General features: G+C 38.2%; 3 protein-coding genes across 4 annotated transcripts; all 3 read right to left on the reverse strand.

The window, feature by feature from the left end:
• Positions 1-10,114: 10,114 nt before the first annotated feature.
• Positions 10,115-25,706, reverse strand: LOC108665998 (nucleolysin TIAR). Of its 2 annotated transcripts, none has more exons than XM_018152801.2 (3): positions 25,495-25,706; positions 10,741-12,615; positions 10,115-10,644 (listed from the first exon to the last, which is right to left on the reverse strand). In XM_018152801.2, exon 2 carries the CDS (start codon positions 12,590-12,592, stop codon positions 11,045-11,047), a length of 1,548 nt encoding a protein of 515 aa, XP_018008290.1. In that variant the 5' UTR covers positions 12,593-12,615; positions 25,495-25,706; the 3' UTR covers positions 10,115-10,644; positions 10,741-11,044. The 2 variants fall into 2 exon arrangements, with proteins under 2 accessions (XP_018008290.1, XP_047740974.1); XM_047885018.1 differs by lacking the exon at positions 25,495-25,706 and adding an exon at positions 25,430-25,486.
• On the reverse strand, positions 17,551-30,045 carry LOC108665999 (NADH dehydrogenase [ubiquinone] 1 alpha subcomplex subunit 2). Its single transcript, XM_018152803.2, has 3 exons — positions 29,875-30,045; positions 18,846-18,952; positions 17,551-17,997 (listed from the first exon to the last, which is right to left on the reverse strand). Exons 1-3 carry the CDS (start codon positions 29,967-29,969, stop codon positions 17,909-17,911), a joined length of 291 nt encoding a protein of 96 aa, XP_018008292.1. The 5' UTR covers positions 29,970-30,045; the 3' UTR covers positions 17,551-17,908.
• Positions 30,046-36,463: 6,418 nt separating this feature from the next.
• LOC108666003 lies at positions 36,464-40,964 on the reverse strand. The gene is made up of 3 exons (XM_018152808.2): positions 40,758-40,964; positions 40,169-40,262; positions 36,464-38,242 (listed from the first exon to the last, which is right to left on the reverse strand). Exons 1-3 carry the CDS (start codon positions 40,886-40,888, stop codon positions 36,698-36,700), a joined length of 1,770 nt encoding a protein of 589 aa, XP_018008297.1. The 5' UTR covers positions 40,889-40,964; the 3' UTR covers positions 36,464-36,697.
• Between the last annotated feature and the right edge of the window lie 10,448 nt (positions 40,965-51,412).

Here is a 51,412-nt window from a genome sequence, read left to right on the forward strand (position 1 = left end):
AGAATTAGAAGAATTCATTACTCAAACTTGACGAATAGATAAACTCACCACTCGAGCATGGACAGTAAACAAGCTCACCTCCTTAGGCGAGATATCGAGATGCATCCTTTACCTTGCATAACAATGCCATCATAGCCCAAGTGCGCACTTGCGTAGTTGCGTTGTACGTAGCAGCAATACTTTGTACATTCAGGTATGTTCTCACCCAAACAAGAGTACATACATGCCCAGAGATGCCTGACTTGAATTAGAACTTCAAAACGACGTAATAATGGAGTTCATGTGCCTAGACCTGACTTACTTGACTTAGAACTTCAAAAAACTTAATAAATGCAAACAGCGACTTTTTTAGGTGTGCAACGCTTTGCTGTTGAACACTCGTTTTTTGACCAATGAACAAACCGCGGCAGGAAGTGTTATATAGACCGAAAATACGTGTGAAGTATTTCAGGTAAAAATGACATGATCAAAGGTGAAGGTCATGATGTCATGTACAATTTGCCTTCCAACAGGTGCGTCTCAAGTGAGGTTGATTCAGGTGTCTGTTTGACCTTGCAAGGCAGCTAAGCAACGCTCAGAACCACATACGTTTTATTTTTATCAATTACGTTGAATTTTCTACGCACTAAAATAAAAATTTGCCCTAAAGCTGCAAGATGAATTTTGAATCCAATAATACAAAAGAAAGTTAAGATTTTGACAATTAATAAATTAGATTAAGCAGCTAAGACCGTACACGCGTAAATATTGTCAAATTTATTCACGAGACTTCAGCATCAAAATCCCTTGAAAATAACAAAAAATTTAGAAAAAAACCAGTTGCATATGAAGGAAAATAAAATATAACAGGAACAACACTTTAATTTGTTGAGCCTCCTCTTATCATACCTATAGATATCTCAGAGATCAAAGTGGTATAAATACCTGCATCAAATGAGTAGGAGGTGATCAAGTTTGGAAAGTGAAGAAATCCGTAATTGTCAAGTTAGTGGAGTTTCCTTCGTGTAATAACTTCACATAGGAACGGTGTGTGAATATAATTTTTCGGAACAGGAATAGATGACCTGGTCCATCATATGTCCCAATTCGCGAAACTTTCCTCATATCAACAGTCAAGTAAAGGACTTCGTTACGGTTAATACACACAGTTCTTGTAAAATAACCTAAATCAAGGACTTTTCAATTAGAACTGCTGATTAATAGAAACTATATTACTTGGAACAATATGGGCATTAGCGAATTAAAATTACAAGCACATATGGACCTTTGAATCTTTAACACGATGAATTCGATGTGCGCTGGCCAAAAGAGGCGCCTCAGTCGTGTACTACATCATTATCGTCAGTCAGTGCCACGCGACTGAATGCGTGTAAAGTCTTTCCCAATAGGATTCAGCAGGTTCACTGAAATTTCTAGTTTTACGACGCCTTGACTGATGATTGCAACCTAGTCCATTAATGAAATAGTGGAGCCCTGCGAACTTCAGTTTCGCTTCTAAGGCGATACAGCTTTACAACTGTGGGGGCGAATATTTATGGGTTTTAAAGAAAAAGTTAGAAATTTAAAAGATGAGTTCTAACTGTACTGGTGAATTAAATCAATTTAGAAAAATTAAAGTAATTTTACACACTCGTGGATGTATTTTATTATAACCGTGAAATTGTATCAGTAAAGATTTATTCTAAACCGCATCGAACAGCCTTTATATGCAGGTCACATAAGGCAGCTAGTCTATACAAAGAACTATAACAAAGAAATTTGGGAAGTTGATGGTAGCATAAAAAAGAGGGAAAAGCGGAGAATAAACAGAGGGAAAACGGCACCAGAACAACTTCAAAACATAATGAAATCATCTGAATTCAAATCAAATGAAACTTATTACATTTAGAATTTCTGTCAAGATTTCAGCGCTAAGCGAGAATCTTGTTGTCGACACCGTTTACCCTCTGAGTTTTGGACACACCGAACGCTAAGAAAAAATTCGATCGATGAGAGTAGAGATTAATAGAGAACAGCATTGCAAGTAGAAATCGCCGTTCAGGAACGACGGCAACAAGAAGGAAAGCTCTTTTAAACTGCGTGACAAGAAAGAGAAAAACCACGGATTAAGAACACGTGAGAACGAGAAAAATAACGGTAAACTGGCGGACACGTACCTCTCTGCTTTACACTCTGTAGCACATATCCTATCAAGTAAACATGAACAAAACTTCAAAAGAACAGAAAGTAAAATACCTGTGCCTTACCTCCTTACCTTCATCCAACCTTTTCGCCAAACTTGCTCTGCAATACTTCGGATGACGCGTCACTTTCTTTATTTTGTCACGCGTTAGCCAATAACGGTAATACCAATTAAAGTCAGTGTTTTGCAGTAGTATTTTTGTCCAATTCACAAGCATTTACGGCAATTGCCTAACTGGGTAGATTGATTCACGACAGCCAACTTGCTTAAAGACGACGTTAGAATACACGACGTGTAGGAAATATGTTCATGACGTCAAGAGCAACCGTAAAATTTCGAGAGAAAGTATTTTTTAATTACTTTCAAGGTATCTGTTCAGGATCTACAGCACGAGAAGAGCAGCAAGTTACAATAATTTTAATTGAATTAAAAAGAATCTGCGTATAGATATCGATTGAAAGACTGCTCAAGAAGTGTAATCTTCTTGTTACAACAAAAGCTAATGCATCCACATCAAATATAAGCATTCGATACTCGATTTCACAAAAAAAAACTCTGAAAAATTCTAGAAAAATATGTTCAGGAATAAGCTCGGTCAGAACTGATACTTAGTCCATCATTATGATTGAGAATTGGAAGTGTGGTCGATTTTCACACGAAAATTTTCGTGAAGTCTTCTGTGCTAGCAAGAATAACCATTCCCCAACAATTTAAACAAATTTGCCTTGTTCTTTACGATACGAGAGTATAAATAATCCAAAATAAGGGTTAAGTCTGTTATTGAAGATTAGAGCAGCACAGGTCCGTGTAGTGATTAGAGCGATCTGTAAGCGACATGCAACGGCGCGCATTCGGTGAAGACCAACAACACGGAGTTTGTTATTCGTAACACAAGACTAATAAACGTATTGCATTAAAGCTAAAAACACAATGACTGATGAAGAATACTTACTTGCTCATCTCAATGGACCTTGCGAACCATTGAACTAGCCGCCAACGAGCGCCCAATTTAAACTTCCACCGCGCGATCAACATATACGACTTGGAAAAACTTGATATAGTTGGAAAAAACGAAAAACCTTTGGCGCTTGAGCGTTCATAAAACCGAAATTGCTGAGGAAGAGTCATGTAGTATCGACTGCAGATATCAAAAGTTAAATTCTCACAGAAGAGAAGAGACCCGAATTGTCAACTATTTTGGAAAAGGATTTCCGAGTAAAGTAAATTATGGTTATGTTTACCCATAAATAATGTAGCCGAGGCTACATTATTTGTGACAAATAAAGCAACAAATTAAAAGATTGCAACTAATACCTGGTTTATAGATATCAACGAATGAATCAATGCTAAGCGCAACCAATAGTTGTGTGAAGATCGCGCGGGAGAAACAAGTTCATATATAGTTCTGAAATACAATCGATGGAAAATGAGGGTCGAGACCAAACAGCAACACCAACTCGCATCATGGCCAAAATGGACTCAAGTCATAACTCTACATTACGGAAAAAAGGAGCGAACATTAGTCGAACATGAACGCAAAAACGCCGAATCACGATATGACAATCGCAAGAAACAACCAACAGAAGTTATTTCACAACTGGACAAAAACGGCCAAAATCAAAGGGATGAACACCGTTAAACAACTTTTTGCGAAAACTACCGAAACTACGAACGAGCTTTAGAACCCATGATGCACCACACAAATGTCGAAAGAATGCAAGCAAGAGCGTCAGCAACAACAAGTGTGACCCACAGACCGCATGCTCGTTATTAAGTACCTGGAAATAATAGGCCGTACCTCTATAGCCCAGCGTTCACGGGGCATTACACCGTCATCCACAACCACCAGTTTGGCTTTATTTTTATACTAGGATAGTTTTGGAAGTTAAAGGTGACAACAGTATTGGAGGGTCAAGCACAGTAAACATTTAGGCTTTGGGTTCCGCGTTTAAATAGCCCACTAAAGGATTTGTTCATTGTGGGAGAGGAGTACTTTGATAGCCATTCAGATGTCGGTTTCACAAATTTTAGGGCGATTCAAAAAACACTTGATACGTCTTGACTTCGTTCGAAATATTGACTTGATAGTTGGACCAAAATTCAATTACACAACTCGAATACACTCGCCAAAAGTTTTAAATAAAGCCAATGTTCTTCATTCTATTCTGTTCATGGCCATTATTTATAGATTTTATACTAATGACGAGCTTTTCAACGGTGCAGTGCTTCCCAAAATGTGCGAGCGCTCGTTCAAAAATTACATTGGCGGTTAGATTAGCCCGAAAAAAAACTATTTTTCAAAGTAAACTGAAAATTTTACAGTAAAATTACAGGACAATGACGAGTGATAGCTTCGACACCGGAACTCTGGACGTTGTCAAGCAAAAAAATTATAACATCAAACGGACGATACGTTCGTTATCTTTAATTGAGCCAAACTTGCGGTGGTTGTAGGAGGTGATCAAAAAAGAGGGCTCCCATTTAGAGGACCAGTCTTCTGAATACCTGGTCGAGCGTGTGTAGAGAGAGATTTGTGTGCAACAAGGTTTAGTATGAAAAAAAAAAACGAATGCTTGTGATGGTAGTCATAGACAAAACAGAAGCTACTGACTCGGTAATCAAAACATTGTGAAGATAAACAACAGGAATAAGGTAATGACAAACAAACGGCAGCAGCAGCAGCAGCGCAGTAGTATAAATAAACAACAGTAAAACAACAAGTAGTATGGAATAGTAGTAAGGCACACTGACCTGCCGCCGCTTTATAACTAATCACAACTTGGAACCTGCAACAGAGAGGAACGGGTCAGCCAGCTTACATCACTAACTAATAGACCTGTTCGTTAACCTTATTGCAGCACAGTGTTAAGCTTATGGCCATTGGCTGACACTTGTGGCAAAATAATGACATTTGTGGCACATCCCTAACACTTATGGCTCAGTGTAAACCTTGCATCCACTCGCTAACACTTCTGCCGCAGTGTCAACAACATTTGTCTGACAGTTTTTCAAAAGTTTCTACAACACTCGCAGTGCATGAACTACCCCAAATGAAATCACTTCAATATTGGAACGTCTGCCATCATTGAATTAGATTAAGAAACGAATGTGGCTCGTCATTAAATTATTGCCACATGGAAATTAAATAAATATTTTGTTCCAAGAAAAGTCACAGCACATTCAGAATTTGAGATGGAATGTCAAGGACAATGTGACTGCATTTATTCGAGAGCAGGAGTTCGTTGGAGCAGTTTGTGCACAGAGTTCTCAACCGCGATGGTTCCTCGCTGATAACTGCTCTACGCACGCAACCTCATCCGTGAATTGCCCAGGAACCACTGAAACCTAATTTAAATCTGGATGAAAAACAGAATGCTGATCATAAGGCAGAGTGATAGGAGGCTAAAGATGGCGCATTAAAGTTTTAAAAGAAGTTTTGTAACATCCTAGCGCATCAAATATGAAAGAAATTTAGTTCTTTCTAATCATAATTTGGGTCGCCAGCAAGCATGAGTTTTCAAGATGAGGTTGCGTTTTGTAAATGAAATAAAACATAGGATGAAATTTGAGATAAAGAAGTTCAAAGGAAATGGGTAAACAAAGAAATACCTAAACGATTACACGAGAAAGATCAGGTTGTATAAAAACACGAGAAAAAGTTGTGAAATACCGACTAATTCAATATCAATTTACTAACGGTATTAGCGAATTGTAAAATAATTAAATATCTTGCAAACTGTTGTGATAAATAAATATAAAATTAGAGACTTGAGTGGTGGTGGACTAAATCCAGCGAAAAAGATATTGATGAAGCGTTATAAGCAACGAAGCTGTCGAGAGCAAAATTTACTGCAGGTAAAGAAAGAAGTTATTATCAACACTTCAGAGGGTTTATCATAAACGCATCAAAAAAGATATTAGACACAAAATTCTGCAAGATCGAAATTCATCTACCAGTCAGAAGTATACATATTCGTCGAATATTCACAATTGGGATTCCGTTGACGTTTCAAAGTAAAGGAAATGGCAAACTTGATGATGAAGTTGTAGCCGCGCTCGACCTGTGATTCAATATTGGCCAAACGATCACCGGCAAAATTGATTAGTTTCAGCATACAGAGCAGGATTCAAATTACTCTATAAGTACAATTTTACAGGGTATCTTCAAGTATACATTAATGCATGCGGGCCTACAGAGAAAAAAAGTATCTTTGTTCAATGTTCGGCTGATGAACCAAGATGAACCTAGAAGCTCAAGATAAATAGGGTTAAAGGAAAGACGGTTCACCTCACAACATTTACTGCTAGTCATCTTTGTCCCCAGACAAAACTATATAATCTACACTCGTAATACGTAATTTCAAAGGTTCCGACGACACTGCATAAAAAATCTCTTCAATTGTACTCATTATACAATGGAATTCATATTGCTTTCGGCTTGCCTAGGACCAAGGTCCGTGGCAGTCAACCCCTTACCGTCTAAAGGGGAAGATTCGTCCAAGGGTTTACAATGTTTTTCTTACCAAAATTATTAATTAATCTGACGGTAAAAGGTTAAGGAATGTGCAGCACTAGTGGATTCTGCTGCTGTTGCGACTCTCGGGGAGCTTCGCTCTCTCATTACCTATCGCAATCAAAAGATGGCTATCAGTTTATCCAGTCTTCGTGATCGAACAGATCGGAATTCGAGAGTAAAATCATTGTAATTAATTTTCCACTCTTAGATAATTCATTTGCTAATTTTTGTGTTTTTTTTTTTTTTTTCTAAGACCAATTTGGTGGAACTCGAAACTGAAAAAAATGATGTCAACAACAATCGACAAAATAACCGAATCTTGAATTTGAGAGAGAAAAATGAGCAAAAAAATTTTACAGAAATGTTCCCGAAAGATTAACTCAAAGCGAAAGAGTTTAAAAACAAACTTTCAACAGCACGAAGACTGGATAATCACAGAGCAGCGGTCTCATTTTCTCCCTTCAATGAGGGTACAGAATCAGATACATGACCAGTAGACAGAACAGACTCGTTCGAGTGCTTTTAAGATTAATCATTAGTCTAAGGCTTAATTATGATTCTATTATTAACTGATCATGCCCGGAACAAACTATGGTATGCTGAAGACACAGCATAGGATTTAGAATGCAGCACTTAATGCTTCAGAGCTGCGCAGCGGCTGACGTAACCGCGCTGTGGGCACTGGACAAGAATACGTATCAAGGCCCTAAGCTTCAACTCGGTAGAGTGGACATATTAGGATTTACTATATAGTGGCATTAATTGATCCGGTCTCGCAGATAGTGATGCTATATTGCCATAGGTTTACAGTTTGCCATTCGTCAGACGCCACAGATTACGATCAGTACACGTTAGACCATCTGCATCTTACGCGGTAAAAAGAAGATAAATAACGGCTGATCGAAAACCACTAGGTGTCCATTAGAATATCCCGTAACAAACTTTTATATAATCTGCTCAAGTAATTAATTACAAAACCATCACAAAAACTATAGCAATTCATTTTTAGAAAATATAACAATTCACATTTTAAGAGTAACTTTCAACAGGAAAAGCAATGTTAAATATATACTTCACAAGAAAAGTTTTCTGCGTCCTATGGACAGACAAAGTATTCATTACGCCAAAACACTGTAAACACTAATAAAAATGTCTCCATCAAGTTGAACATGACAAATCTCATTAGATTCTCTTCAGCACGACTAGATAACAGGTTCGTCAAGTAAATGCGTCTTCACCCAATACCGCTAAAGAAAATACGCAATATAGACCAGGTCTCCCTGGATCTTGTCTCAGATGTTCGCATAAAGTGGTTGAGGCTAAGCGCGATATATATAATAGGGTTCTCATTGTCATCCTGGTTATTGAAGGATATTAATCCGTATGAAAGAGTTTCATAAAAATAGCGACCATGTATTAATCGTACACCGCACTTGGTTATAGTGCATTGGATCGTTCACGACTATACGGAAAATTATTCGTATGAATGGTGGAAGGTCTATACAATGCATGTCTTAGAGAATTGAAAATATTTTGAAAACTTGCAGCGATAAAGATAGCAATCATTTCGTACTTCAAGTCCATTGAGGAAGACACGGAATTGGATTTTGGTTATAAAAATCTATAGGCGGAGTTTTGATTGGCCAATACACCCTGTTAGTGCCCAGCCACTTTTTCCGGTAAAAATATCCTCTTGAGCAAATTTCCCAGAATTCGGCTATCAGAATGACGAGAAAATCAATTCCGTGATTTGAAGTACGTTTCGAGTGGACTTCGAAACTAAAAAAAAAAATCCCGTTGGAAATGTAAAGGGACTTTAGACTATATCCCTAGCGTCTACCTCTTGACCATGATTTCTACGCTAACTGCCAAACATAAGCCAACCTACGATTTATCCTACGATATACCAACGTCAGTCACAGACGCGCTTGATGCGAGTTTATTAACTGGCAAGCGAGGGGAGAGTGACAGTCCATGAAGGGATCAGGATACCGCATGAATATCATTACAGGGTCTAGTGGGGCATTATTGCGACTACAGTCTTCATAGCTTACTAACTGCCATACTACATATACTTTATTGCACCGATTGTGCTCTGCCTTAAAGCTAACCTCTACGTTAAATTATTGAGTGCTCTCGCTCTCACTGTGCACTCCACAAGCGTTAAACACTAAGGGGAAGCTAAGGGATAATTGGATAGAAATCATAAATGATCCCTGCAGCTGATGATAGCGGGATCATGGAACTACTGAAGATAACTATGCTGAAGTATCGATAAAGCAACACTCTCACTGAATGACATTCTACTCAAATACTTCTAAGGGTTTCGTTGCTGTTCGCTGCGGCAGGAATTTCGGCTACAGTTACAATTATTGCCCAGATATTCGGAATAAACGCAGATTGCCGGACTGCGTCTAAGTATAACTTCGTCAGATGTGTTCAGTAGACACGGATCAGACGAACCTTGATGAAGGTGAACGATTAATTACCAACAATTAACGAAGCGGAAACGACGAATCGGCAATTTCTGCATGACGAAAAAGTTAGATCAAAATCCGTTTTTTTCACTTGAAGGCTTGCGGTTTTTACGGTTTTCGGTGAAATTGTCTCTCAAATCTTAGACACTTTCGAGCCTAACAACGTTGTTTCTCATCGCCGAGAAAGTCTAGACGATGATATCATCGAAGAGTGCCATGATGTAGCAGTAATGAGAAAAAATACTGCATTAAAGCACGTCGCCAAGATAATAAGAGACTTTGTCAAGTGATTTACTTAATTGAATTGACGTGAGAATCACGGAGTAACGTAATCCTGAACTCGGCTGCAGGGCAACACAGCTACCAACCACAGCACGAGCGACTACACTTCATACGAGAAACTTGCGTTCGCTTAAAGACAACTGAAAAGATGGAACCGGGAAAATTCAAACTTTGTCCGAGCAAAGGATTGAAATGCAAATTCTGGTTACAATAAAAAGAAGATTTGTATAGATTGGGCCCAATGTTTAGAAGTGTGGAAAATTTTGCATACAAACAATGTCATAGAATATCTTATTAGCGTCAAATGTAAACACTTCAAGCTGGGACTATTCACTCCTTCCTGCAGTGGAAGTGTGCAATCAGAAAAATAAACGGTCCTAATTCTGCCCAAAGGAAATACTATGCAAATGACTTCTAAATTTAAACTGAACTGATTTAAACTGATTTAACATCTGGAGGATAAATTCTATTAATTTGAATTAAAATTCAGAACCATTTTGAGTATCACAAATACTGAAATGAAAATGGGAAAATATTAAGGAAAAATTGTGAATAAATAAGTGAGAAAATATTGAAGCTCAAATAGCATTTACTATGATAACAAAACTATTATATATGAATGCCTGCTTTACATCAAGAGGAAAAATGAACGCCTGCTGTGGCTGATCTGTATTTACTACTCGTTACATGGGCGTAGCGAAAGAATTTCTATAAGATTAACCAAAATTGTCAGTAGACCAGAACCAAACATGGAGTTTTGCTAAACTATAGCGCACAAAATGCAAACGTTAACAAGTTTGAAGTGAAATCAACGCAATTCTAGTAACGCAGAAGTTGGGAAAAGTCGCGCTAGAGACAAGACATAAAACTTATTCCGAGTCCTTTAATTGATAAATAAATAATAAGACTCAGAACTTCCACAATAATTCAATATGACAGTGAATGGAAAGTGATGACAAAGCAAGATTAATTGAGATAATTAAACGAAGTTATTTTGTCGTTATATAAAATAATTTTTGACCACAATTTTCGTAGCACAAGCGATCGTTGGTAAGATGAATACATCGATTCTCATTAGTCTGATAACTGTAAAAATACGCGAGGGACAGCGAACTGCTACAGGACGCTTGGTATTGCATAAGTTACAATCGGTAATTAGTCGTTGCTAATTAACTTTACTTCAAAAGCTCATTAGAGTGTACGGTATTCGCAATGCAGATATAACCGCATCATGTCTTCAATGCAAAACAAAATCAAGTTTGAATTCCGATTTACTTCAAAACCTCATTAGAGTGTACGGTATTCGCAATGCAGATATAACCGCATCATGTCTTCAATGCAAAACAAAATCAAGTTTGAATTCCGTAAAACAAAGCGCCTTCTCTGCACAGAAAGACAACCGCGCCATAGAAAAAAACACGCCTAACTGCAGAAAAAAATGCACCGAGCTCGTAATGCAGAGAACACACAAGTCAACTCTGTAGGACTGCGGGGCTACAGAGACGGTCACTGGTACAGAGACGGTCACTGGTACAGAGGAAGGATGAGCTCAAGAGGAGGTCGAGCTGAGAGAAGCGCAGGTCAGGATCATTGCTGTGGCACGAGAGGATGTCCAGCAGACGCGGCGGGGTACGTTTGGTACATCCACATGTACCCAGGAGGAGGGGCCACGGTGGGGGCCTGGGACGCCGCCATCTGGTACTGGTGGTGTACAGGAGAGGTGGCAGCCACGGGGTGGTGCGGGGAGGGAGCAGCGGGGGAAGACGGCACGGTGGCGTAGTACTGTGGCAAATATGACGAGGGCGCCACTGGGTGGCCGGGGAAGGCAGCGTGCATGGGTGCGCCGGCCTGCTGAGGGGACATGTGCGGGCCAGCGGCCGCTGCTGCTGCGGCCACAGCGAGCGCATGCTGCTGTTGTTGCTGCTGAGCCATGGCAGCAGCTGCTGCGTGCTGGGAGTAGTACTGCCAGTAGCTGATGGCCTGCTGGTTGGCAGCAGCGGCCGCAGCTGCCGCGTAGTGAGGATGATGAAGGTGCATATGTTGACCGGGCACCGTGACAGTGCCAGCGGGCGGCGCGCTGTACTGGGCAATGGACACGGGAACCGCGCCTACGATCGGCTGCCCTGCCACGGCTGCTGCCATTTGCTGCATGCCTACGGGCACGACGGCATTGGCGTACGCCGCTGCCACGGGGGACACAGCCACTGGCTGGGTGGACATTGTAGGGGTGGCCACGACCGCGGGGTGCTCAAGGACGGGTGACGTGGCCGTGGGTGGCTGAGGCTGTCCCTCAGGTCCAGTGTCTTTGCCCCACGAGCAGCGGATCGTCTGGCCGTTGAGGTTGCTGTTGTGCTGGGCAACGATCGCTTGGCAAGCGTGCTCCTTACACGTGTATTTGATGAAGGCATAGCCTTTCTCTTTAAATATCTTGATCTTGTCAATAGCCCCGTAGGAATGGAAGGCTTGCTGCAGGGATTCCTCGGTGACGTCTTGCTTCAGTCCCCCGACGAAGACGGTCGTGTTGGTGCCGGTGGTTTGGCTGAAGACTTCGTCGTAGTCCAAGGCATTGGGCTCAGGTTTGCTCTCTTGAGTGACACTAGGCAGCTTGCGCGTCGCCCAACGAGCTTTGATCATCTTGCGCCCAAGCCACTGACCATTCATGTTCTGAATGGACACCTCCGCATCGTACTTTTTAACAAAGACCACGAAACCGTAGCCACGGGACTTGTACGTCTGTGGGTCCTTGACAACCTTACAGTCAGAGATCTCACCAAAGACCCTGAACGCATCCCTGAGCGCCTGCTCGTCTATCTCAGGACTGAGCTCCCCGACATACACATGAAAGTGTCGTGTCGTGTCTACCTTATTGGCTTTGTTCTTGTTGCCCTGACCAGTCGCCCAGTCAACCCTCATTCTGCGCGTCTGGAGCATCTTATCATTCATCATGGTTATGGCATGAAGCGCGCTTGTGTGGTCAGCAAACTCGACAAAACAATAAGGGTCACTATTGGACTCGTGGAACATTTTACAGCTTAAAACCTCACCCAATTGATTGAAGAGAGCACGGATGAGTTCCTCGGTCACTGATAGGTCGAGGTTTCCCACGTACAGAGTGCAGTTGCTTTCCCCAGTCATGTTTACACTGCCAGTAAAACTATCTGCAAATAAGGGAACACACAATTAACAAGTAATTCTAGTACCGTATACATCTATATTATTGCAACAATACATTCAATCTATGATGAATGATGAATTTAAGAATCCAATACACAGCCACCCTGATATTTGAAGAATTAGCACAGCAATAAGCATGTGAAAACTTAAGGTCAGGGAGGTTTTGAGGTACCAAGCCAAAAGCACACTCACACCAATAGTCAAGAAGGAAATAAGGGCCAGTTGAAAGCACACATTTCCAAAACATGATACTCTAGAAACAAAAAAATAACTGAAAAGCTCAAAATAACAAATCTGGAATTTCCATTCTTAAAAAAATTAAAAGCATTTACTCTTTAAAAGTTAGGTGCAGCTGTTAGAAACATGTTTACATGGCATTGGTAACTACAACTGACTGATAGATTAAAATAAACTGCACATGACTGCACATTAAAATAAACTGCACATGACTGCATGCATAAACTGTATGCTGCATGGCAGCAAACTTGAGGTAGTTAGCTAATCATGACCTCATCTTATGCATGACTATAACCTTTTGACTCTGGCAAACATTTTCACACTAATGTTAATCAAGAACAAGTTACTGCTGGAATTCAAAAATTGTGCAGATTAATACAACAGCACAATTAAAAATTGTGCTGTATGACTAGATCAATACATATCAAGGCTGTGCTAGGCAACACAGCTTAGATTTCATGGTATCCATATGTATATTTTGAGCTTTTTTTGAGAGTAAAGTAAAATAATATAGTCCTTATATAGGTATATTTTGAGAGTTTTTGAGAGTAGAGTAAACTAATATAGTCCATATATATTTTTTTGAGCCTTTTTTGAGAGTAAAGTAAAATATAATAGTCCTTATATAGGTATATTTTGAGAGTTTTTGAGGGAAAAATAAAATAATATAGCCCTTGTATTTTATTTCAGGTAATCATAGAAATGTTTAGATTTCAATTATCATCACCTTGCCAGCAGCTGAGAATTTAAATAAAAATTTTAAATCTCAAGCTTGCTCTTCAGATGACCAAGTATAAGAGAGAAGAGAAGCCATCACCAGGGAAGTGAAATTAGATTTATGAAGACAGTCATTATGGAGGAAATAACAACAGAAATTGGTCCAACAGTTGAATTTTGTTGTTCAGCAGTCAGTTTTCTATGATAAAAATTATATCCTAAATATGTAGAAGTATTTGAACATTCTCAATATATGGAGGGATCTGAATCTAAGTATTTTGTAAGCATGGTTAATTTTTTTTAATATCACAGAAAGCTAAGCATATGGATTGTCAAGGCTGTAAGCAAGTAAGGAAAAAATGCCTGTTGATTAAGATCTTGTTTTCTTCTTGAGATATTAAAAACCAGGAATATGGTCAAATGGGGTAAGAGTTAATACAGGATCGCAGCCTTCAAGGGGTAAGAAAGGACCAGCCCATGGCATGCATTCTAATTGCACTGAATCTAATTTGATAGAAGAATATGTTAGAGCAATCATTTCATGTCATTTCAGTGTTTGTTTCAACTCTGTTCTGCAAATAATGATTTTTTGGTTAATTATTAAAGAAAACCTATGTAAAGAAGGGTCACAAAATAGTCAACCCTATTTGGGAAATAAGCTCTGTCTATTGACAAAAAATTTTTTGGTCAGGTTTGTGGATGTAGGCAGGTAACCTCAAGTAATAAGCAACTTTTGAGACATGCTAGGCATTCCTACCTGCTACCATCACTGCCTGAGATCTATTCTTAAATGGGGCAATAAAATACTCAAAAAAAAACTTTTTAAAAAACCACGTTTTTCTTGTGGACTAAAAAGTAGAAAATAAATTATGGCTTGCCTCAAAAAACGCGGGTCAGGCTGTACATTCACCATAAAATTTCCAAAATTCGTGTGTTGTGTGCTTTTCGCTTTAATCATAAATCTGCTCAAATTAAATTCAGTGCAATTAGAATGCATGCCATGGGCTGGTCCTTTCTTACCCCATGAAGGCTGCGATCCTGTCTTACCCCATTTGACTATATACCAATTTGTCATTCATAGTACATTTATACTAAACCATGAATAACAATGCCTCAATATAAATTAAAGACTACCACTCAATATTTTTAAATATATGAAAAAATCAAAAAAATACAAAAAAAATTGAAAAAATAAAAAAAATCATGATTTTTTTATAAAAAATCAAGTGATTTAATCACGTGATTTAATCATTTTGATTTAATCATTGCCAACCCTGTTTTGCTGCCATTTGTTTCTGTTGTAGTGGTGGCCAAAGTCACCTGAGTTGACAGTAGTGGGATCCTAATGGTAAATGAGAGATTTTTTAGACCCAGTTCAGTTCAAATTGGCTGATTCAGGTCAAAATATTATTCACTAATCACTATCATATGAGAGTAAATGCTGGGTATGTTAACATTAGTGAAGGTCAACAAAAAACCCTCATTTGCCCCCATACACCAGATTAATACATTGAAAACGGTTTCATTCTGGCACAGTGGTCAACAACAACTTTTTGTTGACCTTCCATACTGAGTTGAACTAAAAAATTGAGCAAAAGTCACCTGCAATTTAGAGATGAGATGATAACATCCATGATAGCAGTCAAATTCCCCATTCCTATGGCCCTGGACTAGTTTGATCAGAAGAACTTAACAATCATAGATACTAACCAATCTGTGATACCATGCAAAATTTGTATAAAATTGTGAGACAAATCAATCCTTCACACCTAATTTCAGTTTTTGTAAATTATAATAGGCCCCTTCTCTTATTTTAAACTGAAGGAGCTTAGAATATGCCATTGAAAAAGGTGAAATTGGCCAAAATCGTGGGAATATTGGGCTTCTGCCCAATTTTCCAGTTATGAGATACTAACATTACAGCCATTACCATAAAAAAATAGTGAAATCTTAAGGGGGGTATCGCCTCCAGAAAAACTTCCACATTTACAAACGGATCTTTCTGAAACTTCACACATATATGTAAAACCAAAATACAAGCACATTTTGTTTGTATGATTTTTTGGAAAAATTCATAGAAAATGTGAAATTCCTAGGAAAACAAAAAAATGGGGTAATTTAAAAATCCTCTCACAGTTTTCAAGCTAAAGCATCGAAAGAATACCATTCGATTTGTAAAGACCATACCAATCAAGTAACACAGCCCAATTTTTTATTTTGGCCTTAGTTTTTGTTACACCCATTTTCCCGTTTTCTTCTGGTTTCCCTCCCCCTCCCCCATTTTAATCCAAACTATGCACAAATCTAAAAAAGGGCTTCATTACTTGATAGGTATGGTCTTTACAAATCGAATGGTACCGTCAAACGGGGTAAAAAGGGACGGTTTTGAGCGTTTTTTGTAATTAACTTCTTACCATGAAACATTTCATAAACAAGTTTGGGCTCATTTTAAAGGTCTTTGCAGGGGCTATCATTTGGCATCTCCAAAAAAATTTCATATGCTATTTGTAAGGTGCTAGACGCAATATAAAAGGCTCCTGAATTAATCTGGTAATGGGGTAAAAAGGGACACTTGAAATAAAACTCAATTTTAAACATTTGAAGCATGCAGAGTGTACTCATCTATTACTAACACTACTCTGAAGTCCTCCTCTTCCTTTGTAGATGATGTAAATGTAGAATAAATGAAATTTTCTGTGATCTTTACTTGGTTTTTCTTCATTGATATAATATTACCTTATCCATACATTACCGTATTATTAATGTGATATTACTGTATCCATGGACATGCCATTGAGCATTGACAAAGGCCTTGTCCACTGCAAGCTTCATAGTAAATCGGAAAGTGGCTGGCAGAAAATACAAACTGTTCAGAACTCTGCCCTGAGAATTGCCACAGGACACACACGCGACACCAACGCACAACATCTTCACGACGAAACATCTGTCCTGCCTCTGAAGAACCACGTGCAGATGACGGCCTCGCAACTGAGGGAGAAGAGTAAACTGGAAGAACACCCACTGAGAAGTCTGATGAATCAAAAACCAATCAGACTCATGAAAAAAAAACATACACAACAGTGAGTATAGCATAAAAGTGTACGACTGTAACAACAACAACAGCGATAGCAGCGTGGAGGTGAATAGAAACATGAAGACGTTGCATACCACCGCAGTCGAGAGATATCTAGAGTCGAGAACACCCAACAAGATTCTAAACGCACCAGCACCTAAAGTAAACGGAACAGAGAGGACTTTGGACCGAGGCATGAGGCGTACATTGGCGCAGTTAAGGGCGGGGAAATGCCCAATGCTTAGAGAGTACCTCAATAAGATCGATGAGGCTAGTTACCCAACACCATCATGCCCTCTGTGTCAAAACCACACCCACAACACACATCTGTTTGGGTGTGCTGAAATTCCAACCAGCCTGCAGCCTGAAGATCTATGGAATAAGCCAGTGGAAGTGTCCCAACTAATCAGAGTGTGGCAAGACCGACTCGGCGCTCCGGAGGGGGTTGGGCCTGGGCGGCACTCAGTCGAGTGACGTTTTGGTGATCATCATCATCACGCACGGTCTTACGAGATTCTGCCACCCGACCATCGTATAGCCATCAGTATCAGCTTAAGCTCTGACAATTTTAATTTTTACAATAGAATGCGTAACTGCTTCGATTTTTCTCAATTCAACAAATTTATGCAGCTATATCAATGGAACTATCAGACTATAATTGGTCATGCTACATTATATCGCAGACATACATAAATTTTACAGGCAAGAGAACTCTATAACTAATGTTTTATTGAGTAAAATGAGCGCTAGCTAAGATACGAACTTGCAGCAGTATATACCTACGTACAAGTGACGAGTTAAACAAGATTTCGTGAAAAATTATTGGACAAACAATGTCAATTATCATTCTTTAATTCTGCTCGAATGTTGCGGGAAAAATATGAAACACACGTTAGCATCAATATAATATATTAATTAAGGAGGTTCCGACACGCAACAACTGCAATATGCAAGTAATGTATTGCAAATATGAAATTGATGACAACCAACAATTTTGTTATGAAACAGAAATACGAATGCGATTTGAACCAAATCACTAAACTTCTCAATTTAATTAAATGACCAATAACAACTCTGGAATAATAATTTTGGTTTCTCCAATCACGATTTCGGGAAGAAATTGATCTCAAGATGCAAGATAGACTTGTGGCAATAGTAATTCATTCATTCACACATCAACAACAGTGAGATAATATTTACACGAGGAAGCTTGTCTAAGATAATACGTTGTATTTAAACACCTATCGCGGTTAAGCCTTTCTGTTGAGTTTGGCCAAGCTTGCACCCACTTGCTCGGCAGACAAACCATCCAGGGGCACGGACACTTCTTCACCACGACCTGTGTCGAGTTCAGAGAAGTTATCAACTTTTAACAAGACACTGAATTCGCAAAAATTTAGTTACTAAAGATGCCGTTGTAGAATAAGAGAGTGCGCCTTCATTTGAGCAGTTTTGTATATGACAGGTTATCTGAGAGGATCTGCAAAGTTAGCTAGCTAGACTCATAGGTATTGTCTACAATTGGGCACGATTGATTCAGCAGAACTTGATCACGCATGATGGGGTTATCAACAACGGTGCGATTATATATATAATAATAAACTGGAGCTAAGATGCTATTCTTAGTTATAAACCGGACAGAGCTTACGATGAGCGTTTCCTATTATACATCGTTGTTGAGACACACCCCAAAAAAAAGTTAGTCTATGCAGGCATTGAACCACCTTGCTTTATTCAAAATATTACTCTCTCAGACACGACATGAGAATTTATGCGACATGAGAATTTAACTCTTAATAAATTTTCCATATGAATATAGCTCATTGCATTCAATTGCACTTTATTAGTAAATATGTTCATGGTATTAATAAATCTTATAAATATTGAATTTTAGATCGACCCAAAATGAGCCAGAACACATAAAATGCTTGAAATACCTATACTCTTTCAAGAGCCTAATTAAAAACCCCATCCAAAAAGGGTGCACAAAAATATTTAAAACATAATAGTAGGTAATAAGTTCATTTTGATACCTTCAAACGGCTTCTAAAAATTTGCATCTATGACATTTCTTCTTGGCAATAGCGTGAATGTTGCAAACAAATGAAGTGTCCATCATACAATTTAAGAGTATAAAGAAGGACAAGTGGCTGCAATGATAGAGACATACCAGTATATAACACTCACCATATCTTGCCCAAGCCTTTGGTACCACTCCAGAACACTCGCGCACCAAAATAGGCAGGGTGGGGTTGGCCTTTTTCAATTCAACATAGCTGCTCTCAATGAAGTCCCTGAAAAGCATTACTTTCTTAATGAGAAGTTCTATAAAAATTAAATTCAATTGATATATACCGGTACCTACTAATTAGCTTAGGGTAAAGTTTATGTTTTACTAGGGACTATGCATTTTTAATTTTGTTATTGAAATTTTGATAATTTAGACCTTGTCATTGGTAAATTAGGTAATCATTTATCTTTTTTGTTATTTGTTAAAAGTCTGTTCAGCACATGATTTCTAAGTGGTCAATAGTTGGAAATTCATTAACTTGAGTATTTCATTATAGTTCTCCTTAATTCTCTGGGTGATATTGCTAGATTCAACATAACTTTATTTTCTCCTGGCTTGTCATTTCCTTTAAAAAAAATTTGAGGACATTTGTTTTTGTTCAATTCTGCTTGCATTGTGTTCCTCCCTTGGTCTATCCTCAGGCCATTTTCTTTATTCCAGCCTCATTGAACACATTTTTTTATAAAATCATCAATTTCAGTACTGTATTGATTTCTCTTTGTTCCTGCCTTTCCAATGATTGCGAAAAATTCAATAATTGTTACAACTCCGAGTCAATTTGAAAAGTGCTTAAATAATTGAACTAATAATTGACTGATTTAATATCAATAAATAATTTAATAATTGTCTGATTTTTAAATTGTATTCATTTAACCAAAATCTTCTTCTATAATTTGATGGAGTCAACAATAAGTTACTTGAGACAGTTTCTCAAGTTGGTCAATACTTCTATGTAGATATTCAGGGATTAGGTACCAATTTTTTCCCCAGTGTGGTGAGTGGAAGGTCAATTAGCATGAGGTTGATCATTAATTGCCATTTCCCTTTTTTTTGAAGCAGTAAAACCTCTCAAAAACTTGCATTCTCCCCAGAGCATATTCTTAGTAGGCATAGGTAGCATATTCTAAAAAATCCACTATCATCAACAAATGATGAACGTGCCAAAGTAGTCACAAAAAAAATCAGCAATTGTGGAACACAGCCATCAAGGGCAGTAACACGTGGCACACTAACTTAAGAATTTCAGTAGCATATGCACATACAAGTAGAATGCAGTGCTATCAAAACTTCACCCACCACAGTGACAGTCAGGTTTTCTTTAGCTCACCCCTTGTACGTATACACCATTCTGTTGTCAACATGTTAAAGATCCCCTCAACCTCAAGTATTAAAGTAAAGGCACAGCATGGCCAAACAGCTGCTGTTAGTTTCAGGGGGTTAATGGTTTTGGCTAATTAGAAAGGTTTTACATCTCATCTCAATTTTGTATTCATTCCATGAGAGTCTATGGGCTATGGGCTAAATGATAAGAATTTAATTCAATTCTTTCTGTTGCAGCTCTAACTATTCATCTTCACTAGCCCATGCTGCTTACTATATAAAAATAATTAATTTATCAATACTATTTATACTCTTTGCAAAAATGCCATGTGCCTGCAGCCACTGTTCCGGCCAGGATAATCTTCATAGAGGCTACATGCCAGCATGTGCCTATGCTGTCTTTCACACTTATCCTGCCTCCCCACCTAGCTGCCCAATAACATAAGGGTAGGTCCAGAAAGTTTTATTCTTGCAGCAAGTTGTGGCTAGTGTGGAGGAAGACCTGCATGATGGGGTGTGGTCTCCATGAAGACTATACTGGTGTGAGCAGTGGCTGCTGGCTCATAGCACTGATGGGACAAAGCAAGCAAGTTCAAAGGCTAATATACTCAGTTGATTTGTAGCAATTGCCCATCCTGGAAGTGGCAAACCAGGGTGCAGAAAGTGGGCGAATGTCAAAATATATTTGGCAACGCATCAGCTGCAAGATTTACGCCTTCTGAAAATCTTGCCGACACATTTGGATTGAAATTATTGCATTCAGAAATTCCTTCGAAATTACTGCTAATCTGAAAGACCTCAAGTGCACACAGCAAGGTTTCCAGTACGCATGGATCAGGATGCAGTGAAGCTTGTCCAGAAATCAGTTTCGAGGCCTGTAAGTGTTGCAGTGCGTGGACTGAAAGGGATATACTATCAAAGTTGCTTGCAGCACTTTCTTATTAAAAATTACCCAGCGACAGATCTTGAAAATGGTTGGTGATGCTTTGGGCTAAAAATCCATATCTTGGCAATGCTACTTGCACCCTCTGCATCCTGGGTGGGGAATAGGGAGGGAGAGTGATATGTCAGTTTTTCCAGGCACTTAATGCTACTGGTAGTTCTAGGACCATCACTGGCTTGCTGATCTGCCAGAACCATTTTATTGCATTACACAACACCCTGGAGTCTGGACAAGCCAGGTTCTCCTTTATCAACCAGAGTTGGATGAATGGCTGAGTTGACCATGAGCTGGCTTCCCAGAACCAGAACAACTTGTCCTCAGTAGAACTCGAACCCGGGAGTGGGGTTCGAGAGACTGAGTCTCTCACCACTGGAGCTCTGAGGCCTGACACGCAGCTCTGAGGCCTCTGCAAAAAAGTGAGTCAGCCAGAGAGGCAGAGCCTTGCTAAAAATGTAAGAATATGTTCATTTGAGAAAAATTCATCAACTGGATGGGTAATTCAAACTATCAGCATTCAGCTACTAGCTAAATAATAAAGACTTTTCCAAATAAGTTTTAGAAGTGCTCAGCAAGCTGTCTCCTGGATGGGCTTGACTGGGTCTCTAAGGGGAGCACAAGTTTTGGAATTGGTGCCAGCAGTTTTTTCAGCAGGAATCAGCAGCCAGGACAGACCAAACTTTCACCTTCAGACATGTCTGAGACTCAGGGACCCAGGGCCAAATAGGAGCTGGCTAGGGGCCTAGGACCATTGAATCACAGAAACAGGTAAAACCTTCAAAGTTACTTATACAGAAACCACCACTCCACCAGCATTATCTCCAGAAATAGCCTCCTCTGCATCCTACAAGACTCCAAGTCAGGCAATGCCAGATGGTCAGTCAGGTCAGATAATGTTGGCAAGCCAGTGGTTTCAGAAATGTAGTTTGAGTCTTTGAGTTGCTTGGCAGTGACAACTGTACTGAGTAGGTACTGTGACATCAGCAACTGGCAATAATTGGATAGGGTAAACGCACCATATTCCAACACTGTGGGTAATTCTGACAACCCTTAACTTTTTCCTTTATGTTAAGCTTGGTCTTACCGTCTTAGTACCATGCATTTGTAGATGGTTGAAATAGTGACGTCATACTATTGTGCACCAGATTTCCGTAAAACACGAGGTCTAGTGGGAAAATGTTAAGAACCGCAGAGCAAAAGTACAAGTCAACTAGTGAGAGCATCAAAATGCGCATGAAAGTTGATAGTTTACCTTGCTTTACTAAATAGTGACAAACTGTTTGTGTAGAAAGAATATTATGGTTTGGGACTTTTAAATAAGTCTGTGAAAGAAAAACCTGAATCAGAGCTTAATTTGTCAGGGAGAGTTGTTTGCGAGAGCAGAACTGAGTTCTTATAAGCTGGTTCCCACAAGTCAGTGCTGGGCACAGAAGGCAAAACGTATATCATTCAGTCAGGAATGACCTAAAGCGAAATGACGTTTCGTCAATCATTGCCAATGTTCATCTTCATAGGTACCATAATCTTGGTAAGCGTCAACAGTATAATTCTGTGATAGTACGAAAACGAACATCGTCAGACTACACCGTGTTGCTAAGTGTTCATGTTCTTATTTTTTTTTAAATAAACATGGCTAACGTCCAGCATTTAGCCTGATTTCACATGGTTTATGAGCATCAGCTAATTGGTTATCTCGCATCGGAAGCCAGGAATAAACCTCTTGAACCAAGTGGAGTAAACAAAGCATTGTTCTCCACCAGCATGGGGATCTACATTTCGTATGGCCGGCCATCTGAAGCATACTAAAGTGACTTCGTAAGCATCTTAAAGTGACTTAGTGATAAGGAAGGACAAGGTAATAACAGCGATTAGAACACTCGTACATGAGCTCGTTTTTATGGGACGTTGACCATTCATTGTAGAGCGACCTATAAATGTAAGAAATCCTACTTTACGAACGTGAAAGCCAATAAGTTTTCTGATTCTGACGAACACAGAAACACATGAAAAGATCCTCTGAGTTGCAGGTTAATGGCAAATTGTGGCTTCCGAACTTTATCCTATAAGGTTGGTTTCTCCTTTAAAATAACATTGATTGTTCACTCGGCGGCCGCTTTTGGACGTGATACTTTTCAAAGTTTGAGTGTGTCATTGTTTGAGATCTGGAACCGTTAATTAAACTGCTTTTACACCAGCCGCCCCGTAACCCCAGGTATCGACCACATTCGTACCATAAATCCCCTTTGTAGTTCGCGACTTCTACCTCGTAAGGTTCTGAACTGAGCAGGCGTACTGCTTAAATTGAAAATAGACTACGATCTTAATATGGACTCCTAACCTTCTTAACAAATGCAGGTAATTGAAATATTCAAACCCTCTTTTGGTAACTAATACTTGAACATGTAACTCACTCAGACAAATCGTTAGTTTGTTTCAATTTTTTACAATATTGTTGCCGAGTAAATAACAGCCGGCAATATAATCCCGGAAATTGTTATTTATATTCAGTAGTAAAATGCGCACGTGTTGTACATATGCAGCTGTAATGGCTCTGATAGATGCAGTAAACGAAATAGGTTTCAACCCAAGTCGAGATATTTGGTGATTCTACACCTCCGCATGCAATGACTAATAATTTCATATATTCGTATGTGGGTAATTAGGTAATTAACCTAGAACTGCCGCAAATTGACTTGGATCTCCACCAATCCTGAAGAATACGTGAATTTTATGACTGCGGAGTGGTTGTAATGATTTCAGATACGGGGTTAGGTTTTTTTTTTTCAACTCGGTAATTAACCAGTAAGTGTGGCAATTGACATTGGGTCTTAACCAAACTCAAAAACTCAGTTAATTTTTAGATTCTCAGGGGCTGCAAAAATTTGAAGACTGTACGTTTAGTCGTTTTTTAATCTGGTAATTCACTAATAACTGCCGCGAACGAAATCGAATCTCCGCCAATTCATAAAGTAAGTTCGTTACGAAACCTGCGCAGTGGCTGTGAAAATGTCAGGATATGAGTTTAGTTATTTCTGTTTCCGTGTTAATATTTTTAAAATGTAAATTTATTAAATACGCACGTAAGAACAGCTAGAAATGCGGAAGAAAAAATGCTCATCTGAGTAAATTAACTTTGTAATCTTAATTTTGATTGTAATATTTTTAAAACGTAAATTTAGCCAAAACACAACTGAGTTCATGAATTTACCAGATGATTGCCGCCATCGAATTTGGATCTACACTAAACTTGAGTTGAGTTTTACTATAATATTTAAACCACTTACCTAACCTAACAGCTAACACTATAAAACGACAAAAAATTATGTTCAAATTTCACAGATTATCAGTTCAGCTTTTAATTAAATGGAAAAATATTATTAACTCAATGTATTCAAATTTAAAATTCTCCCAAACCTCGGAATTTATTCATCATAAAACGGAATAAATCATGTTCAAATTTCACTATTGTCAGTTCAGCTGTCACTTAAACCTAAATCTAAACCAAAACCTAAACGTAAATCCAACCAAACCCAACCCAAGGCTTAAAAGAAAATAAATTGTTGCTATGAGTCTTTTCTTTTTTAACAGTCTGCTATTAGAGGGAAATAAATAAGAAAAAATAATAACACACCACGAAGGTTTTTGGGTAATACTTTAGATTAAGTGCATCCTAAAAAAGTTTTTTTTTTAATTATATGTTTTTGGGGTGTAGATTAAGAATCTGGAATCCGTTTTTGCGGTCGGCATCGGGAATTTTTAATGGAACCTGTTCCAAACTGGACCTAACCTGCTAGGTTTTCGTTGATTGGCTAGGTTTTTCCGGCCGCCGGACGGACTCCAAACATGGAAAAAACCTAGCCGATCAACGAAAACCTTGCAGGCTAGGTCCAGTTAGGAACAGGTTCCATTAAAAATTTCCGATGCCAACCGCCAAAACGGATTTCAGATTCTTAATCTACCTACACCCCAAAAAACATATAATTAAAAAAAACACCCTTTTTTGGATGCACTTAATCTAAAGTAATACCGAAAAAGCTCATTTTGCAACTCAGAATATATTTTGCACCTGATCTCTAAGAAATCCAACAAAATTCAATACCTATGCAAGGAAACAAAAGTTCCATAAATGGTTTTGGAAAATTAAAAAATCTTGTGCTAGCCTACTCAATGCAAACAACTTGTAGGTAGGACCTATGTGTATCAACTTACACTTGAAGGTGGAAACTCGGGTCAATCGTTGACGGTTGAATCGAATCAAGTTTTTTCAAAATAATTTTATTGAAAATTGTATGAAGAAATAATGATGGTGAGAATAAAGTTCTACGGCGTAATGTTTCGAAATCACACCGTAATAACTAATATTTCACAATAATTAAAGTTAAATATAAAAACTACTTATACTAGTAAAATAATAGTTTTGGCGTAGGCACTTCAACTTACCGAAAACTGTCATCAATGGAGAACTTTTCAATTCACAATTGAGTCAATGTTTTCGCTAGCCTCACCTCAACAGCATGGGAAGACTGGATGAACTCTCCAAGAATAAATTATCATAAAACTTCGAAGTCGTTTGAGCAGTAATCAAGAGTCATACTGATAAATCAAAGACGAAATTCTTTTTTAATTACGGATGTTTTCGTCTGCGAAGACAACGGATTGCATCGTTTGGTGTAATCTTGACAGCTCTTCAGGATTGCCAACAGTCATCACCTGACGGTGGCAGTCTTAGTAAAGCAAGCTTTTTTGGCAAATTTAATTAAAAAAAGTTACATTTACTTAATAAATGCCTACTATTTACAATTTTTAGAGTCTTGATAATAAAAAGACAGGCACTGTTTGTCAAATTGCCTTTATCTGATGTCAGACCATGTGAAAACATGTACGTAAGCTCCACTTTACCTAGCGATATAAGTATGAACAAACACAATTTTCTTAATTAAGGCTCAGTAACGTAGAATTGTGCGTTAGTAGTTAGCTAAGCGATTATTTAAAATTAAAAAAAAAAAAAATAAGTTGATGTACTAGTAAATCGGTGATCATGTGCATCGGTTGATTCTGTGCCTCATCTATAACGACCCTAACAATTTTGACGATAGCAAAAATTTATGTTATTTTATCAATACGGCACTGCTTTTTCCAATTCATGGCAGTTTGCAATACTTAACTTTTGTCATTTTTGGCAAAAAAATCATATGGTTCAGCAAGGCGATTAATGCATTGCCACAAAACCAAAATAAACTTGAATCAGATTAAAAAGATCTTCAAGAATGTTTTTTAATACGTGGCAATGAAATTTATATGACTATATCTAGCATCTAACCCTAGCTAAGCATGGACCACACCGTTTTTTAATCTATGTAGGTAGTGTGACGACACGTTCCTTTAGAAGCGACATTTTTGACGGGCAAAGGATGAAATGTTTTGAAAATGGCTTTGCTCGTCGATGATAACGTAACCCTTGACGAACATAGCCAAAATATGAAACTTCGTGATCAAGGATTAATACAGAACATAAAAAACAACGCAATCTATATTTTCCCATTGAAGACAATTTTCAAAAGAACAGGAATATGTCTGGAGGTTATGCATCAAAATCTTTTTGTCAAGAGTCGCTAACAACAAAATCACACCTACCCATCTAAACCCAATCGGCGGCTTTGAAGTTTAGTCCATTAGCTTCATTGTTAAGGTTTGCACGGCAAACTAAGCCCTCACGAATAAGCTAACGGTAGCAGCGGTGCGCCCCGTTCGTATCGGGTGTCTTGTCTGCAGCGGCGGCAGACGCGACATAAAGTTGGCGTTCCAGCAAGGTCTGGGACTGCTAGGTGCGAAACACTAAAAAATGATTTATTACATTTATTTTCGTTTGTTAAATGATGCATAAGTAGGATCAGGAACTGCCCTGTAGGATGCTCATACTTTTAGAGATTTGAATTAATTCAGTGAAAATTAATGAAATGAAATGCTTTGAAATGAAAAAAAAAATCGATCAAGTTAATTAAATGGTTCTTAAACAAAGCGGCGAACCTTACCAGTGTTTTCTTGCAGGTCAAGTTTTTTTCTTGCATTGCAGTTTTCTTGCAGGTCAAGAAAAAGAGCACGAGTGCACTTTACAGTAATACGTCCAAAGAAACTCCAACATTTATTAATAGGAAACCATTGTAATATGCCTGTCCGGATTTGTACTTTTTCAAAACTCGAAAATTTCATGAAATCTGCGAGTCAATCGAGTAGAATTTTCCCAAATTTCTCATTAGACCATCAACTTCTCTTAGCTTGCTAATCCTCCACTAGGCTGCCGGGACGGTTGCAAGAGTTTCTTGTTACCGAAGATGTAGCGTTCCGTTGACTCTAGTGTTGATGAGGACGCGCGGCATTCCTCTTACATTGCGCTCCAGGTTGACGCTGTAAAAGATTACCTACTCTGAACATGTAAGAAGCACGGCCAGCAAAGCGAAGAAAAACATCAACATATTAAAAGCCCTATCTGGAGCTGACTGGGGAAAGGACACGGAGACTTTTGTGAAAACCTCCAACTACAAGGCGCTGATACGTCCAGTTCTGGAGTATGGAAGTAGTATATGGGGTCCCATAACATCCATAACGTCGGAGAGTGGCTGGCAGAAAATACAAACTGTTCAGAACTCTGCCCTGAGAATTGCCACAGGACACACCGCGACACCAACGAACAACATCTTCACGACGAAACATCTGTCCTGCCTCTGAAGAACCACGTGCAGATGACGGCCTCGCAACTGAGGGAGAAGAGTACTGGAAGAACACCCACTGAGAAGTCTGATGAAGCAAAAGCCAATCAGACTCATGAAAAAGACCATATACAACAGTGAGTATAGCATAAAAGTGTACGACTGTAACAACAACAACAGTGAAAGCAGCGTGGAGGTGAATAGAAACATGAAGACGTTGCATACCACCGCAGTCAAGAGATATCTAGAGTCGAGAACACCCAACAAGATTCTAAACGCACCAGCACCTAAAGTAAACGAAACAGAGAGGACTTTGGACCGAGGCATGAGGCGTACATTGGCGCAGTTAAGGGCGGGGAAATGCCAGATGCTTAGAGAGTGCCTCAATAAGTTCGATGAGGCTAATTACCCAACACCATCATGCCCTCTGTGTGAAAACCACACCCACAACACACATCTGTTTGGGTGTGCTGAAATTCCATCCAGCCTGCAGCCTGAAGATATATGGAATAAGCCAGTGGAAGTGTCCCAACTGATCAGAGTGTGGCAAGACCGGCTCGGCGCTCCGGAGGGGGTTGGACCTGGGCGGCACTCAGTCGCATGACGTTATGGTGATCATCATCATTACGCGCGGTTTTACGAGATTCTGCCACCCGACCATCGTATAGCCATCAGTATCAGCTTAAGCACTGACAATTTTAATTTTTACAATAGAATGCGTAACTGCTCCGGAGGGGGTTGGGCCTGGGCGGCACTCAGTCGAGTGACGTTTTGGTGATCATCATCATCACGCACGGTCTTACGAGATTCTGCCACCCGAATGATTTAATATCAATAAATAATTTAATAATTGTCTGATTTTTTAAATTGTATTCATTTAACCAAAATCTTCTTCTATAATTTGATGGAGTCAACAATAAGTTACTTGAGACAGTTTCTCAAGTTGGTCAATACTTCTATGTAGATATTCAGGGATTAGGTACCAATTTTTTCCCCAGTGTGGTGAGTGGAAGGTCAATTAGCATGAGGTTGATCATTAATTGCCATTTCCCTTTTTTTTGAAGCAGTAAAACCTCTCAAAAACTTGCATTCTCCCCAGAACATATTCTTAGTAGGCATAGGTAGCATATTCTAAAAAATCCACTATCATCAACAAATGATGAACGTGCCAAAGTAGTCACAAAAAAAATCAGCAATTGTGGAACACAGCCATCAAGGGCAGTAACACGTGGCACACTAACTTAAGAATTTCAGTAGCATATGCACATACAAGTAGAATGCAGTGCTATCAAAACTTCACCCACCACAGTGACAGTCAGGTTTTCTTTAGCTCACCCCTTGTACGTATACACCATTCTGTTGTCAACATGTTAAAGATCCCCTCAACCTCAAGTATTAAAGTAAAGGCACAGCATGGCCAAACAGCTGCTGTTAGTTTCAGGGGGTTAATGGTTTTGGCTAATTAGAAAGGTTTTACATCTCATCTCAATTTTGTATTCATTCCATGAGAGTCTATTAGTTCTAAATGATAAGCATTTAATTCAATTCTTTCTGTTGCAGCTCTAACTATTCATCTTCACTAGCCCATGCTGCTTACTATATAAAAATAATTAATTTATCAATACTATTTATACTCTTTGCATTCACTCAATAGTTGGCTCCACAATACCATTATAAAGTAACACTCATGTTTAACTGAGTCATAATTTCATTCAATAGATATTATTTGACTGCATTCATGCAGCATTTTCATCTCATCTGCAACCTGAGACATTTCTAAATATTCGTGATATTACCTTCTCTTGGAATCCCAAAACTTGTAAACAATTGTGAACTAAAGTAAGATAAAAAAAATACCTGATCAAACCCACACTTCAGCATCCCATTGATTCTTACCTTGAAATTAAATAGCAACTTGAAGTTCTTTATTTTGAATAAAAAGGTATAAATAGCATTCCAATTGTTCTTGCTCTACACATTTTTCTGTGTCATTTGATTCCACCATTTTAGAGACTAAATTTGATTTTAAAGTAAAATCTAAGATATGTTAGGTATCATGGACACACCATAGAACAGCCCTAAAAAATTCCCCTTGCTATATTTCAAACCAGTAAACAATGTTCAAAAATATATATAATAGATATAAAATGGGAATATTGATAGTTTGGAACAACTCACCGGGCTCCCTTGCTTGCAGATGATGACTGGCACAAGTGCAAGCGCAGTTCTTGCACAACAGGACTAAATTTTATTGCCGCATTCCTAGTAGCCATTTTATACTATCACAGAATTTATATAAAATCTAGGATAGAGTACTGAAAACATTATTACAACAGTAATACAAGATATGTGAAATCACGCACAAATTTAACTCTTCAAGCCTTCAAGAAATGCTCTGTATAAATATGCTCGGCTAAACTCAGCCTCAGATCTCCATAGTAGCAGACCATACCATAAACACTGCATGCCAGACCAGTTTTGAGACAGCTTGAAGCAAAATAATATACATTTAAAAATTACTTTTTAATTACAACACTTCTAAAGAATCCAGTGTTTCCAATGTTACAGATGTACAATGAATTTTCGAATATTAAAAGAATTAATTTTTCAATTTATTTTATTATATAATTTTTTTTTCAAAATTATTTATTCTGTCTTTTGATTCATGCATTGCCTCCAACTTCACAGAAGTGTGCAAAATTTCAGGTCAATTAGACAGGTAAAAGTGTGTTAAATATCAGTTAAAAGATTTGTAGCTGACAAAATTATTTGTTCAATTTTTTTAATATTGAAACATTTTTTTAATTTTTAAAATCAATTATTTTGTCATTTGATTCTTGCATTGTCTCCAACTTTACGCAAGTGTGCAAAATTTCAGATAGATAGGATAAGTAGAAGTGTGTTAAACTTTGATTATAAGATTTGTAGCAGACAGACAGACAAACAAGAACTGAAGTTAAAGAGAAGTGTTGTAATAAAATGCCATGTGCCTGCAGCCACTGTTCTAGCCAGGATAATCCTCATAGAGGCTACATGCCAGCATGTGCCTATGCTGTCTTTCACACTTATCCTGCCTCCCCACCTAGCTGCCCAATAACATAAGGGTAGGTCCAGAAAGTTTTGTTCTTGCAGCAAGTTGTGGCTAGTGTGGAGAAAGAACTGCATGATGGGGTGTGGTCTCCATGAAGACTATACTGGCTTGAGCAGTGGCTGCTGGCTCATGGCACTGATGGGACAAAGCAAGCAAGTTCAAAGGCTAATATACTCAGTTGATTTGTAGCAATTGCCCATCCTGGAAGTGGCAAACCAGGGTGCAGAAAGTGGGTGAATGTCAAAATATATTTGGCAACGCATCAGCTGCAAGATTTACGCCTTCTGAAAATCTTGCCGACACATTTGGATTGAAATTATTGCATTCAGAAATTCCTTCGAAATTACTGCTAATCTGAAAGACCTCAAGTGCACACAGCAAGGTTTCCAGTACGCATGGATCAGGATGCAGTGAAGCTTGTCCAGAAATCAGTTTCGAGGCCTGTAAGTGTTGCAGTGCGTGGACTGAAAGGGATATACTATCAAAGTTGCTTGCAGCACTTTCTTATTAAAAATTACCCAGCGACAGATCTTGAAAATGGTTGGTGATGCTTTGGGCTAAAAATCCATATCTTGGCAATGCTACTTGCACCCTCTGCATCCTGGGTGGGGAATAGGGAGGGAGAGTGATATGTCAGTTTTTCCAGGCACTTAATGCTACTGGTAGTTCTAGGACCATCACTGGCTTGCTGATCTGCCAGAACCATTTTATTGCATTACACAACACCCTGGAGTCTGGACAAGCCAGGTTCTCCTTTATCAACCAGAGTTGGATGAATGGCTGAGTTGACACATCAAGAGTTGAGTCTAGAAAAACCTGGGAATTAAACTGAATCCAAGGGCATCCTTCACCACGACTCCAGTGCAGCAAGTGAAATTGGATTGCTTCTTGTGGCGGGCTGTTGACAAGCACTGAGATAACAGTGATTTCTTTGGGTAACCTGCCTCAACCTTAGTAGAGCACACAGAGAATAGACTTGCTGAACTAATTTTCACATTGTCCGGAATTATTGTGCCAGTGCAACTATGTTTTTATTGTGATGTTCTAGTAAAAAAACAATCAATTTTAGATGGTAATTAGGGATTGATTTTATTGCCTGACCATGCGTTTGCCATTTGTATCTTGTGTGATGTCAGCCCGTGTGGGTGGCCTTGGTTAACTAGTTCTTTTGTTTTAGTGATTAGGACTTGTGATTTGCTAGTTGCAACAAGGACTGAGGGCCTGGTGATTTCGCAAGATTTTGGCTGTGTTTTTATAGTGCAAGCTCCAACTGCTAGGGTGCCTTGCTGCTTCCATACCATCATAACACTACCAACCCCATTTCACTCTGCACCAACTGGCGGTGTCTGCACACTTTGTTGGTTGTATGCTGGTTTCAGTGTATCATAATATATTTCTCTAAGCTGTGCCCAAGTGGTTTCAGTAGCCTTACATGCCAGTCTTGTCCACTGCTGTACCATCTACCTCTTTAATATAAACATTAAACTTACGGGGGCCGAACGCCTCCCCTTATAATGTAGTTTGAGTCTTTGAGTTGCTTGGCAGTGACAACTGTATACTGAGTAGGTACTGTGACATCAGCAACTGGCAATAATTGGCTAGGGTAAACGCACCATATTCCAACACTGTGGGTAATTCTGCCACACCTTAACTTTTTCCTTTATATTAAGCTTGGTCTTAGTACCATGCATTCGTAGATGGTTGAAATAGTGACGTCATACAATTGTGCACCAGATTTCCGTAAAACACGAGGTCTAATGGGAAAATGTTAAGAACCGCAGAGCAAAAGTCCAAGTCAACTAGTGAGAACATCAAAACGTATGAAAGTTGATAGTTTACCTTGCTTTACTAAATAGTGACAAACTGTTTGTGTAGAAAGAATATTATGGTTTGGGACTTTTAAATAAGTCTGTGAATATTTTAGGAATCCTTTAAGTATACTTTTATTTGCTGATTTTAAGTGGTAAATAAATGAATAGGTGATTAATTTAAGAGAATGTTTTAAACACATCAAAACTAATTTTGACACAGGGTGTCCTTTACTGTCATTTAGCTCACACAAGGTGTTGTTTAGCTCACACAAGGTGTCTGAATTACAAATTACAATTTTGAAGCGCAGTCGCCTGAGGCTGTTGGAAATAGGAATTAGTCTCACAATATGCTGCATTTAATCACACACAGTATCAGAAATTCAGGATTCAGCAGTTTTGTAGATTTGAATTCTAAAGGCTTTTAAATAAATATGGCAACAGTTAGTGACATTTCATCATTGCTGGCGCATAGTGTGGTGTTTTGAGAGTGACGTAAAGTCATTGAAGAGGGCCGCAGAACATTAGCTATATTATATAGTAGAATCATTCATTCAAAATTGTACCTTAATGTATTTCACGTTTTATTTCATTACCTTTCGAGTGTCATGTGCATGTTATTAATCTTGTATCTTGTTTCCCTTGGTGTAATATTTAAGCAGAGTAAAAGTTAATGAGATGAAATTCTTGCAAGTCCATATGATATGCACTTTTGATTAATCTGCACCCCTGATTGCTGAATTGAAAATTCACTGGTTGCACCTGATTCTTTTCTGACCTTCAAAAAGCCTGTTTAAGCTGCCTTAATGCATGATTGATCTACACCTCTGCTTGGTTAATCCCATCCTGATGCTCCATTTTGGTGAGTACAGTGCATTCCAGCCCATTAAAATGTCACCACGCTTATATTTGTCTTTGCTGAGCTCTTAACAAATGTTTTCCAGTTATTCATGCCTGTTTTATTAAATGATGGATGGTTTTCACTGGTTCTCATGTCAATTTTGTCCCTTTTATTGCACAATTTTCATTTTTTGCTTACTTGAACCATGTTGTGCCCACCCTTGAATAACTTACNATTTAGTCCCTGTGGCTTTCAGCAAGTAATCATGTTGGCTAATTTGCTCTGCAGCATGCTTGCGCATGGGGTGAAGTATGAAAATTATGCTGGTATTGGGCAATGCTGGGTTACATCAGTCGTCCCAGAATATGGTGTGTTTATAGGTATAGGTCATAAGGTAAGGTCATAAGGTTATACTTTACTGGACAATTCATAGTGGCAAAGCACAAAGCAGAGAGTTTTTTAGACTCTTCCTCAAGTTCATTTTTGAGTCCTATAAGTAGACTGTAGACCAGTTAAGTATCTTGGATACCAGAATTATCATACACTAGAAATCTGTTAAAACCTTGAGTAAATGAGGAAATTTAAAATGAACTGATTCTAAAAAATCACTGGTTTGCCACTATGGACTTTACCCTATATCAACAATTATGAACAATATCATATAGGTATGATATTTGTATCAGCCTGTAAATGCCATGGTTTATTACAAGATATCTCTGCATCTGCAACACAGCAACATTGATGTGGACGTGGGTCATGCCGTCATGGCATCATGCCATCATCACTCATCACATCAGGCATGGAAGCATGCAAAGCAGAATAGCAGGCATCCCAGTCTGAATCACTCACTCAATTGGAGTATTGGATTTGGACATGTGACACACTGGCCACTGCCTCCTTAGTCCTTCCTTTACGCCGCTTCTGGAGTTCTGGTTCTGGAGAGTGGAGACAAATTGCTGCAACAGCATCCTCGAGTCTTGAGTTGAGACATGAACATCTGTTCCTCTGCCTCCTCACACATTAGGTACACCCATCTTATTATAATATATCTATAGGACTACAGTAAATAAGTTGCATAGCTAGGCTACATAATAAATATACAATGAATATACCCAATAGGCAATAAAGGCTAATATATATTAGTAAAATGCAGTCAGCGCATGGCACTGGCTGCCTGGCAAAGAAAAATGTCATTTGGTGCCCTTCCTCAAGTTTATTTTTGAGTCAGATATAAGTACAGTACCGAAAGGTAGGCTAGTACTTAGTAGACTAGGCTAGTACAGTAGTACGGTAGTCGGGTATTAGTACCCAATTCCCAATACCTATCTTTGATAGGATACCTCATACCAGGCAGTAGGCACCAGCAGCCGGCCTGCCAGCATTAATATTAGGCTACAAAGAAATTGATTAAAACATCGAGAAGGGGAGGAAATTAAAAGTGAACTAATTCTAAAACTCTTTTTTTGTCATTATGCATCGAGTCAGTCAGGCACAACCGCACCGGCCACCGGCACCGAGCAAAGTAAAATGTAAATTATGCTCTACGACTACGCCGTCGTCACTCGTCAGCCATAGTTGAACTACCGTAGTTCAACCATGGTCGTCTCACGTCTGCCGTAGCTCCTACCGCGAATCCTATCACACTACCTATCATCACAGATCACTACACTCTAAAGACGGTGAAGCGATCCATCAAGTGCCGCGGAGAATAAAACGATTTGAAATTTATTCTAACCTATGCTTATCCTAATAGCCAAACGCGATGGTGACATTCCGTCACATTCGTAAAGTTTGCGGCATTCGCTCCGCCGCAACATATCATGGATCAGTCGATGGCCACTCCATCATTTGTAACATGGTTGAACTAGACAAGGTTGACCCACTAGGAGTTCCGTCTTTCAGTTTAGCTTACTTGTTACTTCACGTAGATCGAGAAACGTAAACAAACCCGTCATTCCCACGACGGATTGGTCGACTAGTCTAAGAGTTAACCCTCTACCGCCCCGTGTCACTGTCCGGGAACATAACTTTTACATTGAAGTTATGCGCCAGTTATTGACTGTAGCGACCTGACGACGGTTGTTCCCTGTAGAGGACATGTTAAAGTTGTCGTACACTGCAGCAACCGTCAATGGAAGTGATTTCGCGCTCAGTGGATGGTTATACGTTGCAAGGGTCGGAGGTGTGACAGTTATGCTCCGGTTTGCCATCTTTACCTAATCATGGACGAAAACAATGGTGAGTTATGATGCTGCGAATTTTTATAAGCTGTTCTCATGAATCTAGGTCATGTCTGATGTATTCGGTTTCTCTTTTAACTTTACAATAAACTTTTTTTGTGTAATTCATGGTTTGTCACTGAGAGGGAACATCAGGCTCTCCACTGCATTTATTGTCTGTCACTGAGGAGGAACATCCGTCAGGTGATTGTATCATGTACATTTATGGAAAAACTGCATGGTACAATATTGTATATGCATGAATGCGATGCCACAAGCTTGCACCAGCATCGCCATGCGATGCCACAAGCTTGCACCAGCATCGCCATGAGATGCCACAAGCTTGCACCAGCATCGCTATGCGATGCCGCAAGGTTTAATCAACAATGACAGAGTCTAGCTGATGGAGCATGAGCTGTAATCATCAATGATAAGATTTCACCAGAACCGTCAAACAAGAGGGATTGGATTTTTCAGAAACTGAATTTCATTTACAGGTTCGATTTTAAGCAACAATTTCCGACTCGTATCTAAAATACATTAGGTTTATGCAAGTAATTCAAATACCTCAACTTTATGAATTACATACACTTTATTTAACTTGACAATTAAGTTTATTCTAAACTTATAACGAGATGGGGCAATTCAACATCAGAAGTTGTCATATTTCTCCTCTGATATTCAATGCAGCAGTTTTATGCCGTTAAAAGACGCACGAAATTTGTAGAGGTATTACTCACAATGCAAAAAAAATAAAATGCATAAAAAATAGCTAAATAAATTACGGAGGCTCAGCAAGTATTCAAAGCTGAATAGCATCCGAAATTCTGTCAATTTCAAATAAAATTGATAAGTATTAATTACTTTACAGCGAAGATATCATATTAAAATTTAAACTTCAAGTACAGCGTTTATAATACACTTCAGTCAGAAGCATAATTATCGCAATTTTTCATGATGAGATTACTGTTCATTGTCCACTGAAGTAGCATCAAACTTCGCAACCAAGCCTCGCGGCGACGCTCTCTGGCGGGAAGGAACCTCACCACGGCTGAACCCTACAGGCTCGGTCGTGGTATCGCAGCGCCACCCCTGAACCCGTAGACACGTATCGGGCCATCTGATCTGAATTGATGAACTCACGATCAACAACAGCCATCCCGGCAAGATCAGGAGGCAGTCGTGCAACGTTGGTGAGACGCTTGAATGAAAGCTCTTCTATTGACGAATCAATGATGAATTGCGTGAGAACCACGACGAAGTTCATGTCTACAAGGTTGCAACAGACGTGACAGTTTAGAGTGCGCAAGTTGAAACTAGACTGTATACTCTTAAGGAGGTTCAAAACAATGTGCTCCATCGGAAGAGTCAAGTCTTGTAGGTTTGGACACAGCTCGAGTATTTTAATGATAAATAGAAAAAAGCGAAACATGTAGTCCGGAGTTATGGGAGGATCAGCAATGACTAGTTTAAACTTGACCAGCTTAGAGAAACCCTTCAATTTCAAGGTTGACTTGTATGAGGGCCGATGACAGAGATGAAGAGTGAGATTAGTGATGTTCGGAAAGCAATTGAGGAACATTATTGCTCGCTCGTGCGATACACCAGATCCAGAATCAATTAGGCATAATTCTTTGATCTTCACGCCACCTTGCCTGAAGACAGATACAACATTTTCAAAGCACTTATCAACATTGCTGCTCAAAACACAGACCTGCAAGAGCTTCAATTTACTGCAATTTTTCAGGATCGATGTTAACTTGGACCTGGCATGTTCGTGATCGATTGTGGCGCTTGAGCCACTTATCACCAGCAGGAGACTTTGTAGATTTGTCCACTTCGTAAGGACGTCATCAATGTACGGGAATCTGAGGTCTTCGTATCGTAACTCGCAATGCTTCAAACCGTGGCCATGGTTAAGCTCAATCGTTGGGCAGAGTGCTGAGTCAAAGAGACTCACTGACACGTCACTATTTTGCATATAATGCCACTCAAAATTACAGTCCTTATAATAATGAAGCAACATTTTAAAAAGCGGTAGGCTTTCGGGGAACTTGAAAGGTAGTGCCAGGTGCTTGAGCTTCGGGAAGGAAAGAGGTAAGTTTTCACCCAGAGAGAAGCGTTCAGTTACCAATTTCAGAGCTGTGCCTTTGAAAAATAGGCGACTCATGTCATCATTCTTCATAGTACAGATGCACAGCGCAGGCAGGAAAAGTCTTTCTAGATTCTTAGCTTGATCACGTATGACTCGGAGAGAGGAGAGTTTATCATCAACCAACGCCCTTATTTCGGTCAAATTAGGCATCATTGGCAGACACACATCAAGAACCTCATAACACAGCGAGTATTGGTAAGATAATAGAGTCGTTACACGCGGGAATTTAATCTTCAGAGCGCTAAGAAGCATGATTAGTTCTATGTGGTGTTCTTGAAAAACGAAGGTGTTGCTAAATATAAGTTGTAGAATGACATCTGCTTCTCTTGATTCTATCATCTCAGCTCGCCCCGATACATGGCGACGGAGTAAAATCGCTACAGATTTTGGGGCGGTGTTCATCACCTCGTTCACTACTGCCACCAGACGCGCCTGAGGAACAAAATTTGAAGTTCAGTTAGGGTGGAAAATAATCAAAATTGCTTATGGGTACGTAGTGGTAAGAAAGTTTTTTAAAAATTTTATTTTCATGATTTGTTTTGATTTCATGTATTTGTTGATTAAAGTGGATACCATGGCATATTATAGGTAATATAATTTGGACAATTAAATCGGAACAGAGATAATAGGAATACAAAATTCTATTCATTCGCCATGTAAATGTAGTTCCTATGTATATATGAAAACAATTCCTGTAATAATATCGTGCCGCATTAAGGCTGCAATATTGTTATTAAACCGGCTTATATGTCTACCATTAATGATGAGTAGGTATTACTGTCAGTGCTATATACCATTGCTGGGCCAATGCTGGCAAAAGCAAAGCCAAAATAAAAAAGTATGCATGACTGTAGCCGAGGTGGAAACTGGGAGAATGTCAGGAGAGAGAATGAGTATGGAACACCAGATGGTGGAATATGAGGCATGAAAATATACGTTTAAAAATTACTTTTTAAAGACAACACTTCCAAAGAATTCAGTGTCTCCAATCTTGCAGATGTACAATGAATTTTATTTCTCATTTAATTTTCGAATATTAAAAAAAATGAATTTTTCAATTATTTTAATATACAGGTAATTTTTTTTAATATATACATTTTTTTCCAAAATTATTTATTCTGTTAATTGATTCATGCATTGCCTCTGACTTTACACAAGTGTGCAAAATTTCAGATTGACAGGATAAGTAGAAGTGTATTAAAATTCGATTACAAGATTTGTAGCAGACAGACAAAGAAACAAACAGACAAGAAGTGAAGTTAAAGAGAAGTGTTGTAAAAAGAATGGCGAGATATGAGGAAGATGATTCTAAATGATGGTAGGGGGTTTGAGTGAATAAGTGAGGAGTCAAAGGCAGCAACAGTGGCAGGGACTGGCGGTGAAAAAAAATAATTGGAGAGAATTCAAAGGCTTAGCAAGAGAAGGAGGATGCCAAAAATTGTCTGGACCAGGAGTGAAAAAAAAAATAAAAATAATTCAATCAACATTTAGGAGAATGTGACATGGCATGTTGAGGGTTGTGCTGACAGCACTTTTTAATATTTATGTACATAAACATGACCTCTGGCCTGAGGTCACCACGCCTTTAATTTCAGCCACATGATTAAACGTGTGGGAATCCCAACTATATCGGTAATATCAAATGTTTTCTTACTGTGGATGTCATTATTGGTACCAATTGCAAGCAATGTGATTATTTCAAATTTTACAATTTGTTTTATGTGCCTGCAACAACTCCGCCAAAATGTTGGTGTTGTCACAGGAATTACAAATTACATCATCTCTCCAGTTAAAATATTGCTTCATCTGTCACATACATCTATTACATCTTTATTATGTTAGCAAATTAGAACCTTATAATGCATACATGTATTATACACTAATATATAGGTACATTTGAAATGAATAAATTCATTTTCTTTTGTTTTTGAATTGGTAAATTGTGTTTATGAATATTCTAAAGCTAAGAATAATGCTATTGTAATAAAGAAAGATTAATTACACTCAAAATTTCCTTTATCAAGTGATGACAAAATGAACAAAATTTACTTAAGAAGGGTTGTCTACTTAAGCTAGACACATATTTTTCATCTGCAACAATAATACTGTGTAAATATTCCTTTCAAAAAGTGAGAAGAGAACCTTTATGTTGTCAGAAAACAAAGAGAAAGTTGTCTAAACTGTAAAAACTGTTTTATAAGAAGCAGGAGATCCAAATGGGTTCCAGGAGATATTTCTTCATTTAAGCATTCAAAAAGAGTCAGAAATAATGCGTATATATATGTATTTAAAAAAAACGAAAATTTGCATAGGTACCTACATCAAATGGGAGAAACTATGATTAGGGGCAGCATTTACCAAAGGTTTTGTTATACTCCGTTCAAGTCTTCCATTCGTGCTTGAGACCATTTGATGGAAAATTCTTCTCAGTTCCCCTTTTGGAGTGTCATATCTGCAGAAAAAAAATGCTAATAATTTTCAATGAAACAGAAACATTATTAATAAGCTATGGTGGCTTTAATGCAAAAGTAACTTTATGGCCAGTTAACAGCAACTGATTTACATATCTCAAAAAATTGGCCATTTATCAACTTTCATAGAATTTTTGAATGCATTATGCAGCTTTAAAATAGATAACTTTAGAAATCACCTGTAATAAGCATGCGTATATAGAAGTTGCTAAAGAGCAGTAGAAAAAAAGAGGTTTATATACTTGGGCATACAAGCATGTTCAATCAAAACCACCCCCTAGCAAGGAATCACTATTGTATTTTTTATTGTAGTGTGATTAAACTTAGTATAAAAGTATAAAGTCTATCCCAAGCCATACAAAGACTTTACTTACACCGATAAATCTCAATAAAAACCATTGTCACAACAGCATCATTATTCAATTCCCTGCACTCAAATGATTTCAAAAAGACTGACACTGGCTCTGTTAACTCACCTGACCATCCTCAGTAGACTAAAGAGGCAGTGAATGGCCCCATGGTCAGCAACACTAAAAATGTATGCCTCCGCAGCCAATATCTGCAAGCTGACTTTCTTAACATTATTTAAAACTACTATGCTGGCCATAGCAAATTGATAGTCAGGGCTTTGCCAATATAAATAACATTGACTCTGTGATCTTAACTACTGGTAGGTAATCCTGAAACACAAAAGTAATTTAGGTGGACCAGGTTATTTAACTTATTTTATTTGCATTAAATTATGAAGGGAAATACAAATACATTGGTAAGCTGAAGTGGTGGACATTCACCCATGCTGTTTCAAGATTTACCTGAATTAAAAGAGATTGATTGGTTTCCGAACTGGGGCTGAATCAGCCACAAAGATCAAAGGAGAATGTGTAATTAGGGAATGACAGGAAAATATGGATTTTTATGAAAAGAATGCAAGAGCTAAATAAGGATAACATGCTTATTGATTGTATCATTTAAAAGTGTGCCACAAGTTCAAAAATATCAAGAACCACAGCCTTAACAAATTTCAAAAGACCCACTTAGCAATTTCAATTTGAGTAATTTTAAATGCCATGGACGAGCTGAGATTATTTCTTTCGTGAAAATTGCTTAACATGAATATATCAGCCTACCATAGAATTAAAAATTTCCCAAGTTATTCTTCTCTTCTGAGCTTGATTCTTACTATAGCTCAAAACTAGGGCATTAGCCAACTGCAAAGGAGCCTACATTGCCTTCATCATGGACAACTTAACATTTTCCCATTGCAAAAGCCCTGGCCCAATAAGTTGGAGCTAGTGATGAGGCTCAAGACCCATGCTGTATGGTTGAGAAATAGGTAGGCTTTTGGAAAATATTGAATTTGAATGATAAGGAAGTTTACAGATGTGACAATACCAAACTAATTTTTGGTACTTCCCAGATTGTTTACAATGGTAATTTAAAACAAAATAAAAATTCCATCTGGATGAAATGATTAAGCTTATGCTTCACAAAGACATAAATGCAAATGGTAGAATAGGTATATATACATACATATATGATCAAGTTTTCTCTTTTCTTTGGTTATTAAAATTTCTATCATTGATTGCTCCTCATAATTGGTATTGTCAGTATCAGTATATATAGCAGCAGCCCATTACCACAACTCTATATGGCAATCTTTTCATTAGTTATTTAGGATACTTTTAGATTTAATGAGCTGGCAACTTGAGAGAGCTGCTAAAGGACATGATATATATAAGGCAACAGCTAAGTAATGCAGGAAGCAGCTCTTGGCTCTAAGATAGAATTGGCATAAAATATATCTACCTTTTAAGCTTCAACTAGAGCTTTCCTTCCATATTAGGAGCCACAAGTTTCATGTGTCAGACAATTTTATGGCCGGACTCCATATTTAATGACCAAGGATCTCCCAAAATAAGTACCTAACACAGCTCAATGAAACTTTGTACACATATTCATTAGAACTTAACAGCAATGTTTAGCTTGTGAAAATTTCTTCCATTTGATCTTCATTCATGAGTTATGCAGCAAAACAGGAGGCAATATGGCCAAAATTTGCAGTGACCAAGAAATTTCTTCTAAACTACAAACAGATGTAAACAAAACTTTGAATATACATTCCTAACCACCCAATAGTGATGTTCAGCTAATGGCAATTTTTTCAAATTTTGCCATCATTTCAAGATATACCACTAAGCAGAGAACACAAAGAACATACACAGAACAGACTGGAATTTCTGAGGCTGATTTTGAGGCCGCTTTCAAATTTGCAGAGATCAAGAAATATCTCTCAAAGTATAAACAGAGGCTACAGAGCTCATTGTAACTCTGTAAACATATTTATCAGGACCTAATGGTGATGTATTGCTCAGTAAAATTTTTTTTATACCTCCATTTTTGAGTTATCTGGCAATATGTTCAATACCTACTCTGTTGAACATATGAATAAACATTGTTATGACTAATTTGAACTTTATTGCAGATAATTCAGGTGCAAATTGGTACATTTCACTTTGGCTCCACCAGGTAAACATCACCATAGGGTGATATGTAGTAAGGAATTCAAATTTTTGTTCAAATCAGTTCCACAGTGCAATTCTAGGATTGGCAGTACTTTTTGGTCTTGACAAACAAGCAAAAGGTGCCCCGTTTCATTTCCCCACCATTTGGGTGAGGAGGTAGTGACAGGCAACAGGACTTTCAACCAACCAAAGCTAGGAATTTAAATAATTTAATTTTTGATCAAAAAAATTAGTCACCTAATATATGAGATGTAAAGGTAACTTGAAATAAACAATTTAAAATTAAATATTTTTTGAGCTTTCATATCAAAAAGGGAGCATAACTTTACAAGTGTCAATTGTTAAAGTAGCGAGTCACCATTTTCTTGGAGGCAGCAAAGCAATACAGTATAATGTACCCACGTACAAGTAAAATAAAACGTCCCAAAATTGCGATCTATGAAATAATTTGAAAATAAAGGATTCAATTGTAAAATAGATTACTTCTGTCAAACAGGATACAAAAAATAATAAAGGACAGTTTTGAGCATTTTTTGCTTATACAGCAATCCCTTGATTAACGCGGTTAATAAATCCCCAAGTTTTACCGTGTTAAGCAAAACCACGCTAATCAAACTTAAGAATATATGGGAATAATTATAATGAATCCTCAAAAATAGCAAAGTTACATAATAATTTTTTTTCCACTAAAATTCATCATACATATTTTTTTCTAAATAATAGGGGAAATAAATAAAAGAAATGCGAATGAATTAACATTTATTTTTTACTGAAAAACGAATCCAATTTCAATTGCACAGTAGATTTCTTCGTTCCCTTTTTGTCGATAATTATGACGGTAATTTATCAAGGAAAATTATGTAGTTTGATAAAAGTGAGCAGTAGATATGACAGCGATCGTGACCAGTTGAAGGCTAACGAGTAACTAGAGCACCGGCATGACGCACTTACCGGCGAACGTTGCCGAACTCGACCATTCGAGTTATGAACGAGACTAGGCGCAGTTAAACCGACTCTGTAGTCAGCACGAGTGTCTACGGAACGGGACCTTATTTAAAGAATTATTGGCTGAAATTCAGAAAGTAACAACATTTGGCAAATTTTTCCAAAAGTCGTAACAAACGTAACAACATAAGATCTAATAAGCAAAAAGCACCTAACACTTTTGTTACAAACGTAACACCTCTTGCTAGAGGCGGGAAAATGATGCGTTGTGAAAAAAAGTCGCGCTAATCAAAACTGGCACCGCGTAGATTAAGGGTAGGTCGCAAATTTTTTTTCCGTGTTAATCAAAACCGCGGTATTCAAAACCGCGGTATTCAAAACCGTGCTAATCAAGGGATTGCTGTAATTTCTTACAATGAAACATTTTACTAATGAGTTTAGGCTCATTTTAAAGGTCTTTGCAAGGGCCATCACATGGCATCTCTGAAAATAATTCTTTATGCTATTTGTAAGGTGCCAGATATAAAATAAAAGCATCCCGAATTACCCCTGGAACCAGGGTAATCCAGGACACTTGAAATAAAACACAATTTTAAACGTTTGAAACATACAAAGCATACTCATCCATAACTAACAGTACTCAGAAGTCATCCTCTTCCTTTGTAGATGATGAAGATGTACAATAAATGACATTTTCTGTGGTTTTTTACTTTTTTCCATTATTGATATGATATCAAAGTCCATACATTATCATATTATTGATGTTATATTACTGTATCCATGGACATGCCATTGTGCATTTACAATGACCTAGTCCACTGCAAGCTTCATATCAACAGCCATAAAGCATTTCTTCTGTATCTAAAAGCTTACAGGATGGCTCATAATTTTACACCATTTTAATTGGGTCAAGCGAATTCACTATAACATAGATTTAATGTGGAAAAAGATCCTGTTTGGGCATTAAAATAGGTGGGGGGAGACACTGGTGTTAGGAGACTCAAGTCAAGGAAATCTTCCAGGCTTTCTACTAAATTGAGGCCAGCAATATTGCAGTTACCTTGACCTTCCCACATTGTATGGTGTGCATTAAAGTTGCCCACAATCACTTGTGGGCTGGATAGCTGGTTAAAATAATGTGAGTACTACTCAGCCACTTGAATAGGGGAGTTTGGATTGTATACATTTGTTATACTTATTGTCTTGCAGTTACAGAAAACTTTCATGGATTGAATTTCTGGTGATCCAGCTGGAAAGCTATTAAGAGGGTTAGGAGCACAGTTCACATCATTTCGTACCAGAATAGGAGGCCCTCCACCAGGTAAATTTTGTCGGTGTTGAAAATATGCAGAGTACGTAGTTTATGAAGGTAGGTTATCGATTCTGTTTTAACAAAGTTTCTGTAAGGCATACCACATGGGGCTTGGCTGCATAATCTAACTTTGAAGTGGGATAATTTTGTGTACAGGCTGCAACAGTTGCAAAAAAGAATACAAAGTTGTTCCATTTTCAAGAGTGCTGTACCAAAGAGTCCTGACCTTTTAGTTTTTTCATCTTAGGATTTGAGGAGAGCACAGCTGGCTTTGTTAATGGAGTCCCTCTTGGCTGGCCAATTCTTCCACTTAAATTGGGTTCGGATTGGCCCTTCTTGGGAATGGTAGGCATAGGCTCCTTTAGAGCTCTCCCAGATATGCCAGCTTGTTCCACGGGTTCATTAGTGTTTTGTGCTTGTAAAGATTTGGTGTGATTGGTTCTGCCCAAAATGGGAGAGGGAACAATTGCTGAGTTACCATCACTGTAGTCATAAATTGTCTTTCTGCTCATTAACATTTCTTCATTTGTCTGAACAGGGATGACTGTTGAGCTCATTAGTTTCTTAGATATTGAAGAGACCAATGTCTGATTCACATTGATGGGTTTATTTGTTACTTGTGCTGACTGCATCACCTCCATTACAACCGTTGCGATAAGGGTAATGTCTGCTGTGCTGAGTTGAGGAGACTGGGTTGGTTGAGCCACCGTCTGACATGTTGCCACGATAACGTCAGTCTAAGTTCCCACACTTGCTCTTTAGTGGTTGTGATAATTGAGCATCTGCTCCATTCCTTGGGGAAAGGTTCAATGCTATTGAGTCATTCATTGGATAGGGGGCCCTGGGCATTGTCTCCGGAACAGGCAGTGGTTTATGTAGTTCCCTTTGAGAGCCCCTGACTACCCTTAGAGCATCCTGGTATGAAAGTTTTTGTTCTGTCCTCACTTTTTCTACCGATTTGGCTTCTTTCATTTTTGGACATCCTCCATAGCTTGCAGTGTGGTTCCCGTTGCAGTTGGCACATTTGGGGCTTCCTGTGTTTGTTTGGGCAATCCTGGGATCTGTGGGCACCTGAGCAAATAACACACTTAGTCTTGCCAGTGCAGTGCACAGCATTGTGCCCAAAGTCCTGGCAATTGTAACATTGCCATGCGCGATTTATAAAGAGCTGCACTGGAAAACGCTGGTACCCAATGCATACATGTTCAGGCAACAGTTTACCTGAAAATGTCAGCTGCATACACTGAGTAGGGACCTGATTTTTATCTTTCATGATTTGCCTGACAGAGTGATGCAGAGATATGGAAACTAACACCGTGGAAAACTCTGCTTTGCAGTGTACCGTAGATATTATTACTTAATGAAGTTTAGTTCATAGCAGCCAACTTAGGAGACAAATTTTCAACTAACTAATACTTTTTATAAATCTAATTTTAATTGTTGAGTGAAAGGTGCAGGCTTACAACTTCCAAGTTGCAGTGTGGAATTCTGTATAGGTAATATATTCTCATGTCAATATAAAAAAACGTATCGAAATACCAACCCTACCACCGCATTACACCACCTTCCACTGCAATGAAAATTGATGAACAGAGCTCATTAGAAACTGCTCTGCTTCCGAAATCGCGCGTGGTTTGAAATCCAATCCCGTGTAAAAAATGCCCACCTCAGCCACAAAAATTAGAATTTTGAAAAACAGCAAGGACCAATCGATAGATATGGTCCTTACGCATCGAATGATATGCGTCTCAATGTTGTAGCTCAAAAATCATAGGAGGTGATAGATTTCTACAGCACCCCTTTTTGTCAGTTTTCTAAGAATTTCACGTTTTCTCTCACTTTTTTGGAAAAATTCTCACGAACAAAAAAGTCTTAGATTTATCTTTTACATATGTGTACCAAGTTTCAAAGTAATCAGTCAGTAATTAACCAAAATAGAATTTCTATAAGAAATTGGACATTGCCACTGGAAATTGGAAATTTTATTTTGGTTACTTACCAACAGATAACTTTGAAACTTGGTACACATATGTAAAAAATAAATGTAAGACTTTTTTTATTCGTGTGAATTTTTCAAAAAAATGACAGAAAACGTGAAATTGTTGGAAAACTGATGTTTTTTTCTGTGTGACGAATTCGTCACGCCAGGGCGTAAAGGGTTAAATTATAAAAACCTATTTATACGTTCCAGATTTGAATTTTTTGTCCTATTATGTTGAATTAATCTTGATAAATTTACTTCAAATTCTGAATGATTTCGTCTGCCATCCCGCATTTTTGAATGTTTTGTGTCTTTTAGAAAATTTTTGTTGTTTAACATGGGAAACTATTTCATTATATAAAACATAGAGCACATACCTTACAGTGCATTAATAATACAATTTAATTTAATAAAAATTAATTTTTAATTTAAAAAATATAATCGGATTTTTAATTCAATATTTTTCCAATAGAATTTTATTCTATAGCATGTACCATCTAGTGTATTAAATAATAAAATTTGATTTAGTAAAATTTAATGTAATTAATTTTTTAATTTAATTTAATTCTAAAGCTTCAACCAGTAAAAATGAGCATCATAGGAATCAAAGTAAAACTGTCATTCATACATCACAAATTGAATGACATTGGATGGATTTGATAGGTAGGTATTTTATTAATCCTGTTTATATATATGACAGAAATTACGCTTCTATTTCAGAATGATAATGGAAATGTTTCTACTATTTCAGAAACTTTTCTTGAATACACTTCCAAAAACTAAAGTTCTGTAATCAATGGAGTCTTTGAAATGACAAAATTGTTCAATTTAAAATTTCTAGCTATAAGAGTAAGATCGTCATTTGTAAATATGAGGAGCATTCATTCGTCATTCGTGAGGAGCTGTAAGAAAAAATTCGTTGTTTTTATGTAAAAGAATGTTTTCCAATTAAAAGAAATGCAATACTTGATTTATGGAAATACGATGTTAAAATTAACGATCCGTATTAGAATTCAATAGACGTTACGATTTCAGAATTATCTTCAAAAAGTTTGTTGTTGTTCGTTTGATCAGAAGTTTTCATTCGTTTGATCAGAAGATTTTGTTCGTTTGATCAGAAGTTTTCGTTTGTTTGATCAGTAACAAAAAAAGTTTTTGTTCGTTTGATCAGAAACAACATAATTATTCATTCTCTTGCATTAAGTATACGAACGATTAGTTAATTTGTAATTTGTATACAGCCGTATACGAATCAAGTATACGATTGATCATCCCGCTAGATCACCAGTAGCAGGAAAGAAGCTAGGTACCTATTCAATTCAGTAGCATGTGAGCTCACGTGTTATGCCACACTCAGGAAGATGCATATAAACGGGGAAATTTCTCGCGTAAATCAATCTAATTATATTTTTTTCGCGCAGGCGTTTGTGCAAATCACGGTCATCGATTCCGCGCTGCGCAGCACTCGGCGCAGGCCGTGGAGCCGTCCGACACAGTTCTGATTTAGACACGGTTTTCATCTGAATGGAATGGCAACATCGTCTGTAGATGATTTCAAGTAATGCTGAACCAGCATTGCCAGATGGTATATTTCTATACCAGATTTCACAAATCTGGTATTTTCAAAAGGTGTCTGGTATGAATATTTTAGATCTGGTATATATGCCTAAATCTGGTATTTTTCTGGTATTTTCTGACTTACTGCAAATTTACTGCATTTAGTTCCACCTCTGAAGTTTGAACTTCCTCCAGCGTAGGCGTGGATTATATTATTANAATAGTGTGTTGTTTTGAAACAATAGATCTTCGAATTTGGCTTAAATATCCTCATTACAGAGAGTAAGGCGCTTGTTTTCTCTGACCAAAGAATCAAAGGCGTGTTGAGTATTTCGATCCGTTTCCCGGTTGTTCACAATCAGCTCCTTTTGCTTCTCCTGATTTTTTAGCATAAGCGCATGATCTTCTTACAAGGCCTTCAGCTTTTCAAGCAGTTCATGGTAGTTTTCATTAGAATATTATTCATCCGATTCTACAATACGATGTTTTCTTGACTCCTTCAAAAATTATTATTCGTTTTTAACAGCCTTAACCTCAGATTAAAGACTCCAAATTTGATCCTTCAAACGCTCTATCAGCTTATCTTTTTCTACTGCTGCGGATTCTAGTTCTTCAAAGTCCTTCTGTAATTTTCTATACTCCTCATGCTGGACAGCAAGCTGAAAATCAAGACTGCTAACGCGTTCCACTAGTTTGGCTTTCGCCGCGTCACTATCATCCTGCAGGAAAAGCATTAATTATTGCTAAAGAGCTTCTAGCTATTGCATCATTCGAAGCGAATCTGCCTTATGCAGTTCACTTTACTCCAAAAGAGTTTTATTTTCCGATTCTAGCTACATGATTTACTCCATACAGTCACTGTGCATGTTACGCAGCGCATCATATTGTTGCTGTAGGTGCTCAAATTTGGACTTGGCTTACTCCGTCAGTACAAGTTGTTGACCAAGTTTTTTATTAGTTTCTTAGATAACACACTAGTCTTCCGCTTACTATTGCTTCATCTTTGAGATTTTAGACAAAAGTTCTTTTTTATCTTGATAATAATCATTAAAAGCTTCCGCTTTCTGTCGCTCCAAGACTGAGATTTTTTCCAATAGTTCATTATTTTTGTCTTGGTATTATTTTAACTTGTCATACTCATTGCCGTCTTGTGCCAACTTGTGTTCTAATGCACTAATTTTGTCGGAATATTCTTGAATTACAACCTTCTGCCGTGTGGTATCTTCTGCAATCTTTCGCTCCAGAATTTGTATTTAGTCCTGGTAATACTAACATTGGTCATGATATTTTTAGTCGCCGTCCTCTATCTTGCGCTCCAGAATTTAGATTTGGTCCTGCTACTATTGACGTTGATTATTATATCTTTTCTCGCTGTCCTCTACCTTACTTTCCAGAATGGATATTTTATCCTTGTATTCCTAGTTTTAATCTTAGTATTTTACAACTTCGGCAAAATTTTTTTACTGAAGTTTTATTTCGACTTAGAGAGTTGCATTTTCTTCAGCAGCAACTCGGTTCTGTTTGATCAAAAGCTCATTCTTCTCCTATGACTCCAGTAGCTGGCCACTCAACTTTTTTTGTTGCAATTGCAGCTCATTTAACCGTTCTTAGAGTTTCTATCCTTCACTCTATGCGTCTTAAAGTGCGATACCTGCACGTTTTTCCTATCGTTCCATGGAAAACTTTTGATCTTCTAGGTCTTTCATGATTTACTTCAATTTCAAAACTTCATCTTCTTTCAGATTATTCATATCAGTTAATTTCTTATCGAATAGCGCTTTTGCCTATCTAAATTTTTCTGTCAGAACACCATTTTGAAATTTTTCCTCTTCTAGTTCGTGGTCTTTTTATTCCAATGCTCTGAGCAAGTTTTCCATTTATCCCGTTTGTTTCAATGTTCTCTCTCTTTCATCTTTCAAATCGGCTCTCATGTTTTCCATCTCAAGTTCCTTAGATCTAATTAATTGCTCGACAGATTCCGCTGCAGCTTCACTCGCCATTAGGTTAGGTTTCAGATAGCATAGTTCTGTTCCAAAATTTATCGTCCTTCGACAAGTGGCCGTTCGACCGAGGGCTGGTTCGACCCACGGCCTAGATGCGGACGGCTTGAAGTGTTGAAGGCTACGTTCCGGAAAGCAGGAATCATGATGGTCCATTACATCCAGGGCAGTGGTGGTCTTCGGCAGGCGACCCCATTGGTTGTCGGCGTTGCAGTTCTGCACGACATGGTCAGGTGATGAGCAGTGGACGCAGACTGCTATAGTCTTCGACATGAGATGGAATCGTGGCAAAATCTTTGGCAACCGTAGCAGCAGTGAGGAGGTGCAAGGTAGGAGTGTACTTTGGGTGAGACATTATTTCAGAAAACCTTGTCAGGTACTGTCGAGGAACACTCGATCGCTAAGCGCATCGCTTGATAACTGTTGTTGTTTGGATATGCGACTACATAGCTTGGGAAAAGCTTTTTAACTGAGAGGATATTTGCATTTTGGTTGGCTGGGAGGGTGATCAAGATTAGAAGATAGTCCGCGGTGTAGCTCAATAGGTACTTGCCTTCTATATAAGTGAAATCGACTATTACTTCCTCTTGGAACAAGGGTGGCTTTCTGGGGATAAGAATTTTGTATTGTGTTTTCCATTGTGTTCGTAGGTGTGCTCTGAGTTGGTAAACAGGGCCTATACTTTCAAAATTGGCTAAGTGAACGTAAGTACTTACGCTCTATTTTCTTGTCTACGATTGGTGGATTTTGCTTGAAAGGCCGTCAATGATTGGCTGATGAACTTACGATCTCTTAACTTTTTTTGAAAGTATAG

Source organism: Hyalella azteca, unplaced genomic scaffold (assembly GCF_000764305.2).
Source record: "Hyalella azteca isolate HAZT.00-mixed unplaced genomic scaffold, Hazt_2.0.2 contig16721, whole genome shotgun sequence".
In the NCBI taxonomy this organism is placed as follows: domain Eukaryota; kingdom Metazoa; phylum Arthropoda; class Malacostraca; order Amphipoda; family Hyalellidae; genus Hyalella; species Hyalella azteca.

What these genes read in the sequence shown, in the direction of transcription:
- LOC108665999 (XM_018152803.2), bottom strand. Translation starts at nt 29,969, where the DNA reads ATGGCTACTAGGAATGCGGCAATAAAATTTAGTCCTGTTGTGCAAGAA. An exon ending in TCTGCAAGCAAGGGAGCCCG is followed by an intron (nt 18,953 to 29,874) that starts GTGAGTTGTTCC and finishes AATGCTTTTCAG; the next exon opens with GGACTTCATTGAGAGCAGCT. An exon ending in AAAGGCTTGGGCAAGATATG is followed by an intron (nt 17,998 to 18,845) that starts GTGAGTGTTATA and finishes AACTCGACACAG; the next exon opens with GTCGTGGTGAAGAAGTGTCC.
- LOC108666003 (XM_018152808.2), bottom strand. Translation starts at nt 40,888, where the DNA reads ATGGCCAGCATAGTAGTTTTAAATAATGTTAAGAAAGTCAGCTTGCAG. An exon ending in AGTCTACTGAGGATGGTCAG is followed by an intron (nt 40,263 to 40,757) that starts GTGAGTTAACAG and finishes TTTTTTCTGCAG; the next exon opens with ATATGACACTCCAAAAGGGG. An exon ending in GGAGTATAACAAAACCTTTG is followed by an intron (nt 38,243 to 40,168) that starts GTAAATGCTGCC and finishes TTTGTTCCTCAG; the next exon opens with GCGCGTCTGGTGGCAGTAGT.